This window comes from Ursus maritimus, unplaced genomic scaffold (assembly GCF_017311325.1).
Source record: "Ursus maritimus isolate PB19 unplaced genomic scaffold, ASM1731132v1 scaffold_17, whole genome shotgun sequence".
Taxonomy (NCBI): domain Eukaryota; kingdom Metazoa; phylum Chordata; class Mammalia; order Carnivora; family Ursidae; genus Ursus; species Ursus maritimus.
In genome coordinates this window covers 33,214,617-33,286,705 of record NW_024424119.1, presented here as the reverse complement: position 1 = coordinate 33,286,705, position 72,089 = coordinate 33,214,617, and the positions used below count along the sequence as shown (strand labels likewise).

General features: G+C 36.7%; 3 protein-coding genes across 3 annotated transcripts; 2 read left to right on the top strand and 1 right to left on the bottom strand.

Annotated features, from left to right (window-relative positions):
* Positions 1–16,757: 16,757 nt before the first annotated feature.
* LOC103678540 (olfactory receptor 13C8) lies at positions 16,758–18,495 on the bottom strand. Its single transcript, XM_008707903.2, has one exon. It carries the CDS (start codon positions 17,916–17,918, stop codon positions 16,959–16,961), a length of 960 nt encoding a protein of 319 aa, XP_008706125.1. The 5' UTR covers positions 17,919–18,495; the 3' UTR covers positions 16,758–16,958.
* Positions 18,496–37,176: 18,681 nt separating this feature from the next.
* On the top strand, positions 37,177–38,696 carry LOC103678541 (olfactory receptor 13C3). Its single transcript, XM_008707904.2, has one exon. The coding sequence runs from the start codon at positions 37,649–37,651 to the stop codon at positions 38,600–38,602; it is 954 nt and encodes a 317-aa protein (XP_008706126.1). The 5' UTR covers positions 37,177–37,648; the 3' UTR covers positions 38,603–38,696.
* A 13,243-nt stretch (positions 38,697–51,939) lies between these two features.
* LOC103678636 (olfactory receptor 13C4) lies at positions 51,940–53,604 on the top strand. The gene has a single exon (XM_008708027.2). The coding sequence runs from the start codon at positions 52,621–52,623 to the stop codon at positions 53,602–53,604; it is 984 nt and encodes a 327-aa protein (XP_008706249.2). The 5' UTR covers positions 51,940–52,620.
* Positions 53,605–72,089: the final 18,485 nt, after the last annotated feature.

Sequence of the window (72,089 nt, the reverse complement as noted above, 5' to 3'; positions counted from 1 at the left end):
CTACCCCAGCTTTCTGTTGGTTTCCATTTGCATGAAAAATCTCCATCCCTTCACTTTCAGTCTGTGTGTCTCATTCTATCTGACATGAGTCTCTTATAGGCAGCATATGGATGGGTCTTGTTTATTTAACCATTCAGCTGGTCTATGTTTTTTTTTTCTGCATATTTTTTTTTATTAATGATTTTTTATTATGTTAGTCACCATACAGTATATCCCCGGTTTCCGATGTAAAGCCCGATGATTCATTAGTTGCATATAACACCCAGTGCACCATGCAATACGTGCCCTCCTTACTACCCATCACCAGTCTATCCCATTCCCCCACCCCCCTCCCCTCTGAGGCCCTCAGTTTGTTTCTCAGAGTGGTCAAGTTTCATTCTTTTGCATGTAGCTGTCCAATTTTCCCAGCACCATTTATTGAAGAGACTGTCTTTTTCCCACCGGATGTTTTTTCCTGCTTTATCAAATATTAGTTGCCCAAAGAGCCGAGGGTCCATTTCTGGGCTCTCTATTCTGTTCCATTGGTCTATGTGTCTGTTTTTGTGCCAGTACCATGCTGTCTTTGTGATCACAGCTTTGTAGTACAGCTCGAAATCCGGCATTGTGATGCCCCCAGCTTTGTTTTTCCTTTTCAACAGTTCCTTGGAGATTCGGGGCCTTTTCTGTTTCCATACAAATTTAAGGACTGTTTGTTCCAGTTCTTTGAAAAATGTCCTTGGTATTTTGATCGGGATAGCATTGAAAGTGTAGATTGCTCTGGGTAGCATGGACATTTTAACTATGTTAATTCTTCCGATCCATGAGCATGGAATATCTTTCCATCTTTTTATGTCTTCCTCAATGTCTTTCAAGAGTGATTTATAGTTTCTAGAATATAGGTCCTTTACGTCTCTGGTTAAGTTAATTCCAAGGTAACGTATGGTTTTTGGTGCTATTGTAAATGGGATGGATTCCCTAATTTCTCTTTCTTCGGTCTCGTTATTCGTGTATAGAAATGCAACTGATTTCTGAGCATTGATTTTGTATCCCGCCACGTTACTGAATTGCTCTATAACTTCTAATAGTTTGGGAGTGGCTTCTTTTGGGTTTTCCATATAGAGTATCATGTCATCTGCAAAGAGAGACATTTTGACTTCTTCTTTGCCAATTTGAATACCTTTGATCCCTTTTTGTCGTCTGATTGCTGTTGCAAGGACTTCTAGTACTATGTTGAATAATAGTGGCGAGAGTGGGCATCCTTGTCGAGTTCCTGATCTTAAGGGAAAGGCTTCCAGCTTTTCCCCATTGAGAATAATATTTGCAGTAGGCTTTTCATAGATGGCTTTTATGAGATTGAGAAATGTACCTTCTATTCCTACACTCTGAAGGGTTTTAATCAGGAAAGGATGCTGTATTTTGTCAAATGCTTTTTCGGCATCGATTGAGAGGATCATATGGTTCCTGAGTCTTTTCTTGTTGATATGATGTATCACGCTGATTGATTTGCGAATATTGAACCACGCTTGCATCCCAGGTATGAATCCCACTTGATCGTGATGGATAATCCTTTTAATGTACTGTTGGATTCTATTAGCAAGTATCTTGTTGAGGATTTTGGCGTCCATATTCATTAGGGAAATCGGTCTGTAATTCTCCTTTTTGATGGGGTCTTTGCCTGGTTTGGGGATCAAGGTAATATTGGCCTCATAGAATGAGTTTGGTAGCTTTCCTTCTGTTTCTATTTTTTGAAATAGCTTTAGGAGAATAGGTATTATTTCTTCTTTGAATGTTTGGTAGAATTCCCCAGGAAAACCGTCCGGGCCTGGAGTTTTGTTATTTGGAAGGTTGTTTATCACTGACTCAATTTCTTCATAATTAATTGGCCTGTTTAAGGAATCAATTTCTTCCGGTTTCAATCTTGGTAGTTTATAGGTTTCCAGGAAGGATTCCATCTCTTCCAGATTGCTTAGTTTATTGGCATATAGCTGTTGATAAAAATTTCTAATAATCCTTCCAATTTCAATGGTGTTCGTCGTGACCTCTCCTTTTTCATTCATAATTTTAATAATCTGGGTCCTTTCTCTTTTCTTTTGGATAAGTCTTGCCAGTGGTCTGTCAATTTTATTGATTCTCTCAAAGAACCAGCTTCTAGTCCTGTTGATCTGCTCTACTGTACTTCTGGTTTCTGCTTGATTGATTTCAGCTCTAATTTTGGTCAACTGCTTCCTCGTGCGTGGATTAGGCCTGTCCCTCTGTTGCTGTTCCAGCTTCTTGAGGTGAGAATATAAAAACTGCATTTTAGATTTTTCTATTCTTTTGAGTGAGGCTTGGATGGCTATGTATTTCCCCCTTAGGACTGCCTTTGCAGTATCCCATAGGTTTTGGACTGTTGTATTTTCATTCTCATTGGTCTCCATAAATTGTTTAATTTGATTTTTGATTTCCTGGTTTATCGAGTCATTCCTGAGCAGGATGGTTCTTAGTCTCCAAGTGTTTGAGTTTCTTCCAAATTTTTCCTTGTGGTTGAGTTCCAATTTCAGAGCGTTGTGGTCTGAGAATATGCAGGGGATAATTTCAATCTTTTGGTATCGGTTGAGACCTGTTTTGTGTCCCAGAACATGGTCTATTCTTGAGAATGTTCCATGGGCATTAGAATAGAATGAGTATTCTTTGGTTCTGGGGTGTAGTGTTCTATATATATCTATGAGGTCCAACTCGTCGAGTATGGCATTCAAAGCCTTTGATTCTTTGCTTAGTCTTTGCCAGGGTGTTCTGTCTATTTCTGATAGTGGAGTGTTGAGGTCCCCTACTATTAATGTATTTTTATCTATATGTCTCTTTATTCTGGTTAAGAGTTGGCTTGTGTATCTTGCTGCTCCCCTGTTGGGGGCATATATATTTATAATTGTCATATCCACTTGTTGAATACTTCCCTTAAGAATAATATAGTGTCCTTCTGCGTCTCTAACTATAGTCTCTAATTTAAAATCCAATCTATCTGATATGAGAATTGCTACCCCAGCTTTCTTTTGAGGTCCATTTGCGTGAAAGATGGTACTCCATCCCCTTACTCTCAGTCTGAATGCATCTTTGGGTTCGAAATGAGTCTCTTGTAGACAGCAAATGGATGGGTCATTCCTTTTTATCCAGTCTGCAACCTTGTGGCGTTTATGGGAGCGTTTAAACCATTTACGTTGACACTAAGAACTGAGAGACAGAATTTTAATGATGCCATGTTGCCAGTAAAGTCTTTGTTTGTATTGGTTGTGACTTTCTGTTCTGTATCACTCTTGGGGCCTTTTTACCTTTATAGAACCCCCCTTAATATCTCCTGTAGGGCTGGTTTCGTGGTTACGAAATTGGTTAGTGACTGGCGATTCTGAAATGTCTTTATTTCTCCATCAATTCTGAATGACAGCCTTGCTGGATAAAGGATCCTTGGCTGCAGTTTTTCTCTGAAAGAGCTTTAAAAATGCCCCCCCAATCCTTTCTCTCATTCCAGGTCTGTGTAGACAGGTCTGACGTAATTCTGATGCCTTTGCCTTGGTACGTGAGAAATTTCTTTGCCCTGGCCACTTTCAATACTGTATCCTTGGATCTAATATTTGCGAAATGCACTATGACGTGACGTGGTGTAGGTCTGTCATGGTTGAGCTTGGGAGGGGTCCTCTCTGCCTCTTGGACACGAATGTTTCCCTCGCTAGATTAGGGAAGTTTTCAGCTACAATTTGTTCAAATATCTCTTCTAGACCTCTGTTTTTCTCCACCCCCTCGGGGATGCCGATGATTCTAACATTGGATCGTTTCATTGAGTCAGTAATCTCCCGTAACCTACATTCGTGGGCGTGGATTTTTTTAAGACCATCTTCTATTTTCATTTTTTCCTCTATTAACCCATCCTCCAATTCACTAACCCGTTCCTCTGCTTCTGCGACCCTGGCCGTCAGAGCCTCTAGTTTTGCCTGCATTTGGCTCATAGAATTTTTAATTTCTGCCAAATTCGCTCTCATTTCCGCCCTTAGAGATTCTATATTCTCAGTAACCTTTTCGTTAATAGTTTTTCAATTCTACTCATCATTTTGACCATCGTTACTCTGAATTCCATTTCTGATAATTTGGTTACATCCATCCATTATTTCTGTGGCAGAGGCCACAGACTCACTGTCTTTTCTTTGCTGGGGGCTTCTCCTTCTTGTCATTCTGATGAGGAGAAGTTGCGGGGGTTGTCCAGAGCCCAAATTTTGACTGGGTCCCAGGCCGTGCCCCTTGTTTTATAGGGATCTTAGGGATGTGGGCTTCTTCTTTAAAGATTTTATTTATTTATTTATGTGGCAGCCAACCAACGAGAGAGGAAACTGAAGCAGGGGAGTGGGAGAGGAAGAAGCAGGCTCCCAGCGGAGGAGCCTGATGAGGGACTCCTTTCCGGAAGGCCGGGATCACGCCCTAAGCCAAAGACAGGTGCTCAATGACTGTGCCACCCCGGCGCCCGGGTTGTGAAGCTGCCCGGGACTCAGCCTGCCTTCTGTGTTTTGGGGGAGGGGCCTGCCGCGCCGATACTCAGGCAACCCTGTTTGGGTAGAGTCTCCGCGTCCCCTGCGAGGGGGGATGGGGATGGGCACACTGTGAGCCGGTATTTCCAGGCTGTTGGTTNTTTCTGAGAGTCAGAGCAGCAGTAGCCGAATCCCAGCCTCTGTCACAGAACAGAGGGTTTGCGGCCTGTTCTCCACTGATGTTCTGGCCACTTTAACTCTGTTACCGTTGGTGCTGCTCAACCCTGCAGCGTCCAGGGATGTGTGCCCCACACCCGGCGTCCCAGGCCTCACTTCCAGGGCCAGCGCGTCTCTGTCCTTTGTGTTTCTAACGCTGCCAGCCGCCCCCNACAGAACAGAGGGTTTGCGGCCTGTTCTCCACTGATGTTCTGGCCACTTTAACTCTGTTACCTTGGTGCTGCTCAACCCTGCAGCGTCCAGGGATGTGTGCCCCACACCCGGCGTCCCAGCCCTCACTTCCAGGGCCAGCGCGTCTCTGTCCTTTGTGTTTCTAACGCTGCCAGCCGCCCCCGCACGCGCTCCGGAAGCTCCCGGTCTCAGTCTATTTCCGGTGAGCACACCGGGTCCGGAGTTCCGTGAGAAGCCTGGTGGCGCGCGCTCCTGGCTCACGGTCTCTGTCTGCTGTTTTGCCGGTGCCGACCGCGAGTCTGCTCGCTCCCCCGTGCAGGTGGCTACCGCTTCCCGACGCCTGAACGCGGCGGCTCCCTCCCCCTTCCGTTTATCTTCCGATATCTGTGCACAGTTTCATGGCTCCGCGCTTCATACCTCAATACTCAGCGCTGGAGATGTTCATTTGTAGAGATCCAGATGCATCTTCCTGCGTCTCAGGCTGGTTCCGTGGTTGTTTAGGCTGGTCTGATACCTATCCAGCTCGACTCGGGGGACCGGCTGAAAAAGGTGTCTCCTACTCCTCCGCCATTTTAACTCCTCCCAGGTGGTCTATGTTTTTTGATTGGAGAATTTAAATTTACATTTAAATTGTTCACATTTAATTATTGATAAGTGTACTTCTTGCCATTTTGTCAACATTTTCTAGTTGTTTTGTAGTTCCTCTCTGTTACTTTCTTCTCTTGCTTTTGGCTTGGTGACTTTCTATATGTGATGCTTAGAGTCTGTTCTCATTACCTTTTGTGTATCTACTAGTGCTTTTTGCTTTGTGGTTACCCTGTGGCTCACATAGTAGCCTATATATATAATAGTTCATTTTAAGTTGCTAGCAAGTTAAGTTTGAATGCATTCTAAAACTCCACATTTTTACTTTCTACTTTCCCCCTTTTATGTTGTTGATGTCACATTTCACTCACATCTTTTTATTTTGTGTATATCTTAATATAGTTATATTTATTACTTTTGCCTTTTAACCTTCATACCCATAAGTGATTACTCCTCTACTTTTACTATATATTTATCCTCAATAGTGAGATTTTTACTTTCATATGTTTTCTTTTTACTAATTGGTGTCCTTTCTTTTTAGCTTAAAGGTATCCCTATAACATTTCTTTTATTTTTTTAAGATTTTATTTATTTATTTGAGAAAGAGAGATAATGAGAGAGAGAGCATGAGCAGAGAGGGAGAGGGAGAAGCAGACTCCCCACTGAGCAAGGAGCCTGACACTGGCCTCGATCCCAGGGCCCTGGGATCATGACCTCAGCCAAAGGCAGATGCTTAACCAACTGACCTGCCCAGGTGCCCCCTGTTGGCCCAGTTTAGTAGTGATGAACTCCTTTAGCTTTTGTTTGTCTGGAAAGCTCTTGCTCTTTCCCTCAATTCCTAAAGATAACCTTGGCAGGTAGAGTATTCTTGGTTGAAAGTTTTTTCCATTCAGCACTTTGAATATATCATGCTACTCTCTTCTGGCCTGCAAAGTTTCTGCTGAGAAATATGCTGATAGTCTAATGGAGTTTCCCTTTTATATAACAAGTTGTTTTTCTCTTGGTGCTTTTAAGATTCTCTCTTATCTTTAAATCTTTTTTTTTTTAAAGATTTTATTTATTTATTTGACAGAGATAGAGACAGCCAGCGAGAGAGGGAACACAAGCAGGGGGAGTGGGAGAGGGAGAAGCAGGCTCATAGCAGAGGAGCCTGATGTGGGGCTTGATCCCATAACGCCGGGATCACGCCCTGAGCCGAAGGCAGACGCTTAACCGCTGTGCCACCCAGGCGCCCCTCTCTTATCTTTAAATCTTGACATTTAATTGTGTGTTTTGGTGTGGATCTCTTTGGGTTTTTATTGTTTGGAACTTTCTGGGCTTCCAGGATCTGGATGTCTGTTTCCTTCCCCAGGAAGTTTTCAGAATTATTTTTTCAAATAAGTTTTCTTCCCTTCCCCCGCTCCCTTCTCCTTCTGGTAACTCTGTAATGAGAATGTTATTCTGTTCTATGTTGAACTATAAGTCCTTTAACCCATGTTTACTTCTTAGAACTCTTTGTCTTTTTGCAGCTCTGTTGAGGGAGTTCCACTGTCTTGTCTTCCAGATCATTGATTCCTTCTGCTTTATCTAGTCTGCTGTTGAATCTCTCTAGTATATTTTTCAGTTTAGTTTTGCATTCTTTAGCTCTATGACTGCTGTTTGGTACTTTCTCATACTTTCTGTCTCTGTGTTGAAGTTCTTGTCATGTTCATCCATTCTTCTCCTGAGTTTGGTGAGTATCTCTATGACCATTATTTTGAATTCTTTATCAAGTAAATTACTTATCTCTATTTTGTTACAGTTTATTTCTGTAATTTTATCTTGCTCTTTCATTTGGAATGTATTGCTCTTTCTCCTCATTTTTCTTGACTCTCTGTGTTTGTTTCTATGATTAAGTGAAATAGCTATCTCTCCCAGTCTTAAAGGAATGGCCTTGTGTAGGAGATGAAACTTATTGTTTAATGTTGCCTTACCTCTTGGTCGTCTCTCAACTTTTGTGAATGTCTAAGCAGCCTGATTTATTATTGATAGATACCAGTTGTTGAGGGAGAGCCAAGTCCTCCGAGTGTTCCAGAGGGAGGGATCTCAATCAGCCCCTAGTTTCAGGCTGATTGGAATCTAGATCTTCAGGTACATATTTAAATTATGCAAATATATGCAGTCCTATGGGACAGCAGTTATAAACTCTGCTGACCTTCAGACCAGGTGATCTGGAGTTGTCTCCTTGGAGACAGTTGCAAAAACAACAGGCAAGTGTATGAGCTCCTTTCTGGGAGGTACTGACAAACTGTAGCAAGGCCAAGGGAACATGGAAAGATGGCATTCCCTGGCCTCTGTTCCCCAAGAGTACTTCTGTAGCCTCTAGATTTGTGGTCATCTTGAAGCCTGCCCCTTAGGCTGAAGCTCTAAGACAAGTAATTAGACCTTTTTCACAGGAAGACTGGGAGTGTGTTTTGGTCTTCTGCCTGTGCAGTGCTCTGGATATGGTAGCCTGCCAAGAAATGTCTCTCCAATTGTTTCAGACCCACAGGGCTCAGAAATGCAATCCTCTCTGGCCACCAGAGCCAGGCACATAAATGGTCTCCCCTGTATGGGCTATGCACACCCACTGGCTTTACTGGGGCAGTGGGGTAAGCATGGGTGTGGGGAGCTTGTCACAGGGACAAGGTCCATCCACAGCACTAGCTGGTTGGTGGAAGAGTGCAAAAATTGCAATGCAAGCACCAGTGTTAGCAAGATAGAGGGAGAATGCAAAAATGGGGTGCCTTTGTTTCTGAGAGAGTCCTAACGCTCCTGCCCCTCTGACAGACGCTTTAAGATTAGTAACTGAATCTCCTTCACATATGGTCTAGGTGCTTTTCAAACTGCTGCTTTTGTGTTGGGTCCTGAGGCAAGCAAGTCTGTGCATAAGCCCTTTAAGAGCAATGTCAGTTCCCTATAGCCCTATGGTTCTCCTGTATTTAAGCCCCATTGGTTTTCAAAGCCAGATGTTTTGGGAGCTCATTTTTCTGTTGCAGGTCCCAAGAGTTAAGATGCCTGATGTGGGACACAAATCCTTGCTTCTCAGGGAGAAACTTTATATTTGTAATATACCTCCTGGTTGTGGATGACAACATAGGGATGGAGAGGTGGTGAGATTTTTGGTGAGACCATATGTCTGCCTCTCCTATCTCGATGTGACCCTTTTATCTTTTGTTCTGAAGGAGCTGTTCAGCTGGTTTTCAGGTCTTTTTCAGAGGGAGTTATATCATATGTAGCTATAGGTTTGTAGTGTCCATGGGAGGAAGTAAATTGACAATCTTCCTATGCCACCATCTTGAGCTGCCTCCCTCTGAGTCTTTCTTGAGCCAGGCTACAATTCTTTGTTCCTTCAGCCATTCCCCATGTGTTTGGTTAAAATGATTAAGAACATGTATTACTGAAGAGAATATTTTAAGATTATGAGGCTCTTTGTGATAAATAAGGACCTTTCCTATGTATTATATTCTGGATACTGGTTTTGCCTGATTCTACAGGAGCAAAGTATTTTCTGTAATTTAGGAGGCAGAGAGTGAGGTGGTTGAGAACATTGGATTCTGGAGTTAGTCCAGTTTTGTCAAGCACTACCTCTGTGACCTCAGCAAGGTCACTGCACCTCTCTAACCTTAAGTTCCATGTCTGTAAAATGAGAAACTTAAAAATTCCTACCTGATATTGTTTTTCTAAGAATTAATGAGGCAATGCATTTAAAGAACCTAATATGGAAAAAATAAAAAAATTAAAAAAATTGAAAAAAATTTTAAAAAGAACTTAATATGGTTATAGATTCATACTAGGTACTCAGTAAAAGTGCTTACTATTTTAATTATATTGATGATTTTAAATGTGCATTTTGCTATTACAGAAAATGTTTTGCTTTGGAGTTGGATACACATGTGTTAGGACCTCATTTTCCTGGCTTGTAGCTTGTTGACCTTGAGTAAGCTATTTGAGTTGTAAAGTGAGTATTATAACTATCTTGTAAGGCTGTTATGTGATAAAAAGTACTTATCATGGTTTTTGGTATTTAATAGGCACTCCATAGAAGGCAGTTAACATTTTTGTATTTCATTATGAGTCGGTGAATCTGAGTATAGTTTGCCTAATGTTCATGCTACAAATAATCACTCTCAGTTGGTTTTGGTAAATAAAACAGACATATAATCATTCTGCTTCAATATGAAGCTATAAAAATCAATAGAAAGAGGATCAAGTGAATCACTGCCACCAAAGAATGGAATCTATTTTTTGATGAGTTGGGGAAAATACAGATTGCTTGTGTGAGACAAAAATCACATAACTTATTGAATTTGTTTACACAAAACCTTGACAAGTGATTTAAGATAACTCCATCTAAATTAGAGGAGGCTTATTTTTCTTGATAAATGTATTCAAGTCAATTTAACTCAACAGGCACTTTGGAAGACCAAAAAGCCATGGGAGACACAAAGATCAGTAATGCACAGCTCAGATGAGTCATGAGCTCCTTTAACATGGCATTTCTGCCACAGTTCCTAGATGGACTCTGAGCTTTCATTCTGCCTTCCTTCAATATGTTCTCCAGATAGCATGGTGGATCTTCTTAAAATGTGATACAGATCAAACTACCACTCTGCTTGTCGTCTAATATGCATTCCAGCTGGGTTTTTGTTCTGTTTGTTGTAGCCTTTGCCTTAACTTATTAAATATTTTTTGAATATCATCTCTTGTCAGGGCTTAGTTTAACGTCCATAGTCAAACTGGGAAGTGGTCACAACTTGATATCTTGCGAGGACTACTTTCTAGACAATGAAATTTGTCTGAAAATGAGAGAAGATACTGCCATCTGACTACATGTTCTCTACTTTCACATGCAGCAGTTTTCCTATAAAAGTAAATGTAACACAGTTGGAAGAAGCAGGGCTCATGCTTTCAAGGGTCAGTGCTGTCATTCCCATGCTCACATGTGAGAGTTTCATTTGCAGCCAGGTAGCACCTTTTATGCCTTCTGGAGCTTTGTGTGGAGTGGGATTGGGTGAGAGCAGGGTATGACAGGGACACAGGAGTCAGCAGGTGAGCATGGCCCAGTTCCCTTCTCACTGCAGATTCCTGTGTCCAATGCTACCAGATGCCAAAGGGACAGATACTGATAAATTTTTATTTGTTGGGTGCTAGGTAATATTAATACATTTGTGTTATATTCAGTACAAATATTCTCTTGGTTGATGATCTCATGAATATCTATCATATTACTACTCTTAAAAACTTTGGGCATTTTGTGTATTAAAATTTCTGTCAGAGATGTTCACATATCTAGTTGCAGATGAACAAATAGTTTATTCATATATATTTCCCAAAAGTATCCTAGGAGAACAGGTTGCTCTTTGGGGCGGTCATGATTATTCCTCAGTGATTCTGAATTGATGTGATGAATAGTCCTGTTACAAAGGTGAGCTGATTAATATGATTTTTTATTTACCAGTCTTTGGGTTTTTTTTTTTTGCCATTTTCATCTTACTGGTCTTGAGCTGAGCACTTAACTTGTGCCATATTTAGATGTCATTATAGATTAGTTAAATCCTGAGTTAGAAAAAAATCTTAATACTTATTGAATCCTACTCTAGGTGCTTCAGGATTCTCCATTATAGTGTCCTGCCCTGTGGTTGTCCTGGATTTATGTGACTATTGTAGAAAAGGTACTCTTTATTTCAAAAGTTAGATCATTCTATTTTCAAACAAAAATAATTCTATTTTCCAAAAAAAATGATTAAAAAAAATCATAACATTAATTATATGGGCCTTCAATTAATTTCCCAGGATGAAAATGGACTGTCTCCATGACTTCATGTCTCTTGGGAGTCACAACCTCAAATACCTCCACTGTTATGCAATGATTATACTTGAGTAAAGCAAACTGGGTCTAAAGCAATATGGAGGAGTGAGGACTGTGGCAAATCTCTTTAATTCTGTGTGACTAAACAAAATATATGTGCTGTAATATCCTATTCCCATTAGAAGTTTATCACTTCTGACCCTACTCAATGTTTTTGTCGGAATATGTATTTTTTTACCTTGTCTAATTATATTTTATTAATGACTTGGTAATGGCAATGCATAGAGGAATGCTTTTTCTTCACAGAATAAAATGATTCCACTTTTAGAATTTTCCACATGATGATCTCATATACTCTTGTCTTTACTGTTTAGTTGTAACTAAGGAGGAGAAATAAATCTCCTAGGAACAGTCCCAGATTCCCTCCAGAAAACTTGTGGAGAGAAGAATGTTGTTAAAAAGTTACAAACTTACTTTAACAAGCTTGACTTTAGACTGTTGTAAGCACGTGGGATCCCATCCCTATGTAACCTGTTTGTACCTTGCTATCAGATAGAAGTAGGTCAGTCAACTTTTAATGATGTCCTCTGAGATGTAGTTTCCTGCTCAGGTGTAAATATCAGACTGTGTTTTATATTCCCGTGGGAAGAGATTACCAGGCTGTGAGATAACAAGTAAAAAAGAAACAATGTCTTCCTAGGTCGATTGGCCTCTTTGGAACCCCCATGTTTAAATAATGAGAGGTCATGTAGTGCTGGAAATTGTCCTTTGTGTATTTGCTAAAGAGATAGATAGGAAGGTCTTCTAGCAGTCAAAAACATTGAAATACATGATGGGGTGATGAGAAGTGTATGAAATTTGCAGTCTGTTTAGTTGTGCTCTAGTCCCCACTGTGCCACTTCCTCGCTGTAGGACCTGGGGCAATTTGTATAATTTTTTTGGACTACACATTCCTTATTGTATAAGATCATGTATATTTTCAGGGTTTTATGAAGGTGAAATATATATCCAACATAAGTGATATTTAATGTTTTCTTGTCCCTGAGCTACAGAAAACATTAGTCACTGAAGTGGTTGCTTCATTTTTAAATAATCTGCAACAGGAAAGAGGGCTCTTCCTTTCTTTTCCCAGTTCTCTAGAAACCTCATGGAAGTTGTTCAGGGATAGTTATAAGAATTTCCTATCTTGGCTCAGTGAAAGTATTGCACTTTCATCTTTGTTTAGGGTCCTACTGATCCTGTCACAAGTTTGTATGTACCACTGGTGACTCTCCAGTCTGCCCTACAGAAACCATTCTTGAACTGATTAATATCTCTAATATTGCCAATGTCTGCATTTCCATTTTCTCTTCTTAGAGTTGCGATATTTCCTTTTAGACTTCTTGAGACTCTCCCTTTTGTGATCTGTGACACTACGTAGCCACACCTCTCTTTCTACCTCTTGGGCAGCCTACTTGCCCTCCTTTCAGTAGTTTTACTTCTTTCTTCACTAAAATTTGGGGGGTATATAGTAATGGCTGCCCTGCTTTTTCTCATATTGTAAAGACATTACCTATAATATTTGTGTCAAGAGTCACACCATCTACAGCATCAAACTGAATGCCCCTCATTGGTGTTTAAATTTGCTTCATATACTGGCTAGATGCCATCAGTCTGGTGATCCATAATCACCACAAGCAAACCTGGCTTGTAGTCGAACTCTCCCTATTCCTCTGGCTCCTTGGTTTTTCAAACTGAGACCCCTTTTTTTAGAGTGAGATAAGTGCTACAGAATGTGGGTGAATAAGCTGGTACATTTAATCTTTACAACAAATGAGAAAACTGAGGGTCAGAGAAGTTAACTACTTGCATAGCTAATAGAGTAATAAGATAGATGTGAAGGTGAGATCCAGAGCTAAATAGTTTACATATTCAGTATTCTCTCCATTAATGTTGTCTGCCTCCTTTGATAAACTAAAAATTCTTGTGCCCTAAAAACTCGTCTTCCCTAAAGTTCATCACACTGAAAACTTATAACCCCAGGTTTATTCAGCAGTTTTCTCGTTGGTTGAAACACTTGGTTCCGGGTGATATCATCTATTACCTGTAAGTATGGGAATCAATGAGTTTCTAAGGAGGAGGATGCAATACTGGGCTCAAGGCAAAGTCAGAGTATTATTCACTCTTATTCATGGCCTATCCCACAATCACTGAAGACTTGACATCATAGCCCCCTGAATTCACCTACATATATACATAGGTAACAGCTTTAGAGAAATTCCAAGGATAAATCCAATTAGGATATCTTAACTTTTTTGTCTTCTAATATCTTTGGATTAATTTTCCTGATTCAGATGTGACTGTACTTCAAGATATTTCCCTTCTGACCAGTAGGCAGTAAAGGAAATAAATGTTTTTATAGTCAAGACTGTGGTTTGAAAAATAGCTTTCCCACTTAGAATCTTTATAATCTTAACTTCTATGTGTCTTAGTCTATTCATCTATAAACTAAAAGCAAGAAGATATACCTTCCAAGATTATTGTGAAGATTTAGAAAGAAATAACAACATGTGAATATATAGCACAATGGCTTGAATGTTGGCTTTGCATTCAAATTGCTTAGATAGTTCTGTATCCTTATCTTCCTTTTCTTTTTGTTTCCTTCTTTCTCTAGCCAAGTTTCTAATCAGAATTTAAGTATAAGCATTTTCCTCAAAAAACAGTTTTTTCTATATTTGATAAATTTTATTTTATTATTACTATTTTTTTAGCATTTGGTTCAATTTATTTCTTCTTTTTTAAAAATTTTAATCCCAATATAGTTAACATACAATGTTATATTAGATTCAGGTGTGCAATATAGTGATTCAACACATCCATGCATCACCCAATGCTCATCACAAGTAAACTCCTTAATCCCAATCATCTATTTAACCCATCCCCCTACCTACCTACCCTCTGGTAACCATCAGTTTGTTCCCTATATTTAAGAGTCAGTTTCTTGGTTTGCCTCTCTCTCATTTTTCCCCCTTTGCTCATTTGTTTCTTAAATTCCAGATATGAGTGAAATCATATGGTATTTGTCTTTCTCTGACTTATTTCACTTAGCATTTTACTCTCTAGCACTATCCATGTCATTGCAAATGGCAAGATTTCATTGGTGAGAAAAAAACAAGAATTATATTTATATTTCTTTTTTTCAAAGTCCTAAGTTTATCCTTCCTCACAAGTATCTTAGAGTTGGTGAACCATTCAATGTTCTCCTTTCATAGAGTATATGACTATTGCTACATTATTTTAGAGTATACTAAAGAGACTTTCATAATCCACATTTTAGAAACCAACTGTAGAAGAAACAAATGTCTTGCTCAGTACCTTCTGTTATTTATTTGTGTGTAGAAATCATAGTCTGACTAAATATATTGTTTATGCTCTATCTGACTCACTACACTTCTCAAGCAGAGAATTGCCTATTTTTCTGCTTTCAAAGATACCTCAAGACTGACTAAGCACTTGATCTGAAGATTTATTTTCCAGAAGTAAAAGCTGAGTGACAGATTCAAACCTCTGAGGAGGTGGCACTGGTAGGCTACTGATTCTGGGTTACAGAGAAAAAATGAAAACTGAAACCAATGCTGGAAGTAGCTAAGGAGCTGCCATTGTCACGGTGAAGACCCACAGCTGGAGTGATGCTGACAGGATCAAGCAACAAGTAGGGAAGCTCAAAGCCCTTGTCATCAGCCAGCCTTCCAATCTAGTAACTCTTTGTGAAGAATTTAGCAGAAGTTAGCTAGCAAAGGAGAAATTGGTTTTCAGTGACCCAATCCTAACATGAAATGGAGCATAAAAAAATGGATTCGAAGTTGAGAGACAGTAGTTTAATTGCATTAAAATTATTCCATAAAAGATAAGGATGAAAATCTTGCACCTGCTCAAAGCTTTCTGACCTATTAAAGTTCAGTCAGCACTAGTTCTAATAAAACAACCAGTGTTTATTGGATGTTTAGGATGTTTCAAGCACTATTTACTACTGTGCATGAATTAATCTTACGAAGTAACCTTAATTACCGATTCACAAGAAAGGAAGATATTATGGGCTTGCTCTTAGAATTTAGTAGTTATAGTCTTCCTTTAGACTTGTATTCCATATTTCAAATCCCATAGACTCTTCAAAGGGCTAAATAAAAGGAATGTATTCTTCTACTGATACAGGTGACTCAGTTGCTTCCATGGAAATGGGGCTTCCATCCTCACACTAGCACTGCTCCATATAGCTGTATTCTTTAATCATTAGAGATCATCTCGGATTTGGCCCATTTTTGTCTTATTAATGCCAACATCAAAATGACTGACTTGACTCTTTTATTTTGTTACTTCTTATCCTTTTATTGCAATTACCAGTTCTGTCCAGTTCTCTTACTGCTTAGGAACTATGTGATCCAATATAGAGTAGGAAAGTAGTTCTCATCACAACCTGGTCTCTTGTCAAAGTCCAAGAGAAGCTGTGCTACCATGTCACCTCCATTTTATTATGTTAAAACTTAGGATGCATTGCCAGGGGACTCTTTCAGTTACCTTAGTCTCATTATATACTAAATCCAGACAAGTTATGGTAGCTAGTTAACAAAACTTCTTCCTCTATGTTATAATACACATCACATAGAAAACAAAAGGCAATATTTTAATAATTCAGGAGTTCATATTTCAAAGCCAATACAGTTTATTTTGAAAATATTACATTGAATCAGCTTTCTTTTTGAATAAACTTTGTTACCTTGAATATGACAGACATACATTCCTACTCTTACACAAGATACATTTCATTTATTTATTAAAATAAATATTTATATTTATCAAGCATCTGTTATATGCCAGGATCTATTCTGGGTCTGTGGGATGCTGACAGACAAGTTCTTATTCTCAGAGAGCTTATAGGGTGGACACAAACAGTAAATAAATGAATAAACTGAAAATGAATATAGACTATACCATGTGCCAATTAATATTCTTTTTGCATAGTTAATTTAAAATGTACTTATTTTAGGTTACAGAGTATTTTTAGGATGCATTTTTTTTTTTACCAAATGTTTACTTCTTCTTTATTATATATTTCCATTTCAATATTATTGTGTTTTTTTTTAATTTTATTTTAATTCCAGTTAGTTAACACACAGTGTTATTTTAGTTTCAGGTGTTTTTAGTATGCCTTTTGCCTGTATTACTTTCTAAAGGTTTAAGAGTGACTATATTTTGCTGGGGCTTCTTAAGAGATTTTCTTTTTTTTTTTTTTAAAGATTTTATTTATTTATTTGACAGAGAGAAAGGGAGAGAGATAGCACAAGCAGGGGGAGTGGTAGGCACAGAAAGAAGCAGGCCCCCACTGAGCAGAGAGCCCAATGTGGTGCTCAATCCCAGGACCCTGGGATCATGACCTGAGCCGAAGGCGGACGCCTAACCCACTGAGCCACCCAGGTGCCCTGAGATTTTCAACATTTTGCATTTCCGTAATAGTATTTTTTAAAACCACAAGCATGTTTTATTTCTGTAGTTAAAACAAAAAGTCAATAGTAACAACAGCCACCAAAATATTTCTGTCAGATGATTTTGAATGCCATGTGGTGAATTTGTTTTCACATGGTAATTTCCTCTTTTTGAATTTTGTGTCTGCGGCAGCTTTGAATACTCAGTCATGTAGTGTAAATCAGTACTCATATTCCATCAGAGTTTCTTCTACCCAGCATGTTCTTCATAGCAGCCTTTACATCCTTGTTCCTCAGACTGTAGATGAGAGGATTGAGCATGGGAGTCATTACTCCATAGAAGAGAGAGATGAGGGCCTCAATGATGTCTTGATTATCAGCACCAACAGAGTTTTTAGATTTGGGCTTTGCGTACATGAAGAAGATGGTTCCGTAGAATATAATCACTACTGTTAGGTGGGCTGAGCAAGTGGAGAAGGCCTTATGTTTTCCTTCAGCGGAAGGGATCCTCAGAATAGTGGTGACAATAAAAATGTAAGAGATAGAAATTACCAGCAGTGGAATAACCAGAACAATTAGATTTGACCCTGCCATGCCAATCACATTGATTGAAATATCGGCACAGGCCAGTTTTAGTATAGCCAGAATTTCACAGACAAAATGGTTAATGACATTATTAGCACAGAATAGTAACTGCATTGCGAGAGATGTCTGCACCACTGAGTCAACAAGCCCAATGGCCCAGGACCCAGCTGCCATGGGCACGTAGGTATTTTTGCTCATGATGATAGGGTATCTCAGTGGGTAGCAGATAGCTACATAGCGGTCAAGTGCCATCATGCCTAGAAGCACACACTCTGTGGCCCCCATGGCAAAGGAGAGAAACATTTGCAGCATGCACCCAGAAAAGGAGACCCTTTTCCTTACTGTTAGAAAGTTGTCAAGAATTAGTGGGACAGAGGAGCTTGTGTAACAAATGTCCACGAAGGAAAGATTACAGAGGAAGAAATACATGGGCGTGTGCAAGTGAGAATCATAGATGATTACTGAGATAAGGACTCCATTTCCCAGAAGGATCATCAGGTACATCCACAAAACTAGCACAAAGAAAACTGTCTGGAGCTTTGGGTGGGCAGAAAGCCCAACAAGGACAAATTCTGTCAATGCAGAATCATTGGTCCTTTCCATATTATATATACCTTTTCTCCAACAGCACTCTATGGATGGTAGAACAGAAATTTGTTAGCACAGTATCTGCAAGAGCTACCTCTTTTAAGAATCATATTCTGTGATACTGCATTTCTGTATTTGGATGTAACAATATAACTCTGGGGCAGATTGGTCACTGTAAACCCAGGCCACTAGAACAGGAATCCTAATCTGATTTTTTCAGGGTTAAGAGAGTGTACATTTGGTTACAAGACATTTGGATCCCAAACCAGTTTATTGCCATTCCTGCTAGTTCTGCCTCTTAACATATCAACTGCAGATCAGTGGTCTATAGTCTGGATGCAGCAGAGAGATGTGTTTTGTTTGGAGTCTTTTTTGCACTGTGTTTTAAATTTGAATTAGAGGTCAACATTTTGCAAACAGGAAATATGGTATAAAAATCTGTATTCTCAGCTTGTCTTCAAATAAATTATATTTAAAATCATTAGACCTGTTTCCATCATGGAGCTCAGTTGCAGCTTACTCATTGGATTTGAAGCATGTTCTCCATTCCACCAGATTACCCTCCTCTCTGTTTTATCTGCTTGTCACTGGAGGTGAATATTAGTTGCCAATTAGCATGGTGTTATTCTCAGTTGATTTCACTCATTTATAATACCTGATGGGATCGTATATGTATTTGAATTTTTGACCCATGGCTGCAGGGCCAACTTACCCACTAGGCACAGTAGGCTTATCATACTGTTAGAAGCCTATGAAAATGTTTTTATTTCTCTTAAAATCTGAATAACACAATAAACTTTTGACCTTTAGTACATAATATTAGTATATTTATCTTTATATCAAAGCAGATGTAAAATATAACTTTTAATATTATTTCATGGAAAAAAGGGCCCATTGAAGGCAAAAGTGTGCTGGGCCCATCAAAGTCATAATGCAGTCCTATATAATCAAATCTCTTTTTAGAGCTCATTTTGGTCTGCTGGTGGTGTAAGTAGTCATGACATCTCTGCACATAGTCTCATTGAGGACAGCGGCCTCACTGAAGAGAGGGACATATCTTTATACTACTCCAGTAACCACCTCAATACAGTGATGAAGAATGTATTCAAATAACTGTTTATATGTTCAAATAAATGTTTTTAATAGAAATAAATTGAAAGTACTTACAAAGCCAATTTTATCACGAATAGAGAGACAAAATGTTATGTATTGTAGGCTCCACTTAATTTGTTTATTTTCACCTCATGCAAGAACTATCACTTAGGGATCAATGTAATAATAGTGCTTTCATTCACGATGTGCACATTTAACTAAACCAGTGATATGTAGTCATTACTTTTAGCAAACCAAATTTATACAGAAGCATGATAGGCAAAACAAAGAAGGAATTTTCTGTGGTTGAAGTTACACTGGTTTGCCAGAGAAGACAGAATACTATTCCTTTTGTACCCTATTTACTCTTCCTCGCTCAGTTTGGTTTAAGAGGATTCCAAGGAGCATAGTTTGAAAACCACCAATGCAATGAGTTAGAAGTAATATTAATAATCTGCATTTTAATAGTTTTATTAGAAATGATAATACTTAAATAGCAATTTATGTATTACTCAATGCCAGATACATATCTGAATGCTTTTATTCATAACAATCCAAGGAAGCAGGGATTGTTATTGAATGATATATAGATTATCCTTCCTTAAACATTTAGTAAACATCATAAGTAAATCATGATATAAATGGACTAAAGACAATGAAAAGTAACTATTTCAAGGGGTGTAGGAAATTAATTTGGTGGAGGTCAATTCATAATTTTCATATCAACTATTTGAAGTTTCACAAACATGAGATAACTTCTTAATCTTGAAAGAAAACTATATGCCAAAAACCTACACAAACTATTATTCACTAATAATTGAGACAGTTTATACATTTTCATTATCTGTGATGAGATACAGATGCCCACTCTTATATAGAGTTGGTAGTTCTGGTCAAAATGGTAGTAAGATCAATGGAAAAATCAGTTGTCCTCTCTCTAATAATAATAGATGATTAACAAACATAATAGAAATAAATGCAATAAAATTAACAAAAAATATTAAGCATCTGGGTTTTAACCTAATAAAATATGCACAAGACCTTTACAGAAATAATTTAAAAATTATAATAAATAACATAGCAGAATATGAGTAACTGAAAAAGTATTGCATATTAATGTATGGGATAAAAATACAGGCTGCCATTTTTTCAAAATTAGCCTATACATTTAATTAAATATATTCAAAAGTTAATCGAATTTTTTTGAGGAATATGAGTATTCAGCCTAAAATTTACGTGGAAGAATAAAAGTATACAACTTGGACAGTTAATTTTATAAAGGAAAAATAAAGGGAGGATCCATGTTTGAAACACACTGCAAAGCTACAGTAATAAAAATATGATAATGGCTCAAGGACATTTAAATAGTCCCTTGGAAACGAAAAGAGATACAGACACAGGTATACAGGAATTTGATAAATGATCATATTGTCACCCCAAAGCAATGAGGAAGTGACAGCTTTGTAGACATGTTAGGAAAATGTCTTTATGTTTGGAAAAAAAGGTAAAATTAGATCCTTGGATTACCATAAATAAAAGTGGAAACCAGATGAATTAGCAATTTAAAGGTGAAAAAAAGAAATTACAAAATTGAAAGAAGGTAATATAGGAAATCTTTGTGAACTTATAGTGGAGGAAAAAAACTTTTAAACCAAAATCCAAATGACATAAACTATGAAGCAAAACTTGGTGGACTTAATTCACTGAAGGACATCAGAGATAAAGTTAACAGACCATAGAAGAGAGTTACCATATCTAAAACTGACAAGTAACCCTCTTGATACAATATACAAAAGAAACAAAGAAAAACCACAAACAACAAAAACTCTCTTGCTAACCCAAAAGGTAAAGCTTTAAACCGATAGATAACTGGTCAAATTATATGAATTAGTGATTCATGGAAGGGATTTCCTATATGGCTGATGAATATATGGAGAGATTCTCACACTTCGAAAGTCAGAAAAATGCTCATTAAAACAGCCCTGAGACATCATTCATGTTCATTAGGAAAGTAGATGATAGTAAAAGTTGGAAAGCATATGGGGAGGTAGATTCTGTTGGGAGTGTACACTAGTATACTAGAAAACTCTCTGGCTGTATTAAAATTGGGTAGTACCCAGTGATTCTAGTTTTGGAAATATGTCCCAGAGAAGTTCTTGCCCAGGACTATAAGGAGACAAGCATAAGGATGTTCATCATTGCATTGTGGCAAAAGGAGTTTGGAGGCAACCTGGATGCCCATCATCAGAGTAATGGTTCTATCACATGTAAGCATGCATTATGGAACACTTTGCAGAAATGAGAAGCAAATGAACTAGATATCCATAGAGCAACATAAATAGATCCCTGAAGAAGTGTTTAAAAAAGTAAGCAATAGGGGTGCCTGGGTGGCTCAGTCATTAAGCGTCTGCCTTCGGGTCAGGGCATGATCCCAGAGTCCTGGGATAGAGCCCCGCATCAGGCTCCCTGCTCTGCTGGGAGCCTGCTTCTTCCTCTCCCACTCCCCTTGCTTGTGTTCCCTCTCTCGCTGGCTGTCTCTCTCTCTCTGTCAAATAAATAAAATCTTTAAAAAAAAAAAAAAAGGAAGCAATAGGGGTGCCTGGGTGGCTCAGTCTGTTAAGTGTCTGATTCTTGGTTTCAGCTCAGGTCATGATGTCAGGGTCATGAGATTGAGCCTGGAGTTGGGCTCTGCACTCAGCACAGAGCCTGCATAGGTTTCTCTCTCCCTCCCCCTCAATGGCCCCCACCCCTGCTCTCACTCTCAAATAAATAAATCTTTTAAAAAGTAAGCAATATTGTGATTTATGGCACAATAAAATTTACATATAAATTTAAAATACAAATTTTACAAGGTACATACATTTTAGGAACAAATCAAACACGTAAGTGTTTTGTGGAATCAGTGATTATGGGAGAATATAGAAGGCTTTGTAAAGACTGAGGAAAAAATGTATAAAGGAATATAAAATAAAATACAGAGGAGCATGATTAACTAAAGCCTAAGTTTAAAGGGGAACAAATAAAAATACATATAAAAATCATAGAGAGCAATATAGGGCATATGCCAATGAAGGAGCTCTGGAAAAAAATGTAGTTTTAATAGACAGGACTATCATAAATGTAAGTATAAAGGAAAATTAACTTCTGACTCCATAAAAACAACACACATGGATTGGAGGAAAAAAATTAATGCACTTAAAAGAAAAAAAATGGTTAAAGTTTAGTTAGATCAGACATTTTACAAAATAAAGTTTTATATCTAGCTAAAGAAAGTCAGGCATAAAATGGTTGGTCAGTAATGGAGAATGAAAGGAAGTCCCTAGGGTCAGTGAGAGGTAGTACTCATCCAACAGATTCCAAGTCTTGTGGTCCCATTGGAAAGTGTCCTTAATGTAGAGATAGAAGAATCTGGAATTCCTATTAGCCTGATTCCACTAAGTATACTATTCACAGAAATAACTCTCTTGATTTGGTTCAGTGTTTCCCTTCTGATGAGAATGAAAAGGTGGGCATCCAGGTCACTTGTGTAGAAAGAATGGACTGAGCAGAGGAGTTAAGTGGCTTGCTCTCCATCAGCCATTCTGTTTCTCATTGTAAAGCATAGTACTCTGCTTCATAATAGGATCTGTGAGTGAGTGTGAATCAACCCCTGTGAATGAGATCCAGCCTCTTCTTGTTTTAACCAATCAGTTTTGAGTCTGTGAGGCAAAAGAACAGAATGTGGACCTTGATAAAACCACACCATGCCACAGAACACCACACCATAGCACTCCCCCACGGTAGTGAGGTCTGTTGGTAGGAAACCAAGCTTCCCTTGGAAGCCTCAATCATTATGCATGTTTTATTCAAACTACAAAAGAAAGTACAAACAGACTTCAAAGAAGAGGAGATTATCTGAGAAAGAGCCAGGATAAGATTTTATATCTTGTCAATTGACTTTGGCCTTGATGAGCTGAGGGGGAAAGTCTTATGTAACAGGATGAAGCAAAATTTGTCAGTGGGGCTTCTAGGCAAGAAAACAGTGTATAGGGGTGCAGTAGTCAGAAAAAGACGAAAAAAAAAAAAAGGAAGATTTGCCATTTTGTGAGATATATTAAATGTATCATTAAGGAGTTCAAATTTATTCTCCAGGCACTTGGGAACCTTTGGAATTTTGTCCAGGGGATATTAAGGATGAAGACACAGAAAAAAATTTAACATAGAGGCGTTCTTCAGGATCTTGTACTTTTCTCACTACTGTGAGAACTGTGACCTGTGGAACTGTGACCTGTAGCTTGGTAGATCTGTAATCACTGTTTTTCAGGGCAATCATTGATTGGCTCCTCCTCCAGCTTGTAGTGAACCTGACTCAAAATTAATCTTCTTTTGGAATTAGAAACATAATAGTTCATTTTAGGTCAAATTGGTATCATAAAGTTTTATTTCCCTTGGCAAAGACACAATCCTCCCATTTCCTCTGGGTTCTTAGCTTGGTCCTGTAATAGTCTGTGAAAATTAAAGTGTATCTAGCTTCACTTTGAGGTGAGACCAATACTCTGTTGGGTCTTTCACATTTAGGTCTTAACTGATTGCTTTAGTTATTAAACTAACCAAAGTAATAACAACTGGCTCATTCTGCCTGTGTTTTTCAGTTTTCTTTTTCATTTCTGAGTATGAAGGGCACTTCAATAGATACCCAGAGGAAAAGTAAAACATCCCAGTTAATAAATTAAAAGATTGTTTCCCTGGGGGTCATAGGAACCCAACCCTTCTCCCCTAGAAAATTTCCCTTCCAGAAGAAATGTTTATTAAGGTATTACTCACTGGGTGAAAAAGGACACATTCATTTTGTCTTCACTTTACCCTTAGTTGTCCCAGGATATGTTGGACATTGTAAGCAATGATAGTCAAATGTACATGAGCTGAAAAAAGTCTTGGCTGCATCTCTTATAAGCTCTGTGACATTATGCTAATTTCTAGCTTCCTTCAGCAGCTGTGTGCTCACTTATATATTGGGCAGCATGTTCTGAGTTTAACTGTGATCACATATAATAAGTTTATGGTATAGAGTAGGAACTTAAGACACATTTGATTCTTCCTTGGGTTATAATTAGTTGCAATTAAAAGACAGTGAGACTCAAAATTGCATCCTGAGGACACCCAATTCACATGCTAGGTAGGTGAGGGCTACACTACTTTTCAGATTGTAGGTTTCTTTGTCTTTAAAGTTACCAATAGCTTCTTCATAGATTTAATTAAAGAATCCAATGATATGATACAATGAAAGCACTTTGCAAGCTGAATGTAATATCCAAATGCTCATTCACTAATTCATTCAACATATATTTAGCAGTAGCCTTGTGTGTGGTAGGCATTGTAACTAGGGTTGGTGGTGACAGCATGGTGGTGAGCAAATGAAGTCATTATAACATCTATTTTTCTTAAAACCAAAGGATAGTTCTTTATAAAAATATTTCAGTGTTTGTTAAACAACTTAATTTTTTCCTTTATGATTTTACAATTTTGAAGCTTCAAAGGAATTGTCCTATGCTACTGCCTTTTCATTTTAGAAACAAGGAAAATGATGAGAGAAGGTACATGACTTAATTAGTGTTCTATACCTAATTAACAATGATATGAAGCAAGCATTGTCTGGTTATAAAGCTCACATTCTGAAACACTGTATTATTTCAGACAGGGAAATGTGTTCTATGTTAATCTTATGTTATTCTTATTGTTTTTAGTGATAATTGGAGAGAGTCTACCTTAAGTAAACTTGGAATCCAAGTGGAATGACAGACATATCGAGAATATGACAACCGCAGATTTAATCCACAAGTTGAATTTCTGCTACAAATTAAAGCACTTAGTACAATGTAGGAATAGATGGAATAGATGCTCAGATTTTTTTTCTGAGACATCACTGTTAGCTAAGATTAATCCAAGTCAGTAGTAATCAAAACAAGACAGAGTTAAGGGGCCTGTGGTGGATTTTTGCTCCCATGGAGTTTATTCTCAAGTCAAAGCTCACTCTAGAACTCAGGGGCATTAGGATAAAGAGGTATTGATTACAGTGATCCTGATCCAAGGAGCTTTCAGAAAGGGTTAATGGAAGATGTGCTGTACATTTATTTATGTTTACAGAGTTAGATATAGGAATCATATTTTTGTCTTAATTACTTTGAATTAAACAATTATTTTGAAATACAGGTGATATAATATCTCAACTATTTAAAATTTTTTTAAAAAATATGGTAGACATAGTAACTATGGAAATTGGTCAAATAATTGGATTGCAATTCCACATGTTTGGGACAGAGAATTAATTTTTTGAGCACATTAGAGGTCCAATAATAATGTTCAAAATGCTTGGCCCCAATGCACCTGTTCGGCAATACTGTCTTTAAGAACACCAAATGAAGGAATCTAATGTTCTCATTCTGTCTGCTGTGGGGAGGGAAGGAAAGGCAGAATAAATGTTTTTGAAGAGGCAGGTATGGCAAAAGAACACTGAATTTTATTTGAAAGTGCTTAGATTTGAAACCCAAAGATTTGGAACCTCCTTTTTTCCCCTTCTTTAAATAAGGTAAATTCCTACCTAAGAGCTTTGTTGTGAAAATTACTCAGCAAAGGTCTAAAATGTAATGCAAAGCCTTATGACACTAAGTGATGAAAGCATGAAAGATGGAAAAATTAGATATATCCAGTTAAAGCATATAAAATTGATATCTTGCCCATAATTTGAAAAAATATTTACAAGAGAAGAAAATGAAATATAATGTCATTTATGTACCTTTGAGCTTGAGGAATGGTTTCCTTTCCTTGATTTGAATTCAGTCTTCTTCCTTAACAGCCTCTTTGCTTCATAGCCTCAATTAGTGCTCTCTAGTTTATGTAATAGTTTTCAGGATAAAGTGAGGGGATATTAGTGAGATTTAGATAGCAAGCAGAATGCTTGTAATTATTTTCTTCAAGTTTCAATTTACTAGCTGTTTATTCCTTTGATAAAACTGATAGATGAGTCTATTTAAAATATTCTCACTCTCAGGCCCAGTTTCTAGTTCAATATCAGAAAAAAAAATATGTAAGGTGACCCATAGATTCTGAAGGCCTTTGTGGTTATCTAAGTGGGTCTCTACATTTTGAGCTCTTGGAACATCCTCCAAAAGACCAGCCGTTAGCCCAGTAAAGCAGTTTAAATTCTTTTTGGGGCAAGCCATGGAAGGATCCCATATTTGCAACAAACTAATGTTAGGAATGTAAACATGGAGGATTAAACACTTTCCAAAACTCCAGGGAAAATGTAGTTGGATCCAATTATATCATATAATTGGTATATTTTTGTTGTCATGCAACTCAAATAAGAAATGTATATCACCATCTACATTACCACAGTATTTGATGATTTTAAGACTCAAACAGAAAACTAGTCCTTAATAAGTATTGTTTTTTCTTTTCTGATATTATCTGAAAACTTCCCATGATTAATATTATAAAGTGCCTTCATTTGTATAGTATTTTCAAATATCTAATGTGCTTCCCAGGATAGTACCATGAAGTAGAATGTTGCATCCCCACTCAGCAGTGAGTGAAGGAAATTAAAGTTAGAAGAATGTAAACAATTTAAACTGATAGTTAAAGGTCAATAAAATACTAAAAATGAGCTTTATTTCCTATCTAGATTCAAGTTAGACTTGAAGCATGTGAAACAGAATGTAACCTTTTATTAAAAACAATTCCTCTTTGACTTTAATAACTAAGGTTTACATTTTAACTCAATTTTTGTCCCAGAAATGAATTTTCCTTTCTCTATATTTTTCTGTGAAAGCTTTTTTAGACAAACCCATTCTTTCAAGTTGGTAATTTCTCCATAACCTTCTACGTATTTCTTTTTCAGTTCAGTCTAAATGCTGTAAATTATGCTGTTCAGGCATCTGACATTTACTGCCAGATAATGATAATACCAACTGAGTGGGGGGAGGGGCATTTCCCCTGCACTTTCCATGTATTTTATTTATCTAATCCTTATTATATTCTTATACATACTATAATTTTCATCTTCATGATTGAGTAACTGAGGAACAAGAAGATGTTAATCATTGACTATGATATTTGTATGCAACAAGTTTCCCCAAAGGGATTGAGAACTACTTAAGACAGAAAACTTTTCTATTTTACTTTTCTGTATCACAACACCATCTCAAGATGTACCTTCAGCATGGTGGATGTTCAGAATATACATTTGTAGGTAGATGGGCAATTTTGCCATGTACATTTAGTTCCTCAAATGCCGCTCTATATTTTGTACAGTATGAAAGTATGTCACTTTAATATCAGAGTGGCATTTTTCATTGAAGAACCACTGAAGAAAAAGGTTCCTGAAAGGAGGCAAAACTGAGTCCTCTTTCTCTAATCTCTGTGTCCCTTCAGCCTTAAAAACTTGAAATCTGTATGTTTTATGTGCTATTTACATTTTTTATTGACATATAATTGACATATAATGTTGTCTAGGCTTAAGATGTACACTGAGTTGATTTCATACAGTTTTATGCTATACTTTGAATACTACCATAATGCTAGCTAACACCTCCATCACAGCACACGATTGTCTTTTTGTGTGTGGTGAGAACATTTAAAATCTAGTCTCTTAGGGCGCCTGGGTGGCTCAGTCGGTTAAGCATCCAATTCTTGGTTTCAGCTCAGGTCATGATCTCGCGGTTGGGGAATCAAGCCCCATTTTGGGCTCTGCACTCAGTGCGGGGTCTGCTTTAGATTCTGTCCCTCTCCCTCCCACTCATTCCCTCTCTCTCTCAAATAAATAAATAAAATCTTAAAAAGAAAAGATCAAGTCTCTTGGCAACTTTTAAATATATAATACGGTATTGTTAACTACGATCAAAATGCTGTGCATTAGATACCAGAACTTATTCATCTTCTAACTGCAAGTGTGAACCCCTTGACCAACATTTTGCTGGTTCCCCCGACCTACAGCTGCTGGTTACCATCATTTCTGTTTCTATGAGTTTGGCCTAGGTGATTTCATGCAGTATCTGTCTTTCTGTGTCTGACATATCTCACTTACCATAATGCCCCTAAGGTCTATCCATGTTGTCCCAAATGGAAGGATTTCCTACTTTTTTATGGCTGAGTAATATTCAATTCTACGTATGTACCATATCTTCTTTGTCCATTTATTGGTTTGATAGACATTTCAGTTGTTTCCATATCTTGGCTGCTGTGAATAATGCTATAATGAGCATTGGAGTGCAGGTATCTTTTTGATATGTTGTTTTTATTTCCTTTGGACATATATATCCAGAAGTGGAATAGCTGGAGCATATGGTAGTTCTTTATTTGAGGAAAGTCCATATTGTTTTTCTGGTGGCTGAAGCAATTTACATTCCCACCAATGGTGCACAAAGTTTCCTTTTGTTCCACATCCTCACCAGTATTTGTTATCTCATCTTTTTGAAGGTAGCCATTCTAATAGGTATGAGCTGATATCTCACCGTGATTATGATTTGAATTTCCCTGGTGATTAATGATATTGAGCATCTTTTCACATTCCTATGGGCCACCTGTATGTCTTCTTTGGAAAAATGTCTATTCAGTTCTGCTGCCCACTTTAAAATCAGAATTTTTTTTTTTTGTTATTGAGTTGTATGATTTCTTTGTATATTTTGGATATTAACTTCTTATCTGATATATATATTTCAAATGTATTTTCTCACATTGCACAGTTTGCCTTTTCATTTTGTTGATTATTTCTTTTGCTCTGCAGAAGCTTTTTAGGTTGATGTAATCCCACTTGTTGATTTTTATTTTTGTTGCTTGTGCTTTTGGTGTCATGTCCAAGAAATAGTTGGACCATGTCAATAGACCAATGTCAAGGAACTTTTCCCCTGTGTTGTCTTCTAGGAGTTTTATGATTTCATTGGTCTTTTCTATTGGTTCTTAAAATTTTTTTCTGGTCTCTAATTTTTTTCCTCTCTGATCTTTGTTATTTTCTTCCTACTGCTAACTCTGGGCTTATTTTCTTCTTCTTTTTCTAGTTTCTTGGGATGTAAAGTTAGGTTATTTGAGATTTTTCTTTTTTAAATTTTTTATATATGTATGTATTTATTTGAGAGGAGTACAAGCAGTGGGGGAGAGGCAAAGGACGAGGGAGAGAGAGAATCTTAAGCAGACTCCCATTCTCAGCATGGAGCCTGATGAGGGGCTTGATCTTATGACCCTGAGATCATGATCTGAGCCAAAATCAAGAGTTGGACACTCAACCAAATGAGCCACCCAGGTGCCCCCCCTTTTTTCTTAATATATGCATTTATCACTATAAACTTCCTTCTAATAACTGTTTTTAGCATCCCATAAATTTTGGTGTGTGAGGTTTTCCATTTTCATTTGTCTAAAGATGTATTTTTAAAAATTTTTTCTTTGACCCCTTTATTGCTCATGAATGTGTTGTCCAGTTTCCACATGTGTAAATTGTCTAGCTTTCCTCTTGTTGATTTCTAGTTTCATACCATTGTGCTCAGAAAAGATACTTGGTATGACTTCAGTCCTCTTAAATATGCTTAAACTTGTTTTGTGTCCTCTCATATGCTCTATCCTGGAGAATATTCTGTGTGCACTTGAGAAGAATATGTATTCTATTGCTCTTAGATGCAGTGTTCTATATATGTTTGTTAGGTCCATTTGGTCGAAAGTATGACTCAAATCCAATGTATCCTTATTGATTTCCTATTTGGATGATCTATCCATTGCTGAAAGTGGAGTATTGAAACCCCTTATTATTGTGTTATTGTTTATTTCTCCCTTTAGATCTATTAGTATTTAAATAATATATTTAGGTACTCTGATGTTAGGTGCATGTATATTTACAATTATTAAATTTGCTTGATGAGTTGACCTTTTAAAAATTTTTTTATTTTATTTGAATTAAACTAATTAATATATAGGGTATTATTAGATTCAGAGGTAGAATTTGGTGATTCATCAGTTGTATATAACACCCAGTGCTCATTACATCATGTGCCCTCCTTAATGCCCATCACCCAGTTACCCTATCCCCCCCACACCCCTCCCCTCCAGCAACCCTCATTTGTTTCCTATGGTTAAGAGTCTCTTATGGTTTGTCTTCCTCTCTGATTTCATCGTATTTTATTTTGCCCTCCCTTCTCCTATGAGCCTCTGTTTTGTTTCTTAAATTCCACATATGAGCAGAAGCATATGATAATTGTCTTTCTGACTGACTTATTTCACTTAGCATGATACTTTCTAGTTCTACCACGTCATTGCAAATGTTAAGATTTCATTTTTAATGGCTGTGTAATATTCCATTGTATGTATACACCACATCTTCTTTATCCAGTCATCTGTTGATGGACATCTGGGCTCTTTCCATAGTTTGGATATTGTGGACATTGCTGCTGTAAACATTGGGGTACAGGTACCCCTTTGGATTGCTACATTTGTATTTTTTGGGTAAATACCTAGTAGTGCAATTGCTGGGTTGTAGAGTAGCTCTATTTTTAACTTTTTGAGGAAACTCCGTACTGTTTTCCAGAGTGGCTGTACAGCTGTATTCTCACTACCAGTGTAAGAGGGTTCGCCTTTCTCCGCATCCTCACCAACATTTGTTGCTTCCTGATCTGTTAATTTTAGCCATTCTGACTCATGTGAGGTGATACCTCGTTGTGGTTTTGATTTGTATTTCCTTAATGCCAAGAGATGTTGAGCATTTTTTCATGTGTCTGTTGGTCATTTGTATGTCTTCTTTGGAGAAATGTCTGTTCATGTCTTCTGCCCATTTCTTATCTTTATAATTGTTGTTTTGAATTCTAGTTCTGACGTCTCACTTATATCCACATTGATTAAATCCCTGGCAGTGAATACTGCCTCTTGTTCTCTCTTTTGGGGTGAGTTCTTCCATCTTGTCATTAATTCCAGAGCAGAATATAGGAGAGAGAGAACAAAATACAAAAATAGCACACCACCACCACCAGCGAAATATACACTAAACAAATCAGAAGAGTTCAGAAACTAAAAAAGAAAAAAGAAAATAAAATCAAACAGAAGGTGAACAGAACAGAACAATAAACTAGATCCTGGTGTGTTTTGGTCTGTTTGTTAAAAGAAACTAGATCACGGGATGCCTGGGTGGCTCTGTCAGTTAAGCGTCTACCTTCAGCTCAGGTTATGATCCCAGACTCTGGTTTGGAGTCTCCAAACTTTACAGAGTGCTGTGGTGTGCACCCTTGCAGCTATTCCCAGCAAAAGGAAGGAGGTCTTGTCGTGGCTCTGACTTTTGCTGGGCCCCTGCTCAGAGACTGGTCGCCAGACCGTGCAGCTGTTCATGGTTTATGGCAACATCCTGCAGAAAGCCCACGCCTGGGCTCGCTGTTTACAGCTGGCTTCCGTGGTCCCATGCTTGGGAATTCTGCCGTACTCAGGCACTCCCATTCTTTTTGTGACCCCCGGGGATCTTGAGACCACACTGTCCCACTTAGGATTCCGCCCTGCTTCGCCACCTGAGCACCTTTCAAGTAGGGACATCACCCACCAGAGCAGACTTCTAAAAGTTCAAATTTTGTGCTCCAATGTTTATATTACTTTATGGTACCCGACTTATGAGGCTCCCACCCCTCACTGTTTATCTTCCGATATATTGCCTCGGATTCACTTTTCCACACCTCCTACCTTGCAAAAAGTGATCACCTTTCTATTTGTAGAATTGCAGTAGTTCTTTTCTTAGATCCCCAGTTGAGTTTGCGGGTGTTCAGAATGATTTGATAGCTATCTAGCTGAATTCCAGGGACCAGACAAAATTAGGGTCTCCTACTCCTCTGCCATCTTACCTCTCTCCAAGTGAGGTGACCTTTTTATCATTGCATAATGACCTTCTTTGTCTCCCATGACAGGTTTTGTCTGTTATGTCTGATGTAAGTATAGCTACCCCCACTCTCTTTTGGTTTACACTTGCATGGAATATCTTTTTCCATCCTTCACTTTAAACCTAGGTATGTCATTAAAGCTGATATTAGTCTCTTATAGACACAGCATAGTTGGGTCTTGTTTTTTAATCCATCCAGCCACTCTGTGCCTTTTGTTTGGAGAATTCAATCCATTTATGTTTTAGGTACTTTTTAATATGTACAAATTTACTAATGCCATCTTATTAATTGCTTTATGGCTTTTTAATAGTTCCACTGTTCCTTTTTTTCTCTCTTGATGCCTACCTTTGTGGATTGGTGATTTTCTTTGATGGTATGTTCTGATTTTCTTCTCTTTATCTGTTGTTAATCTACTACAGGTTTTTGCTTTGTGGTCACCACGCAGCTTACATAAAACACCTTATACGTGTAACAATCTATTTTACACTGATAGCAACTTAACTTCAATTGCATACAAAAACTGTACTAGTTTACTCCCTCCCTTTTATGTTTTTAATGTGACGATTTATCTCTATTTATATTTTGTATTCATAACAAATTATAATAGCTACAGTTATTTTTAATATAAACTCTTTTCCTTTAACCTCTATACTGTAGTTTAGTGCTGAACACACCATCCTGTTACAGAATTAGAGACTTATGAATCTATGTATTTATCTTAACTTGTGTATTGTATATTTTTTATATGTTTTCACATTACTAATTAGTGTTCTTTCATTTTGGCTTGAAGAACTCCTTTCAGCATTTCTTGTAAGGTGGGTCTAGTGGTGATGAACTACATCAGCTTTTATTTGTCTAGGAAAGTCTTTATTTCTCCTTCATTTCTGAAGGATAACTTTACCAAAACTCAATGTTAATATCTACAATATAGGTCAATAGATTTTGCTAAAACACTTTACTTCATTAATATGTTATCTACCTATCAGAATTCATGCCCCAAACTATCCATTCTAGACTTTTTTTTTTTTTTTTACTCTTGTGGCCTTAAATATGAATTCAGCTTTGTCCTGTGGGTTTATTTATTTGTATTTTTATCTGTATTTCTTTTAATTCCAAAAAGTTTGGCACTGGCATCCTGCATGAAATTAACTTAATCCAAAAGAATGCATATAAGCAAACAAGTTAAATGATTAACTCACGGAAAATATCTGTTTTATTTCATTTATCTAGGTGATTTTTCAACTCTAGCATTTCATTTTGATAATTATCATTTGAATTACTAATTTCTTACATTGAATTAACTCTACTTTGGTAAGCATATTTTGAACTAAAACACTCACATTTCATAAAGCTAGTTTTGTGAATATTTGCCCCTATTTCCAAAAGTTACATGAGTAGGAGAATGTCATTTCATTTTTGAGCTGAGTTCAAGCACAATTTATTCCCAGCACCACTTTTAATTGGGTCTGTGGGACACTGTCCCTAACACACCAAGAAGTTTGTCCATTCCATAGATCTCTCATTCCAACTTTAAATTGCTTTGGGAATTGGGGAACAGTTACAACAACTGTTGCATAATAAATACTTACTCTTCCACATCTGTGGAATCTGGCATTGTTTGTTGAACCTGACCTTAATTCAGAATGCTGACATAAATGCTAAGAAGAAACTAACTGGGTCTTCTAGGATATGGTATATCAGTATACAGGTGAGCCTTGAATACCATGACACTGTACCTTTTCAATCTATAGTTAAAGCTGTTATTAATATGAATTTGTAATGTTAATAAGCTGGTACAATACAGACACCATTTCATTATCATCAAAATACAGCTGTGAATCATTATTATTGTTAGTATTTCATCATCATTCATATAATGCCTGTTAATCCTTAAAGCAATTTCCTGATGCTATCTCATTTCCTGACAATATCCTTGCAAGGAAAGTAGAGCAGGTATTTTTATCACTATTTTACAAATGAGAAGACTGAGGCTATAAATTAGGAGCATAGAACCTCAAACAAAAGACGTTTATTTTAGTCTGAGGCAGTTTTCCCCCATGTTAAACCCATGTCATATGTATATTCTAAGGAGTATTAGGTGATCCTCTATTTTTACAGTGCATAAACTGTTAATTTTCTGTATAAGATGGCAGCTTGCTAGTGATGCCTGAAAGATACTTTTAAAAAATTAAAACCTGCTACAAATTAAATATGACATATTGAAGTTTTCCCGGTCATTAAGCCACAAATACTACATAGGGTAATTGCTTAAGAGTTTAGAAAGTCAGCCTTTGTGTATTCAGTCAATCCGCCCATCTATTATATGCAGCCACTGTGTTAAGCTTAGGTGTTAGAGGGAAGAGCCAGACAAGCTCCTTCTCCTGTGTCTTTTGTTATCTCACAATATAACAAGATAACCAGTTTAAAGAGAGCTGGGAGCAGAAGTAGGAAGACAAGTCTGGCTCAAGAAGGGTTTGACTTAGTGAGGGGTTTCCTGCCTAAGAGGGAAAGACTGGGAGCTGTTGGCAGGGAGAAGCAGGTTAGGTGGCCTCAGATGTGTTGTCTGGAAGTTGTCTGGAACAGAAAGCCAACAGGCTTTCCAGGCCTGGACCTTTGGGTCCTACCTGGAACGTCTCCATGTAGCCTAGTAAGTCAGTGTCTTCCTGTGCTCTTCTTTTTGCAGTAGTGACTGGGTTGATTAGAGTGCTCATGTCCCTTATCCAGTGCATCGTCTGACCAATTTCTGATCTGAGGAGAATTTGATTTATTATAAGAAGTAGTGTAGAATAATTGTAGAATAATTACCCCTTCCCTCGGGCACTGTTGAATGAATATACTCAATTTGTTTTTGTGACCCCAATATTTCTACAGTTCTTACCGAGTATTCCCTTTTGTTGATAATTTCTATACAATTTTAATGATACCAGTTGGACATACTAGTAAAATAAAGATAATGGGCTTTGGCTCTTTCCTCTTCTCATTATTTCAACTGAACCAATTTCAAGGCACATAGGATCATGAAACAAGAGTTGACTACATAAATGGAATGAAGATCTTTCTTCTTCCCTACCTCTCTCCTCCCCTCCACTTTAAAGGAAGTTCTGGACTTAACCTGAAAAAATTAAAAATTAACAATCTCTTTGTGGCTATTTTTTCAACTCTAAAATTGAGATCTTTATTTTTTTTTAATTTTTAGAAATATTTTATTTATTTATTTGACAGAGAGCGTGTGCGTATAAGCAGGGGGAGTGGCAAGCAGAGGGAGAGGGATTGTGGGACTCCATCCTAGGACCAGGAGATAATGACCTGAGCTGAAGGCAGACACTTAACCAACTGAGCCACCTAAGCACCTTAAAACTGAGATTTTTATATTCCCTTGTCTTTCTCTTCAGAGTTGAAATATTTCTATTATGTATTCTTAACTAAAATTTTCCTGTACTGAGAATCCTTTTGTCAAGTTGGACTTCTGGCTCCAAGTAATACCTGTTCTATGGTAATTTTCCCAACTACTCTCCCATGACAAACGAAGTGGTAGAGTGGGAGAAGAATGGCTTTGCTGAAATTCTCAAAACTACTAACCCACAGGAAGCCTAAATTTGTGACTTTGCCCAATGTCAAATCTGGTGGTGATTTTGGAAAGATCAGTTTTTACATCTGGTCAGTAATTAGTGACAACCCCGTTAATCTACATACCTTAATTCCTTGTGTTACATTTCTAATAAAAACTCTCATAAAATCATGGTATGATGGCAATTTTTGGAGAGTACTAATATCACAGGGTCTAAGCCCTCAACCCATGCTCTGTGCTTTGTAATGATGGACCCCTTCCTTACGAAAAGAAATGTCAAATTCTCTGCCCAACTTTAGAGACTCTCTGTGTACCTAGTGTGCTTTCCTTTTCAGATGTGCTTGCCACCATCCCTCCACAGAAATTCCCTTGCCCAAAAAGGATGTGCTGTGTTTACTCCTAACTTTGGCTCAACTTCTCACTTTTGGGCTACACCACTTCTCTTTTCTTTTCTTCCAAACCTGTCTGATTTTTCCCATGTTTCCAGATCTGGCCCAATTCTGAAACACTTCCTAAGTTCTCCCTCGCCTGACTTATTTCTCCTAAACTTCTTCCTTCTGGGAAAATTGATAATTTTTCATTCAAACTTCATAATGTAATTGTATTTATGATGTGTTTTCATGTACTTTTTCTATATCCCTAACTGAATTGTGAGCTTTGTAATGGCAGACACTTTACATTATTCTTTAGTTTATCCTTACTGTGCTTGGAATATGACTAGGTTTAAGGTAGGCTGTCTGTAATATTCTAAAACTATTGTAGTAGTCTGGCACAAGTTTAAACTGCTTTTTAAAAAAATGTGTCTTTTAATAATATTTTTTCTTAAGAGTCTATAACAACATGATATGAATTTGGAGCTTTCTGTAAAACACAAAAGTATACTTATTTTCCAGATTGGCATGCCAATCCATAATAAGGCAAAAGAAAATCAGTTTAGATCAGAAAAATCTGGATACTTTGTCAATTCAGTATAGATTAAACCCTTGCTACTCAAGTGCTTTCAAGACCTTCTCGTAAGTACTACCTGCTTATGAGAAATGGAGAATCTCAGGAGCTGCCCTGAACTCTAAAACAGAATCTAAAGTTTTTCAAGATACCCAGATGATTCATATGTATATGAAAACCAGTGAAGCTATAACCTAGATATATATGTACTTTTAAGAATCTCTATGTCCAACTGTGGGGCTTGAACTCATGACCCTGAGATCAAAAGTCACATATTCTACCTACTGAACTACCAGGCACCCCTATGAACTAGACTGGATCTGAGCCTTGAGCTCCACTTTATTACTTACTGTCTGGTTAACCTTGGACAAGCTCCATCTTTTATATTTGGGGAAAAAATGGGGCTAATATAAAGAATGATTATATTTTGTAAAGTATAAAATGATGCATATACACACACATATATATATTGTATATATATATAATATATATATATAAAACACTTAAACCTTATTACTATTTTCTTAGGTTGACTTAAACAAGTCAAGGTACACTGTGAAGCTACAGAATAAAATAAGTTAGAGACTATGTAATGTTCTCCAAAGATTGTAACATTCATGCAGAGCTGATCTATGCAGTGGTCTTGTCCTAGAACAGTCACATAAGCTACTAAGAGGGGGCTGGAATATGAGATCAACAACTAACTATATTTAAACAGACATTAAATTTTATTTTATGCTATCCAATATATTATTATTAAATGTCTATAAAATATACAATTTACTGACTAACATAAGGAATATAGTGTCAGGCATAGAAAGAGATATATAGCAAGTTGCTGTGAAATCATGACCATGATGTCATGGCTGAATCCCATTTCTGGTCCTTGCTGAGTAGACTTTGCCATCTCCACTGCTTGCTTTCTCGGACAGAGGAAGTCAGGCTCATAGTTGGTAATTAGTCAGGAGTTTTAGAAACCTTAACACAAGAACATGTTAACAGCAGGAAAGGTTACTTCTCTATGTTTGTCTGATCATAGGTAGAGCTTCGCATATTAGCAGTGGGCATCAGCACTTCCATCATTCCCAATTTCACTGCTTCCTAGTCACACACATTGTTGAAGATGACTGGATGTCAGAGCTTCAAGCAAACACTCCTTATAACACCATCTAAAAAAATGAATTGTTCAGGTAATTTGTAACATTTGTTTCTTGGCAGTGAATATATTTTGTATTAGAGCTTCACTTGGCATCCTAAAAGCAGATGACATGGATAAAATTAATCAGACATTTGCATCGGAATTTATTCTTCTGGGACTCTCTGGTTACCCCAAATTTGAGATCATTTACTTCGTTCTAATTCTAGTAATGTATCTAGTGATTCTAATTGGCAACGGTATTCTGATCATAGCAAGCATCTTTGATTCCCGTCTTCACACCCCCATGTACTTCTTCTTGGGCAACCTCTCTGTCCTGGACATCTGCTATACCTCCTCCTCTGTTCCCTCAACTTTGGTGAGCTTAATTTCAAAGAAAAGGAACATTTCCTTCTCTGGATGCGCAGTGCAGATGTTCTTTGGGTTTGCAATGGGGTCAACAGAATGTTTCCTCCTTGGCATGATGGCTTTTGATCGCTATGTAGCCATCTGTAACCCTCTGAGGTACCCTGTCATCATGAGCAAGGTGGTGTATGTACCGATGGCTTCTGTGTCATGGCTCTCTGGTGGAATCAACTCAATTGTGCAAACATCTCTTGCCATGCGATTGCCTTTCTGTGGGAATAATGTTATCAATCATTTCACATGTGAAATATTAGCTGTTCTTAAGCTAGCTTGTGCTGACATATCCCTCAATATTATCACCATGGTCATATCGAATATGACATTCCTGGTTCTTCCACTGCTGGTCATTTTTTTCTCCTATATGTTCATCCTCTACACCATCTTGAGAATGAACTCAGCCACAGGGAGACGCAAAGCCTTTTCCACCTGCTCAGCACACCTGACTGTGGTGATCATATTTTATGGTACCATCTTCTTCATGTATGCTAAGCCTAAGACTCAAGAATTGCCTGGGGAAGACAAGTTTCAAACTTCAGAGAAGCTCATTTCCCTCTTTTATGGGGTAGTGACCCCCATGCTAAATCCTATAATCTATAGCTTGAGAAATAAGGATGTAAAAGCTGCTGTAAAATATCTTCTGAACCAAAAACCTATTCGGTAAGTATTTCCTATACAGAAAATGCAGGTCTTTGTGTAATAGGCCTGAAGATGGACTCCTTGGTCAATTAGTAAAAACCTTCTTTGGAGAAACTATGATTAAGGAGAGATATTTTTATTCTTCCCCTTCCCTAGTCCTGTTCAGCTAGAATTACTGACAATTGTAGTTCACTTTCAACTCAGTTTCCAAAATGTCCTGATCTAGAGCTTACAAGCATGGTGAATTCCATTAGAATCTCATCCTTGGTGATATCTGAAACGAGCGTTTCTGGTGTCCTGTGTGGAAACATAATAGTAAACATTCACACACAGCTTTGGAAATAAGCAAGAGTACAGAATCTGCCATTTACAAACTACCTCAATGACATTGGATAGACTATTCTTTGTAAGCTATAGTTACCTTACTTTTAATAAGGAAATAAAACCGGTTTCAGTGTCATTTAAAGTTTCAATTAATAGGAGAATGAATCTAGAATAGCGCTACTTCACAGTGTCCTAGAATTTCAGAATTGAAGCTAAGACTCCAGATTGAGGACTAAAAGTTACTGCTGAGCACCTCTTTTACCATAAGCTAATAATTAGGAGAGCTAAAATCTCCTCCTAAAAGTCACTCTGTTAATATAAATCGTACCGTCTTTGCCTTTCCCCCTATACCTATATAAAAGAGAAGCTCGGGCCGAGGGAAGAAGTAATCAAGGGAGTTTTCTACCTTATGGGGTGTGCACAGTGGGTGGTGGGAGACATTTCTCTATAGTCCCTGTGGAAGAATGGAAAATTGTTTTTTCCAACTCAAGTGGGAGAAAGGCTGCAAAAGAGCTCTTTAAGGTTTGGGTTCCTACAAAGAGAGCCTGGCTTCTGGCTTGATGAGTGGAGGCCTGCAGAGTTCTCGAGGCTGCAGGCTGGCAGAGGAGCTAGTCTAGAAGGGGGAGGAAAGTGAGTATTCTCTACCAAATAAAACAGAAACATTTCAAACCTGCCTGAGGTGTTCTTACAGGCTCGAAGGAGTGGTAAAAACAATGGCTGTGAAAATAAAATCAGTTCTTACATTTTCCAATGTGTTGAAACTCTTCAGTAAGTCTATTATGGTTTTTTTCTTTTTCTATTCATTCCTTGTCTAGAAGGTCATTGCCGAGGGCAGGGTATCTTTGGGCCACACCATCTATCTTTTCTGTCATCTCTTAGCCCACTGTGATAGCTGGACTTTGACTTTATTTCCTACTTAATATTCCTCTTGTTTTGTTTTGGAGCCATGATGTAACTCTGTATCTCCTACTTAGAGTCTTCATTCTTTGCCCGTCCACTCCTCGGGTTGACCTAAGTTTCTACCTAAATGATCTGGTCACTGAATTCTGCTGTTCTGTCCCACTAGGAATGAAGTGTTGTGTCACTGCAGAAAACCTCCAGCTGCTGCTCTCTCTTCTGGGTTGGATCACATCAGTGTTGCTTTTGGTTCTATTCAGAAAGGCATACCCTAGACCCTGTGGGTAATGGCTGTTGAATTTCTGGCACTTCTCCCCTCTTCCCTCCCCACTAGAAGCCCTGAATTTGTATCTGACCCTTGTTTAATTCTCTTTAATTTTTGGTATGTGACAACAAGGTTTTAGGCATGTAAAAATGTTATTTATATTGTTTAAACCAACTCCTTAGCACCTTAATTTTTAATTGTTTCCTGCATAATATCGAGAATGTTAGCATCTTATCATCAGGCTTATATCAAATTGAACCATTCACCTGATATAATATTCCATAGGTACATAAAAATGGGTTAAATAGGGCTTTGATATAAATAAGAATGATCATGTCTATCAGTCATCAGAAAGATTCAATGATAAAGTTGCCCTCCCGGGAAAATCAGAAAATTTCCAAGAGATTAAGTGTATTATTTTCTGATTAATAAATATTTTTTAAATTAAAAAATTATTTTAAAATGTTTAAAGGGATGCCTGCGTGGCTCTGTTGGTTAAGCATCGGACTCTTGATTTCAGCTCAGGTTGTGATCTCAGGGTTGTGACATTGAGCCCCAAGTTAGGCTCTGTGCTCAGTGGGGAGTCTGCTTCTCTCCTTCTTCCTCTCCTTCCCCCTCTACTCCCTCCCCATGTTTGATTGCTCGCATGCTCGCACATGCACACATGTGCTCGCTCTCTCTCTCTAAAATGAATAAATCTTTAAAAAAATATGTAAAAAATGTTGTCTTTATAACCATCTCCTAAAGATATCATTTTCAATATTTGTCCTAGTCATTAGGAGTCATACATTTATCATGTTTTTACTTTGATACTTTTATGCACTATGAACAGTTAAGGTTAAAGTTTGTTTTTGTTTTGTTTTTTGATGTACAATACCTATGGTTTCAAAGGATAAATTTTTAAAAAAAAATTTCTGGGTAATCTTTTTTCTTTTTTATGTTATATTAGTCACCATACAGTACATCATTAGTTTTTGATGTAGTGTTCCATGATTCATTATTTGCGTGTAACACCCAGTGCTCATTACTACAGGTGCCCTCCTTAATACCCATCACCGGGCTAATCCATCCCCCCATCCCCCTCTCCTCTGAAACTCTTAGATTGTTTCCCTGGAGTCCATAGTCTCTCATGGTTCCTCTCCCCCTCTGATTTCCCCCCTTCAGTATTCCCTTCTTTCTCCTGATGTCCTCCATGCTATTCTTTATGTTCCACATATGAATGAAACCATCTGATAATTGTCTTTCTCTGCTTGACTTATTTCACATAGCATAATCCCCTTCAAAGGATAAATTTTAAGAGGTAGAGTTCAAAGGGCAGATGATGTGGACTTTTTCCAATTTCTAGCTAAATTACTCTCAGAAAGATATTACCCACCCTAAATACCATTATAAGAGTTTCCCCCAATATGTTTACAGCTCTGTTTATATATACACTTACACATACATATTTATATCTTTATTTATCTATATATACATATATTTGTATTTTTTCTTTAAAACATATTTTTGGAAATTTCATTTTCAAATATTTAACAGAAGAGTGAGTAATTTAATAAAATCCCTTGTACCAATCATACAACTTAAATTATTACACATGGTCAGCCTTCTTTCATCATTATCTATCTTCTTCCTCAGAGTATTTTGTAGCAAATCCTGGCCATAATTACATAATTTTATCTATGTATATATTTATAAATATAAAGACTTTATAAATATAGAGAATCCATCTCCTGGGGGGCATAAACCATGAACAATGCCTTCTGCAGTTAAACAATAGAACAGCGCTGATGAGGACTATGAACCATGAAAAGGGCACATGAGCTACGTAAAAGACATTATTTCTCAGGCCAGTGGGTTGTTGCCGTGCGATAATGCAGGCTGTGTATTAACTGATTTTCTAAATTTCAAGAGAGGGCAGATTTTAAAATTAAACATTGCAGCACTTACCCAGAATCAGGTATTTTGAAGAATACATTAGGCTTCAGAGTGTATACTCATGTATGGCTAACACCTTCCCATAAAGGTATAGGATATGGTCCTGCAGGAGGAAGGCATTTCAGGCCAAAAAGGAGAGTTCTGAAACTTCAGTTGTACCTCCCAGGCCAATGTTGTGCAACTGTCTCTTAGAACATTTCAGTTAGTGTTGGTTTATATATACAACATGTTTCCATTAGCTTCTTATTGAGTACGTATTTTGTACTCCAAAGGTTGATTTCCCCATGATACTATAATACAGGTAGTAGTAACCACCAAATATACTTTAGAAAATGCCAAAGATCTTCCCATTGGCTCAACAATCACTTTCCCTTCTTTTCACTTTTTGTTTCTTATTATTCAGTTTATCATCCTTGGGGTAGGATGTTAGGTTCAGCTAGAGGATGAACAATACTACCAGCAGCAATTTAAATATGGCCAATGATTCCCATTTTTCTAGTCTGCTATAGAGAGTGGGGTTGGATAAATATAAGCATATAGGTTTGTCTCATTGACCAGGTAAGAGAGAGGCAAAAACCATTAATAAGGATTATCCAATGGGAAAAAAGATAGTCTCTTCAACAATGTTGGGAAAACTGGACAGCAACATGCAAAACAATGAAACTGAGCCACTTTCTTACACCATACACAAAAATAAATTCAAAATGGATGAAAGACCTAAATGTGAGACCTGAAACTATAAAAATCCTAGAGGACAAAACACACAGTAACCTGTTTGACATCAGTTGTAGCAACTTCTTTGTAGATATGTCTTCTGAGGCAAGGGAAACAAAAGCAAAAATAAACTGTGGGACTTCATCAAAATAAAAAGCTCTTGCACAGCAAAAGAAATAATCAACAAAACTAAAAGGTAACCTGTGGAATGGTAGAAGATATTTGCAAATGACATATCTGGTAAAGGGTCAGTATCCAAAATATATAAAGAACTTATAAAACTTAATACCCCAAAAAACAAAGAATCTAACTAAAAATTTGGCAGAAGACATGAATAGACAATTTTCCAAGGACGACGTACAGATGGCCAATAGACACATAAAAGATGCTCAACATTACTCCTCACCAGGGAAATGCAGATCAAAACTACAAAGAGATATCACCTCATACCTGTCAGAATGGCTAAAATCAGCAATACAACAAACAGCAGGTTTCGAGGAGGATGTGGAGAAAGGAGAACCCTCTTGCACTGTTGGTGGGAATGCAAACTGGTGCAGCCACTGTGGAAAGCAATATGGAGGTTCCTCATAAAAATAGAACTGTCCTGCAATCCAGCTATTGCACTACTAGTTATTTACCCATTAATCCCATTTTTTAAAAAAAGATGAAAGAAGGAATGATCTATATTATCTTTCTTTTAGGAATGTGGGCAGTAATATTTAGATGTATTGTCATGTGTCATGTTCAAAAATTGAACTCAAAAATGCCATCCATGTCACAGGAATACAGGGTCAACCAAAGAAAAAGAAAATTTCTTAGAAATATAGAAGTTTCTCTGAGTGCCTGTATCATTCCCACTATTTTCTCCATATCTCCCTCCCCAGATATCTCAACAATATAGTCAGTGATGGTCTTCTTTTAATCCTACATATATTAAGTGTTAACACACATTCATTCAGTCCTGAAAACGATCCTTTTAGTCTCTCATCACCCCCCAATATTCTAAGCAGGGATTTCAATTGTCTATTCCAATTTTCTTTAGTCCACATCTTGTGGTTGAGAATGTATATGATGTTTAATGCTTTGTAACTCATTGAATTTCACTTTTGATAACCAACATTCAAATTAAAATAATACTCTTACTCTAGGCCTTAAATAGTGGCAGGAGTTTTTGCTTCATTTGCCAGGTTATGCAAATCAAATCCAGAATGAGTGTCTCTCTCCGTCAAGACCTGTTATTTACCCAGAAACAAGGGTAATGGGCCAATGTAATCCACTTGCCAGATATGCCTCCTCCTGGATCCTTTTAGAAGGTAGCCCGTAACCACTTTTAGTCCCAGATTTCTCTGCTTACAAGCCTAACAATTGTTAGGTACATTTCCAGATCCTGAGGGAGATAGTAGAATGCATATTTCTTGCACACATTGTTGCATTGCTTGAAACCTTTATGTATTCACATCTCATGTCCCCAGGGGGCCACTTTCCAAAAAGAGAATAAAGACTCCCATTTGTTGTATCTAGTCCTTTTATGAATTCATGTGGAAAATGTAGTGATAGACATAGGTATGCCCCACTTTGAAAATCCTTCTTCAATCCATAGAGTGCCCTATAACAAACCACCCTATGTAGAAGTCTTTTATCTTCCAGTCATATAAGGCCTATATTTTCAGACTATATTGCTAGTCCATTAGCTACTGTCTGAAAATCAGTAAAAATTCATACCATATCATTATTGTTATTGTCTGATTCCTCTAATGAATGAGGAAGACTGTCTTTATTTCTTCCTAATTATATAGTAACAATGACTTTGTAATGTTGGAATATTACTTCATCACTTTTACTCCAGTTTCCTTGTTTATAGAGGGGGAAATCTTACTATGATTTTTACAGAGATTTCCAGCTCTAAACTTCTATGATCTGATAATATAAAAGCAATCTGGACATATTTCCATTTGAATTTCCATGTACATATGCTATGGTTTGTGGTGTGAGTGGGTGCATGTGCGTGTTTGTGTCTGTGTGCATGCATAAATACCAATCTTTCTTTCTTAATAAATTTTTATTTCTCAGAATGCAAATATTTTATTTAAAACATTATAGTTAGGTTCTATGATGTAGTTTTTATGGCATGTAACATGATAACATATGTTACAAATTGTGAAATGATTACCACAGTCAAGTTAATTTATATATCTATCACCTCACAATGTTACCTTTCTGTGTGGTGAAAACACTTAAGATCTACTCTCTTAACAAATTTCAAGTATACAATTGAGTGTTATTAACTATAATTGCCATCCTGTACGTTAGATCTCCAGAATTTATTCATCTTATAGTTGAAAGTGTATACCCTTTGACCATTATCTTTCCATTTCTCCCATTACCCAAAACCCTGGCAACCACGATTCTACTCCCTGGTCCTATCAGTTTTTTATTGTTATTTTTAAAAAGATTCCACATGTAAGTGAGATAATGCAGTATTTGTTTTTCTGTGTCTGATTTATTTTACTTAGCATATTATCTTCCAGTTTCATCCATATTGTCACAAATGGCAAGATTTCCTTCTTTTTTATGGCTGCATAATATTCCATTGTGTGTCTGTTCGTACATCAACAGACACTTAGATTATTTCCGTTTCTTTCCCATTGTAAATAATGCTGCAATGAACATGGGAGTGCAGATATCTCTTTGAGATACTGATTTCATTTCTTTTGTATGTATATCCAGAAGTGAGGTTGCTGAATCATAAGGTATTTTTAATTTTCTGAGGAACATGCATATTGTTTACTATAATGGCTGTATCAATTTACATTCCTACCAACAGTGTTCAAGAGTTCCCTTTACTCCATACCCTCACCAACACTTGTTATCATTTGTTTTTTGATAATAGCCATCCTAATAGATATGAGGAGCTATCTCATTGTGGTTTTGATTTGGATTTCCTTGATAATTAGTGATATTGAGCACCTTTCCTGTACCTGTTGGCCATTTTAATGTCTTCCTTGGAATAATAGTGGCTATTCTATTCAGTTCCTTTGCTCCCTCCCCCCCTTTTTTTGCTATAGAGTTGTATGAGTTTCTTCTTACATGTTTTGAATATTAACCCCTTATCAGATATATAGCTCGCAAATATTTTCTGTCTTTCCATAGGTTGCCTTTTCACTTTGTGGATGGTTTCCTTTAACATGCAGAAGTTTTTTAGTTTTACATAGACCCACTTATTTATTTGCTTTTGTTGCTTATGCTTTTGGTGTCATATACAAAAAAATCATTGCAAAGATCAATGTCAAGTAGCTTTTTCCCCTAAGTTTTAGGAGTTTTATGGTTTCAGATATTATATATAGGACTTTAATCCATTTTAAATTAATTTTTATGTCAACTTCATTTTTTGCATGTAGTTATCCAATTTCCCCAACACCATTTATTAAGGAGACTATACTTCTTACTTTTGTCAAAAGTATACTTGTTACTTTTGTCAAAAATAAGTTGACTGTATATACCTGGGTTTATTTCTGAGCTACTTATTCTCTTCCATTGTCTATGTTTATGTATTTATGCTAGTACGATACTGTTTTGATTACTAAAGCTTTATAATATCATTTGAAATCAGGGAGTGTGGTACCTCTAGCTTTGTTTTTCTTTCTGAAGATTGATTTGGCTATTTGGGGTCCATTGGGTTTCCTATAAATTATGGATTGTGTTTCCTATTGCTGCAAAAAAATTGGTATTTTTATAGACATTGCATTGAATCTATGGATTGCTTTGGATAGTATGAACATTTTAACTCATGAACAGAGGATATCTTTCCATTTATTTGTGTCTTTTTCAATTTCTTGACCAATGTCTTATTGTTTCCACTGTACAAATATTTCATTTTGTTAAATGGTATCCTGGAACTTCCTGAATTAGTTGATTAGTTCTAACAGTCTTTTTGGTGGTGTTTTTAGGATTTTCAGATATAAGATCATGTCATCTGCAAACAGAGATAATTTAACTTTTTCCTTTCCAGTGGGTGCCTTTTATTTCTTTTTCTTGACTAATTGCTCTGGATAGGACTTCCAGTACTATGTTGAATACAGGAGGGCACTCTTGTCTTGTTCCCGATCTTAGAGGAAAATCTTTTGACTTTCTACTCTTAAGTATAATGTTAACATATATAGCCTTTATGATGTTGAGATACATTCTTTCTATACCTAATTTGTTGAGAGTTTTTATCAGGAAAGGGTATTGAATTTTGTCAGATGCTTTTTCTGCATCTATTGAGTTGATTATATGGTTTTAAATCTTCATGCTGTTAAAGTGGTGTTTCACATTTATTGATTTGCATGTATTGACACATCTTCGTATCCCAGGGATAAATCCTACTCGATCATTGTGTATGATCCTTTTAATGTGCTTTTGAATTTGGTTTGGTGGCAGGATCAAGGCCAAAGAAGGCTGCAGCCAAGTTTACAAGGTGACAGGGCTGTTTCCAAGTCAGTAGCTGGGTCCACAATCAATGGTCTTTGAGTGTCCTACTTGGGCACGGGTCAAAATGGCTCAAAATGACCCTCTAGAATCTAGATATTTTACAGTGAAATGTGACATCTATTGGAAAATTACAATCAGAATCTAAGTATTAACATCTATAATATAGCTCAATAGACTTTCTGAAACTCTTTGAATCAGTAATGTGCTATCTACTTATCTGAATTCATGCTCCAAACTATCTGATCTGGAATTTAAAAACTTTTTTTGGCCTTAAACATATGAATTCACCTTTTTCCTATAAATTTATTAATTTTATTGCTTGTCTGTATTTTTTTCATCCCCCAAAATAACGACAATACATTTAATTCACAGGAAATATCTGCTTCATGTCATTCATAATATCTAGATCATTTTTTAATTCTAGCATTCCATTTTGGTAATTACCACTTGAATTGAGATCTTACTTTAAATTAACTTTGCTATTTTAAACTGAAAAGCTCTTACATTTTATAAAGTTAGTTTTGTGAATATTTGCCCCTGTTTCCAAGAGTTACATGGGTAGGAGAACGTCATTTCATTTTTGAGCTGTGGTTCAAGCACAGTTTATTCCCAGCACCACTCTTAAATGAGTCCGTGGGACACTGTCCCTAATGCCCCAGAAGTTTCTCCATTCCACAAATCTCTCATTCCAACTTTAAATTGTTTTGGGAATTGGGGAACAATTACAACAACTGTTGCATAACAAATATTTACTCTTCCACATCTGTAGAATCTGGCATTGTTTGTTGAACCTGACCTTAATTCAAAATGTTGACATAAATACTAAGAAGAAAGTAACTGGGTCTTCTAGGAGGTGGAAATAATTTATAAGTGTACAGGTGAGTCTTGAATACCATGACATTATACCTTTTCAATCTGTAGTTAAAGCTATTACTTTTTTTAAAGATTTTATTTATTAGAGAGAGAGAGCATGAGCTGGGGGAGAGGCAGATGGAGACGGAGAGGCAGACTCCCTGCAGAGCAGAGAGCTTGATGCAGGGCTCAATCCCAGGACCCCAGAATCATGACCTGAGCTGAAGGCAGGCACAACCGATTGAGCCACCTAGGCACCCTATAATTAAAGCTATTATTAAATGGAGACTTAAAATGTGAACAGCATGAGGCCATACAGCTACTAATTTAATATTGCCAAATAGCTATGATTTATTATTATTGTTATTATTTGTATAATACCTGTTAATCCATAAAGCAGTTTCCATATGCTACCTAAGTTTTTCTGAAAACAGACCTGTGAGAGAAAAGCAAGGCAGTTATCACTATCTCACAAATGAGAAAACTGAGACTATATATTAGAAGAAAATAACCTCAAACTTGGAGTCTTTGCTACTAAGTTCCAAGTACTTTTTAACTGGTCTAATCCCATGCTATATCCATTCAAGTGAGTATGAGGCAATCCTGCTGCACTTTCACTACATAAATTGGTAAATATAAGATGGCATCTTAGTGCTGACTTAAAGATATATTTTTTTGAAACTTAGAGCCTGCTGCAAATGAGCAATTTGGGCATATTAAAATGAATATTAATCCACAAATACTGTACAGAGAAATTTCTTAAGAGTGTAGAAAGTAAACCTTCACCTATTTAGTCAAAACCCATTCATAATGTGCAGCCCCTTTGTTAGGTCATCTGTGAGTAGTGATGAGCAAGACAGACAAGCTCCTTCCTTCTTGTTATCTTACAATATACAAATGCCAAATTAGATTTCTGGGAGAAGAATAAAGGCAGCAAGACAGATCTGGCTTAAGGTGTATTTGAATGGTGAGGGAATTTATGTCCAGGAGGGGAAGGCTTAAAGCATGTAGCAGAAGTGGTTTAAAATATATTGTCACTACTCTTTTTTTTGGAAAAAGAAGCCAATAGGCTCTCCCAGGCCTGGACCCCAAACAGGCTGGATCTGGAACATCACCACATTTCCTGATATATCAATGTATTACTATCTTCTTCCTTTTGTGTTCATGCCTGCGCCAATGAGACTGCTTATGTCACTTATCTAAAGTACTCCTTGACTAGTTTCTGAGCCCCACTTTGGGAGAACTTCCTAAGAAGTAGTTGTGGAATCATTTCAGAGAGTAGAATCATTTCAGAGAAATCGAGTATTCCAGGCATATGATTCAATTCCATAGTTCTGAACCGTCCTCCATGATAAGAAGTATTAAGTCCTCAAGACTGAGCCATTTTCCTTGTATATTGTTAGCGGCATACAGTCAAGTTTTGCTTCTATGACTTCAATATGTCCACAGTTACTGGCCATTTTCTTGCTGGCCATTTTCTGTTGTTGACACATGCTTTCTATACAGATTATTTAAAAAGAGTTATTGATTTATTTTTAGAGAGAGTGAGTGAGAGAGGGAGAGAGAGCAAGCATGCATGAGCAAGGGAAGGGGCAGAAGGAGAGAATCCTTAAGCAGACTCCCAGCAGAGTGTGGAGCCCAGTGCAAGGCTCAGTCCCAGGACCCTGAGATTCTGACCTGAACTAAAATCAATAGTGGGCTGCTCAACCAACTATTGAACTATTGAGGGAGCCACCCAGGTGCCCCCTATACAGATTTTAATGCTACTTGTTGCACACAGAAGTACTGGAAAGAAAATGGGCTTTGGATTTTGTCTCTGCCCATTATTAGTCACGTGACCTCAACGAAATGAAATTTCAAGCACTAGAAGTAACTAGCACATAAGATCCTGCAATGGGTGTTCAAATAAATGGAAGTTTTTTCTAATTTAAATAAATTATAGGTATCTTTTTTTTTTTACGTACTTCTGACCTTTAGCTGAATAAATAGACTTAAAAATTGCTTTGAGGCTCAATTTTCTCATCTCTAATTTGGAGATTTAATATTCTCTCATTTGTGCCTCTCATTCAAGTTGAGATTTCCTATTTTGTATTCCTTTTCTGTTTTTTTCTGAGAATACCTCTGTTGAGTTTGGCTTCTGACTCTGACATTATACACTGTAGAGAAATCTTCCCACCTATCATCACACAACAGTGTTAGAGTAGAGTAGTGAGCTTATTCTGACATTCTCAAAACTGTTAGCCTATATGAGCCCTAAGCTTGAAATTTTGGTTACCCTGAAAACTGGTGATGATTATGAAAAGATAATTGTGTGTGTGTGTGTGTGTGTGTGTATGTACCAGTCTATAATGATAACCTAATTAATCTAAACATTTTAATTCCTTGTATCACATATCTGCTCAAAAACCTGATAAAATCAAACTGTATGATGTCAAGTTTGGAAGGTAGCAAAAATCATCAGGTCTAAACACTCACCTTGTGCTTTGTGCTACTAATGATGGTCCCCTTCACCACAAAAAGAAGTGTCAATTTCTCTGCCTCATTTTTGGACCTTTCTGTATGCTTGCTTCATTTACCCTTTCAAATGTGCTTCCCATCATTCCTCCACAGAAACTGCCTTGTCTGAAAAGGAGGTATTGCCACTATGTTTACTACCAAACTTTGCTCAACCTGTTCTCCCTTCTGGGATACTCCTTCCCCTTCCTGTCTTCCAAACCTGCCTCGACTTTTCAATGTTTACAGATCCAGCCTGTCTGAAGTTCTTCCAGAACTCTCCCTTGACTTTATGTCTTATTAGCCTCCTCGTTCTGTGAACACTTGTAATACTCACTCTGGTCACACAATGTAGTTATAGTCTGTGTCTAATTGTTCTATATGTAGTTTTACNNCCCTTGCTGAACTGTGAATTTTTTTATTATAGACATTTGTTACATTATTCCTATCCTTGCTCAGCTTGGAACAGAAATGGGCTTAAGTTAGTCTGTCCGTAATATCCTACACATATTATAGCAGCCCAGCAAAAATTTATATTTCTTTTATGAAATTTGTCTTTCAATAATATTATTTTCTGAATTGTACTCAACAGGGAAATATGGCTCTGGAATTTGTTCACTGGAAAACACAAAAGAAACATGCTTCTGGTCATTTTCTATGTTGTTAAGCTAGTCCATATAATAAAACAAAAGGAAATCTATTTGGATCACAAACATCTGGATAGTCTGCCAACTCACTATAAGTAAAATAAAACCTTGCTACTCAAAATGTGGCCCCATGCCAACTGCTTTGACATACACTTGAAGCTGATTAGAAATGCAGAATCACAGGGATGCCTGGCTGGCTCAGTCAGTAGAGTGTGTGACTCTTTATCTTGGTGTTGTAGGTTTGAGCCCCACATTGGGTGTAGAGATTACTTAAAAATAAAATCATAAAAAAAAAAACAGAATTATAGGCTTTGCCCCAGATCTATTAAGGGAGAATCTTCATTTTAACAAGATCCCCAGGTAATTTATGTGCATATGAAAAATTTGGAAGACTGAAATAGTTGATTCTGTATTATACCACCAAGGCCAAAATTTCTGGATACTGGTCGGTGAGAAAACAAGCTATACCAACTTGTGTTGTAGCCCCGACAGCTGCAGTTTATTGGCAAAGATCTGAGCTTCAAGATCTACTTTTTACTTAGAGGCTGGATAACTTTAGCCACATTCTGTCATTTACATTTGAAAAAAAAAATAGGAATAATGAGATTAGCTTGTTTTTTTTAAATGAAGTATAAAGTGCCACACATGTATACATAGATATATTTAAGCATTATTACTGTTTTCTCAGGTTCACTAAGTAAATAAATTATGAAGAATAACTCTGAAGCCAGAGAATAAAACAAATGAAGAGAGATTATTATTCGTCAAAGATTCTCCATCAGATTCATGCATAGCTGGTCTGTACACTGGTCTTATTATAGGAAAAAACAAAATAGTAAGAGTAGACCGTGACTGTGAGTTCAACTAACTTTGCCTTTCAGCAGATGTTAAATTGCTGTGTACATGATTCAGTTTTCTATGATCAAATGTCTGCCCCATAAAAACACAATTTGAGTGAAAAGAATGTGAGGCAGACAAATATGCATACAAATAAAATTTGCTATATACTTTTGAACATTTCTGTTAAACACTGAATCAGAATTCCAGTCCTTGCTGAATTGTCTTTTGCCTTCCCCATCACTCTCTCACTGGACCTGATTAAAATGAAGAAATCCGGTTTGTTGTCTGAAATATTCTAGGGCTTTTAGAAAACTCAATTTAAGAGTGTCTTCAGCAGTGGGGAAGGTTGCTTCTGAACTTGCCTTTGATCCTAGATAGATATTCACGCATTAGACACAGGGCATAGAAACTCTCAATATCCTAGCATTGTATTCTGGGCATAAACATCATTGAGGATAACAACAGATGACAGAAGCAGATAACAGTTTTGAAGAAAACACTCGATTTCATCCCAGAATAATGTTTATGCAAAGCATTTGTTACATTTGTTGCTTGGCAGTGAAAATATTTTGTTAGGTCTTCCTTTGATATCTTGAAAGCTGGAATATGGATAGGATAAACAAGACATTTGTGAAAGAATTCATTCTTCTGGGACTCTCTGGTTACCCAAAACTTGAAATCATTTTGTTTTCTCTAATTCTAGTAATGTATCTAGTGATTCTAATTGGCAACGGTATTCTGATCATAGCAAGCATCTTTGATTCCCGTCTTCACACCCCCATGTACTTCTTCCTGGGCAACCTTTCTTTCCTGGACATCTGCTATACATCCTCCTCAGTTCCCTCAACTTTGGTGAGCTTAATTTCAAAGAAAAGGAACATTTCCTTCTCTGGATGCGCAGTGCAGATGTTCTTTGGGTTTGCAATGGGGTCAACAGAATGTTTCCTTCTTGGCATGATGGCTTTTGATCGCTATGTAGCCATCTGTAACCCTCTGAGATACCCTGTCATCATGAGCAAGGTGGTGTATGTACCGATGGCTTCTGTGTCATGGCTCTCTGGTGGAATCAACTCAATTGTGCAAACATCTCTTGCCATGCGATTGCCTTTCTGTGGGAATAATGTTATCAATCATTTCTTATGTGAGATATTAGCTGTTCTTAAGCTAGCTTGTGCTGACATATCCCTCAATATTGTTACCCTAGCAGTGTCAAATATGGCATTCCTGGTTCTTCCACTGCTGGTCATTTTTTTCTCCTATATGTTCATCCTCTACACCATCTTGAGAATGAACTCAGCCACAGGGAGACGCAAAGCCTTTTCCACCTGCTCAGCACACCTGACTGTGGTGATCATATTTTATGGTACCATCTTCTTCATGTATGCCAAGCCCAAGACTCAAGACCGCCTTGGGAATGACAATTTGCAAGCTACAGAAGGGCTTATTTCCATGTTTTATGGGGTAGTGACCCCCATGCTAAATCCTATAATCTATAGCTTGAGAAATAAGGATGTAAAAGCTGCTGTGAAATATGTGCTGAATTGGAAAGCTGTTAAGCAGTTAAGACCAAAGGGAAATGTGAGTCTTTAGTGTATAGAGAATAGAAATGGCCTCATTGGGCCACCACTGAGTACCTTCTTTAGGGAAAGCAAAGTTTATAAAGAGAGATTTTTATTCTTTGCCTTCATTGGCCCAGCTTAGCTATAATTACTAAGAACAATTGTCTGCCATAAACTCATATTGTAATAGGTTCTGAATCATACTCACAAAGACAATGAATTCCATTAGAATCTCATCCATGGTGATATCTGAAATGAGTGTTTCTGGTGTCCTGTATGACAACACAGTGGAAAACATCACATACAAGCTTTGGGAATAGAGAAGTGGGAGTATAAATTCTGCTGTATCACAAACTACTTAAATTAATATTGGGAAAGTTATTTATTCTTTCTAAACTGCAGTTTCCTTATTTGCAAAAAGGGAGTAATTAAACACTGCTCCCAGGATTATAAGATGCACTAAGTTGCACAAAGCACCTGACACAGTGCCAAGTTCATAGTGGTTCTCTTTGTAGATGATGTTGAGCCTGACTTCTCCTGTTGATTCAGAATGTAGGAATTGAAGTGAAGATTCCAAATTGAAAAGACGCTAGATAGCACCTCTTAAAAAAAAAAAACAACAACTACCAATTATTAGGGTCAGCCATCCCTCCCTTAAGTCTTCTTAATAATATCAATCACCACTCCTCCTTGCACCTTTTTCCCACATATCTATATAAAGAAAACATCAAGAAAGGGAAAGATAGAATCAAGGGAGACTTTTACATCGTGAGGAGAGCTCAGTCAATCATGAGAGGCATTTCATTATTGTCCCTGTGAAAGTGGAGGAAAACTGTTCCAATCCAAGCCAAGTAAAGGAGATGCTGCAAAAGAGCTTCTTGAGGTTTTGGGTGCCTGCAAAGGAGAGCTGATGTCTGGCTTGATCAATGAATGATTGCTGACCTTTTCTTCTCTAGGCCGAAGACACGGCCAATATACTAGTCTAGAAAAGGCCTGGAGGATGATGAATATCTTAGGGCTGAAGATAATCAGAGAGTTTTAGTTTGCCTGAAATGTTTTTCAGGCTCTTAAAGAGGGCTGATATCAGTGTCTGTGAAGAGAAAACCATTTCATTTATACTCAAGTGAGTTGAAACTCCTCAGTAATCCTATTACAGGTTTTTCCCCCTTTTTGTAGATTTTTCTGCCATGGTTGAACACAGCATGTCATTGGTCCATATCACCAGCCATTGTGACACCTGGTTTCAGCCTTATTTTCCTATCTAAATGTTCTCTTTCCTGTTGGTTTCAGAGCCATAATATAGTTTGAGGCCTCCTAGCTGAGGGCTGTACTCCCTGCCAGTCTACATCCTAGCGGTAAATAGTAATCTGGTCACTAAAATCTTGCTGCCGATCTGTTTCCTGGTTGGAGTGTTGTCACCGCAGTCAACCTTTAGCTGCTGGCACTTCTCTGGCTTGGATCACAATGGGTGCTGCTTTTGGTTCTATTTAGACAGATATGTACCAAACCCTGTGGGTGAGGCTTTTTAACTTCCGCCCACTCCCACTGGGATGAGCCCTGTACTTCAGTCTGATCCAGGTTTAATTCTTTTCAGATTACTTCTGCTATCAAGGTTTTAGGCACACATCTGTGTGTACAACAAAATCCTGCTTCTAGTTGTCCCAGGTAACCCCTTAGCACCTTACTGTTTTTCCACAATAGGAAGGGTGCTAGTGTCTCATATGCATGTTTACATTAGATTGAATGCTTTACTTACAAAAACTGATTCTAATTTTCATTGGTATGTATAAAGTTGATGCAGTGTTTCCTTAGTTTAGATGTTCTGCTCATATTAATGAATGCTTAGAAAATTAACAGTTTTAAAACTAATGTGACAATAAATACTTTGGAAAATTCCAAAAACCGTGGAAAGGTATAAGCAGAAAAAAATTGTTTTCCCTGTTGCTACCTCCTGCAGGTGACCACTGTTAACATTTTTTACTATTTGTCTAATTTGGAGTCATAAAATTAATCATTTTTATGTTAATTTCTTTTGATGCACCATGTACATTCAAAGTTGCTATTTTATAAGTTTAAAAAATGTGTGTACATATCTCTAGGTTTCACAGAATAAATTCTAGAAAATAAAATTACTGGGTCTGGTGATATGATCTTTTTAAAAAAGTTTCTCTTGCTAATCGTGAAAAAAGGGAAAACACCGCCCTTTTCTCTCTTACCCCCAAGATCATATTATCTGCTGTCAATGACCCTGTAAGGGTTTCCACAAACTTGTGCAGCTCTGGTCGGTGTGTGTTTACATATATAAACTTCTCATTTTGGAAATCTTCAAATACTCATAAACTGAAAGATAATATTTAATGAAACTTCATGAATCAGTTACTCAGCTTAAATAATTACCAGTTCATTGTTTCATTATCTATACCCACTTATCCCCTTTCTCTGGGTTTTTAAGCAAATAGTGGATATAGATATCTGTGTAAATAATTTTTATTTTGGAACCATTTCAAACTTATAGAAAAGTTGCAAGAAGCACACAGGGAATTTTCTTTAAGTCTTTACCCCAAATCTTCGGCTAGTAACATCTTACCATATTTGCTTTATCATTTCTCTCTCTATATATACATATGTGTGTGTGTGTGTGTGTGTGTGTGTGTATTTTATATATGTATATAGAAATAGAGAGAGAACTGTTTGAGAGGGAAGTGCAGATACTATGTTTTTTTACCCCTAAACATTTCATTTTGTCATTCTTAAAATCATGCAATGACATTGTTTTACCATAACCAGAATATAATTATTGACATGGAGAAATAATACTCTTTAGTTTACCTGTCAGCAAACAATAATGCTGGGTCAGATCTAGCCTGTCAGCTGTTTTTGTGTGGTCCATGAGCTAAGAATAATGTTTATCTTTTTAAACTGCTGAAAATATGACAATAATATTAATACTCCACAGTACATGAAAATTACGTGAATATCAAACTTGAGTGTCCATAAATTTTAAAAAATCTTTATATGGAGATAATTATAAACATGTAGGAAATTGCAGAAATAGTATATAGAGAATCATGTACCATTCACTCCATTTCCCCCAATGTTGATATGTTATGTTAGTACAATAACAAAACCACAAAAATGACATTGGTTCAATACTAATAACTACACAACAGAACTTACTCAGTTTTCACTATTTTTCCATATATTATGTGTGTGTTTGTAGTTCTACACAATTTTATCCTATGTACAGATTCTTATAAACACTATCTCAATCAAATTCAAAAAACGTTCATTGATTGCTAGTCTAATTGATAAACTTATTCAAGTCTCAACAATTTCCAAAACAGTCTCTAGAGAAAAAATGTTTTTCAAGTCAGAGATTCAATTCAGTAATGGTTCCTCACCTATCTCTGTTTTTCATGACCTAAATGTAATTGGAGGCCAAGTATTTTAGGATTCCCTTTAAATTTCTCTTTGTTTCTTCATGATAAAATTCAAGTTGTGTAATTTTTTGGCAAGAATAACACATTTTCTTTTGTTCTTCTCAGTATCTGGTATCGGGAACACTTGATATTGATTTGATTCATTATGGGAACTATGAACATTGATTACTGGTTAAGGTGGTGTGTGTTGGATTTCTCCTGTGTAAAGTCACTGTTTTCCTTTTCACATTGTTAAGTTCTTGTAAGAAGATACATTGACAGTATATGGATATCCTCTTCCTTGACAAACTTATACCACCAGGTTTAGCATCAATTGATAATTCTTCCCTAAATCAGTTCTTTGTTTTTTAAGATTTATTTATTTTTAAGGGCGGTTAGAGGGAGGGAATTGGGGGAGGGGCAGAGGAAGGAGAGGGAGAGAAATTTAAGCAGACTCTGCACTGTGCGCAGAGCCTGACGTGCGGCTTGATCTTACCACTCTGAGATCACGAACTGAACCCAAACCAAGAGATGATTGCTTAACCAACTGCACCACCCAGGTGTCCCCCTAAATGAATTCTTATTATTATGGTTGTCACCTGGTGATTTTCTGACACCATCATTTCTTCTAATTTATTCATTGGCATTCTACTCAAAGGAATAGCTTTATAAATAAAATAACTCATGTATTTATTTATCCATTGATTTATTTAAATCCATTTGAACTCACAACTTCTTATTTTATTCATTGGGTTACAATCCATTATTATTATTATTAATTTCAGTGCTCAATTTGGCCTGAATTTTGCAATGCCTTCCCTTTAACTTGGTTCCTGTGTTCTTTTGAAATGGGTCCACAATTCTCTGAGCACTTCCTTACTTTCTCTTACTTTCTGGTAAAACAAGATGTTTCTTGTTTTCTTTTCTTTCAAGATTTTATTTAAATTCATTAGTTCACATATAGTATAGTATTAGTTTCAGGTATAGAATTTAGTGATTCATCATTTGCATATAACATCCAGTGTTCCTTACATCAGGTGCCCTCCTTAATGCCCATCACCCAGTTACCCCATCCCTCTACCCCCCTCCCCTCCAGCCACACTCAGTTTGTTCTGAATAGTTAAGAGTCTCTTATGGTTTGCCTCCCTCTCTGCCTTTATCTTATTTCTCCTTTCCTTCCCCTATGTTCATCTGTTTTGTTTCTTAAAAAAACAAGATATTTTAACCTCGTCTTGTGCTTTCAAATCCCAGTTCCCGGAAACTGTCATTTCTTTGAGTCCTAGTTTCTTTTAATAGAGAGTATATTTAGAAACCAAAACTCATTGCTATCAGGGTATCATTCTTTCTAGGCCTTCTCAATAATTACAGCTATGAAATATATGTATGTAAATACCTACATGTATACCTATTTTAATGTCTATCTATATATATATCTATAGCTACATAAAAGCATTAGTTCATACTGACATTAAAATTCAATCCAACCCTACAAGTTTCACCCTTTCCTTTTTCTTATATTTGTACCTTCCATCTCTAGCAGTGAGATACTTCATTTTGAATAGTTTTACTGCTGTGTCTACAAGTTCACTTATATTTTCATCTGCACTCTCTAATATGCCATTAACCCCATATAGTAGAGTTTTCATTTTACAAATTGTGTGTTCCATTTCCAAAGGTTATTTTTAAAAAATAACATTTGTGTTCATTATGTTCTTGGTTTTCTCTAAATTGTGGGTAATATTTAATAGCTTATCTGCTAGTTTCATTATCTCTATCATTTCCTAAACTTTCTATTGAATGGCTTTTTATTTTTTTCTGGTTATACTGCCTTTTAGCATTTTTTTGTAATTTTGACTTGTGTGCTAGTCATTTTGACCTTTATGTCATTGATTGCTGGATTTTGGTGTTTCCCTTTAAAATGTGTTGGATATATTCTGGTAGGCAGTCACCTGAAGTTACCTTGACCCCTTTGGGACAAATTTTTAACTTTATGAGGGTAAATCTAGAGTTACATTTACTCTGAATCAATGATTGTAATTTACTTTAGAATTGTGAATGGTTTTCCCCACAGGGGACATTAGGCAATGTCTGGATACCGTTTTGGTTATATTGCTGGTGGGAGGGTGGGGTGGATATGCTACTCTTAAAACTTATTAGGTAGAAACCAGGGATATTACTAAACATCCTACAATGCATAGGATATAATCCCACAGCAAAGAATTATTCAGCCCAAAGTGTCAGTAGTGCTGTAGTGGAGAATCTTAGAACTCGTTTAGCCCTATTGGTAGCTGACAATTCTTGGGTCTCTAATAAATGGTCTGGATATTCAATGAGGATTTTCCACTCTAGTTGTGTAGAACTCAAATGTCTCCCAAACTTTGGGAATGGTTTGACTTATAACTCACCATTGATTCTTCTTTGCTTAGACTCATGGAGTTTCACCATTTTGTTTATATGCTTAACATTCAGCAACAGACTCAATGGAACCCCTCTGTTGATAGATCTGGAGCTTTATCTTTGCCTAGATTTTTCACCTCCAGAATTTTACCCTATATACCAGCTCTTCCGGCTCGTTGAACTCTTTTCTGACCCTTCTTAATTTAGTGAGACCACTGTTTGGGATCCTCCTCCATGAGCCATAATCTAAAAAGTAATCTTAAGTTTCCTTTAATTTTAGTCTTTTCTTCCAGGGATCACAGTTTTGCGTTGTTTGTTCAGTATCTAAAAATTATTATTCCATCTATTTTGTCCAGTTTTCTAATTGTTCATGGTGGGATGGCAAGAGTGGCTGTAGTTAGTTTATTATGGCCAGAGGCAGGTGTTCCTTCTTAACTTTTCTGGTTGTATCATTTTTACTTTTTCAGAACATACAATACTCATATATTATTCTGACATTTTCATTCCCACCTGTATTTTATTTTTAGTTGCATAATTAAATATATGAAATGTTTGCCACTTACCATTTTGCCCATTGCCCATTCATCTTTTGTTTGAATTAAGGTTGTCCTCTCATCAACTCTAAAAGGAGATTGCGAGAACAGCATTCCTTGGATCTTGCACGTTTAAAACCATTTTTCAAAAGCATTAATATTTGAAGGACAGTTTGAATTTAAATTTCTTAGTACATTATTTCTTTTCTTGAGTGTTTAGAAAATGCAGCTCCATTGTATGAATTATTTTCAGAAGTATCATGTTGGATTGATTCTTTTTCTGTTTTAAGGTTTAACCATTTTGTTTTAAAGATTTGAAGATTTTGTATTAATGTTTAAACTCTGATAGTTTTATTGAAATAGTGGCAGAGTTGATTATGCTGAACTTATTTTTCCATGTATCCGTTGGACATTTTCAGTTCATTATTTATGAAAAGTTTTTCTGGAATTATGTTTTAAATATTAGTTTTATTTCATTGGTTTGTTTCTTTTTTTAGAGTTTCAAATTTTATTTACTTGTTAAAGAAATAATATTTCTTCTTTGCCTGTTCATTTCAATAACTTTTGGATACACTTTCTTTTGTTGATTGCTTTCCTGTCTTTCTTCCATGCCCTTAATTAAATTGCATTTTAATCCATTTTACCTTGGCTAGCTTTATTTTAGTTTTCATTTCCAGGACAGTTTTGTCTTTCACTCATTATTTTCTGAGTTCATTCAATTCTTTTTTCATTTCCTCCTGATACATTATTTGGTCAATTTCTTTTTTTTTTTCTTTTTTGAAGTTTTTATTTTAATCCTAGTATAGTTAATATACAATATTATATTAATTTCAGGTGTACAACATAGTAATGTAAGTAAATTAAGTAAATTAAGAATTCTCTGCATCACCCAGTACTCATCACAGCAAGTGTCCCCCTTAATCCCCATCCCCATAGTTTACCCATCCCCCCACCCGCCTTTCCTGTGGTAACCCTCAGTTTCTTCTCTGTAGTTGAGTCTATTTCTTGGTTTGCCTCTCTTTCTCTCTTTTTTCCCCTTTGCTGATTTGTTTTGTTTCTTAAATTACACATATGAGTGAAATGATATGGTATTTGTCTTTCTCTGACTGACTTATTTCACTTGGTGTGCTTGCTTCGGCAGCACGTATACTAAAAAAAAAAAAAAGTCAATTTCTTTTTAACTTTCAGAGTAGTTTCTGACTCTTCAAATGATTTAGGATATTGGCATCACTTTCTAGTGTTGTTTTACAATTTTAATTGGCTTTTTTTTGGAGAATGAGGGGCAGAGGAATTTTGATTCTCATTTTCTATTTCGTTTTATAGTTGCTTTGAATATAGTTTGTTTTCATCATTCATTTCTTGATTTGGACTAGTTTACAAGATTTGTAGGTCAAGAGTGCCCTCGTCTGTCTGTGTTGTGAAGTGGAATTTCCTTAAATGATTGCTCTGGCTTCCTCCTGCCCTCCCCTTCTGCAGCTGCAGAAATAGACGGAAATTTATACCACCATTAGCTTGTGAAAGCCACTTCAACCGTTTGTCCTGAGAGCTCTCTGTCCCTCCTTTTATCTTTCTCCTTTATCTTGTTTGACTAAAGAGGGAGGAGTTGTATGCACTCTAATATTTTAGAACTTTTTTGATTAGCATGACCCCAAATTTCTTTTTTGCTTCTTTGCTCTTTCACTTCTAAGTCTCCAAAGGTGTCTTTCCCTTCCTTTTAACTTACTTTCCCCCCCAAATCTGGAGCTTTAAAAGACAGTCACCTCAACTCATACTCACTTTTGTGTCCCACCTATATTCAGGGCCCTGTCTTGGTTTTAGGTTCATCTTAAATTTGCCACTAGCTTCCTGCTTACTTTTCCATGCAAGTCTTTGCTCTGAAAACATTCAGTGGGAGCATGAGAGATGCTAGGGTTTGGATATTTGATTTCGTGCTTATAAGTAACTTGAAGTTTGAGTATTTTCTATCTTCTAGTTATAACGTCTAGACTGTGGGTTTGGAGAGTTTTATTTGTTCTTCTGTTGTTCTGTATTGTTTTTGGAGGATATGGATTTAAGTAGCTGCCCTTACCATCACTAACCCACGAGTCTGTATACATTTTTTAATCACTTAAAAATACCTTTAGATTTCTGAATATATTAGTGTTTATTTGCATAACAGTGAAATTGAGCATATTTTCATATATTCACTTTCTATTCTATGTCCTTGTGATTTTTCTTTATTATTTGATTATCCATTTTCTACTTGGGTTTCAGCTGAAAATTGGGCAAAATAAATAAATTGGAAATTCCTGTTTATTTTGTAAGAATTCTTTATATATCAAGATTACTATCACTACTTCATATATATTGCATTTTTTGATATTTCAATATCTTTAGTGTACTTTTAATATTTTGTATTTATTATGTTATCTGAATGTTTTCACGATAACTTCTGGCAATTATAATTTATAAAGAAGCTGTTTTATAAGTTTTATTTTGATTCCAGTTAGTTAACATACAGTGTTATATTAAGTTTCAGGTGTACAATATAGTGATTCAACACTTCATACAACACCCAGTGCTCATCACGAATGCCCTCCTTAATCCCCATCAACTTTTTCACCCATCGCTCCACCTCCCTCCCCTCTGGTAACCATCAGTTTGTTCTCTGTAGTTAAGAGTCTGTTTCTTGGTTTGGTTTGTCTCTCTTTTTTTCCTTTGCCCATTTGCTTTGGTTCTTAAATTCCACATATGAGTGAATCATACAGTATTTTTCTTTCTCTGACTGACTTATTTACTTAGCATTATACTCTCCAGTTCCATCCATGTCATTACAAATGGCAAGATTTCATTCTTTTTTATGGCTGAGTGATATTCCATTACCGTATCTTCTTTATCTATTCATCAATCAGTGGGCACTTGGGCGACTTCCATAATTTGGCTATTATAAATAATGCTTCTATAAACAAAAGGGTGCATGTATCCCTTTGAGTTAGTGTTTTTGTATTCTTTGAGTAAATACCAAGTATTGCATTGCTTGATCATACGGTAGTTCTATTTTAACTCTGAGCAACTTCCATACTGTTTTCCACGGTGGCTGCACCAGCTTGCATTCCCACCAACAGTGCACAAGGTTCCTTTTTCTCCACATCTTCCTCTTGTTTTTTGTGTTTTTTATTGTAGCCATTCTGACAAGTGTGAGGTGACATCTCATTGTAGTTTTTCTTAAGATTTTATTTATTCATTTGAGAGAGAGAGTGAGAGAGAGCACGAGCAGGGAGGAGAGGGAGAAGCAGGTTCCCTGTGAGCAGGGAGTCCAACATGGAGCTCTATCCCAGGACCCCAAGATCATGACCTGAACCAAAGACAGATGCTTAACTGACTGAGCCACCCAGGCGCCCCATCTCGTTGTAGTTTTGATTTGTATTTCCCTGATAGTAAGTGATGATGAACATCTTTTATGTGTCTGTTGGCCATCTGGATGTCTTCTTTGGAGAGATGTCTGTTCATGTCTTCTGCCTATTTTCCAATTGGATTATTTGTTTTTTGAGTGATGAGTTGTATCAGTTCTTTATATATTTTGTATACTGAATCTTTCTCAGATATGTCATTTGCAGTATCTTCTCCCCTTCCATAGGTTGCCTTTGAGTTTTGTTAATTGTTTTCTTTGCTGTGTAGAAGCATTTTATTTTGATGTAGTCCCAACAGTTTATTTTTGCTTTTGTTTCCCTTGTCTCAGGAGACATGTCTAGAAAGAAGTTGCTTCAGCCAGTTTCAAAGAAGTTACTACCTGTGTTCTCTTCAAGGATTTTTATGGTTTCAGGTTTCACATTTAGGTCTTTCATCCATTTTGAATTTATTTTTGTGTACAGTGTAAGAAAGATGTTCAATTTCTTTCTTTTGCATGTTGCTGTCCAGTTTTCCTGCACCATTTGTTGAAGAGATTGTCTTTTTCCCATTGGATGTTCTTTCCCCCTTTGTTGAAGATTAATTGACCATATTGTTGTGGGTTTATTTCTGGGTTTTCTATTGTGCCGTTGATCTATGTGGCTATTTTTGTTCCAGTACCATATTGTTTTGATCACTACAGCTTTGTAATATAACTTGAAGTCCGGATTTGTGATGACTCCAGCTTTGCTTTTCTTTTTCAAGGTTGCTATGCCTATTCGTGGTCTTTGTGTTTTCATACAAATTTTTAGGATAGTTTGTTCTAGTTTTGTGAACAGTCCTGTTGGTATTTTGATAGAGATTGCATTAAATGTATAGATTGCTTTGGGTAGTAGAGACATTTTAACAGTATTTGTTCTTCCAACTCATGAGCATGGAATATCTTTCCATTTCTTTGTGTTATCTTCAATTTCTTTCATCAACGTTTTATAGTTTTCAGAGTACAGGTCTTTCACCTCTTTGGTTAAGTTTATTCCTAGATATCTTATTACTTTTGGTCCAGTTGTAAATGGGTTTGATTCTTTAATTTTTCTTTCTGTTGCTTCATTATCGATGTATAGAAATGCAAGACTTCTGTATGTTGATTTTGTATCCTGTGACTTTATCAGTTCTAGTAGTTCTATTTATCAGTTCTAGTAGTTTTTTGAGGGACTTTTTCCATTTTTCTATATACAGTATCATGCCATTTGTAAATTGTGAAAGTTTTACTTTTTTCTTAGTAAAAGGAATGATTAAATTAAAAGGAATGATTCGTATTCCTTTTATTTCTTTTTGTTGTCTGATTGCTGTGGCTAGGACTTCCAGTACTATGTTAAATAACAGTGGTAAAAGTAGACATCCATGTCTTCTTTGTTAACGTAGGGGAAAAGCTCTCATTTTTCCCCATTGAAGATGATGTTAGCTGTGGGTTTTTCATAAGTGGCCTTTATTATGTTGAGGTATGTTCCCTGTAAACCTACTTTTTTGAAGGTTTTTATCATGACTGGATATTGTACTTTGTCAAATGCTTTTTCTGTGTCTATTTAAATGATCATACGGTTTGTATCCTTTTTCTCATTGATGTAATGTATCATGTTGATTGATCTGTGAATATTTAAGTATCCTTGCAACCCAGCAATAAATCCCACTTGATCATGGTGAATGATTTTTTTTAATGTATTGTTGGATTTGCTTTGTTAATATTTTGTTGAGGTTTTTTGCACCTATGTTCATCAGGGATGTTGGATGGTAGTTCACTTTTTTTAGTGGTGTCTTTATCTTGTTTTGGTGTCATGGTAATACTGGCCTCAGAATGTACTTGGAAGCTTTCCTCCCTTTTCTGTTTTTTTCTTGAATAGTTTGAGAAGAATAGATATTAACTATTATTTAAATGTTTGGTAGAATCGACTGTGAAGCCATCTGGTCCTGGACTTTTGTTTGTTGGGAGTGTTTTGATTACTGATTCAATTTCTTGGCTGGTTATCTTTCTGCTCAAATTTTTTGCTTATTTCTTTTTTAATTTTTGTAGTTTATATTTATATAACATTTATATTTTGGTATTTATATCTAGGAATTATCCATTTCTTCTAAGTTGTCCAATTTGTTGGCATAATTTTTCATAATATTCCCTTAAAATTGTTTATATTTCTGTGGTGTTGATTGTTATTTCTCCTCTCTCATTTGTGATTTTATTTCTTTGAGTCCTTTCTCACTTTTTCTTGATAAGTCTGGCTAGAGATTTACCAGTTTTTTTATTTTTTTCCAGGAAAAAGCTCCTGGTTTCATTGGTCTGTTCTATTGGGTTTTTTTTAGTTTCTATATCATTTATTTCTTCCTTGATCTTATTATTTGCTTCCTTCTGCTGGTTTTAGGTTTTGTTTCTTGTTCTTTTTCTAGCTCCTTTAGGTGTAAGGTTAGGTTGTTTATTTGAGATTTTTTTCTTGCTTCTTGAGGTAGCCCTGCATTGCTATAAACTTCCCTCTTAGGACTGCAAAGGTTTTGAACTGTTGTGTTTTCATTGTCATTTGTTTCCATATAGTTTATTATTTTTTCCTTTATTTATTTCCTGGTTGACCCATTCATTGTTTAGTAGCATGTTATTTAACCTCTGTGTATTTGTGGCCTTTCCAGATTTTTTCTTGCGGTTGACATCTAGTTTCATAGCACTGTGGTCACAAAAGATGCTTGGTATGACTTCAATCTTCTTGAATTTGTTGAGGCTTGTTTTGTGTCCTAACATGTGATCTATTCTGGAGAATGTTCCATGTGCACTTGAAAAGAAAGTTTATTCTTCTGTTTTAGGATGGAGTGTATAAATATATCTGTTAAATCCATCTATTCCAGTGTGTCATTCAAAGCCATTGTTTCCTTATTAATTTGCTGTTTGGATGATCTGTTGATTGATGTAAGTGGGGTATTAAAGTTCCTTACTATAATTGTATTATTATGATTAGTTCTTTTATGTTTCTTTTTAACTGTTTTATGTATTTGGGTGCTCCTTTGTTGGTGCATAAATATTATAATTGTTATATCTTCTTGTTGGATTGTCCCCTTTATTATTATACAGTGTCCTTCTTTGTCTCTTGTTACAGTCTTTGTTTTAAAGTCTATTTTGTCTGATATGAGTTCAGCTATTCTGGATTATTGGTTTTAAAACATATTTCTTTATCATTCAAAAATCATTGCAAGAGAATTTTTGAATTAATATTTTCATAACATTTTCATAAACTTTTCTCCTTTTAAAATAACTCTGTATATGTGATTTTGCTTCTTCTGTTGTTCACAATTTAATGTATTTCTATTATTCTCTTACTTTTAAATGGGCTAACTAACAATTTATTTACTTACTGCTAATTTTCCATGTATTCTATTTGGTTGATTTTTCTATTTTCTTAATACATGCTTTTGGTTCATTTGACAAATATTTATTTAAAGTGCTTATATATTTTCAACATTGTTGAAGGAAATGGGATATAGTATAAGATTGAAAAGTTCACATGAGACTTACAGTTTACAAGTAGAAACACACAATACCTAAATAAACAACTGGTAACTAATATCATTTTATATATATGTTAATTCCATGAAAAACAATACTGAATCAAGTGCTAAAAGTGTCTTGAATCATGTCATTTTAGATAGAAACCTTTGCTGTTATTAATTTCTTCTGTTTCCCTGTTTTTGTTTCTGTATATTTAAAAAAGTATTAGCTTCTGTGTTTTTTACCTTTTAATAATTAACCTATTTAAAACTACTGGTTCAAGAACAAGATACCCTCAAGTTCAATTTCATTGTGTTTGGGATATTATTCTTGAAGAGATGCTAAGGAGAGGGAAGTATATAATATGCCACCTGGATTCATTCCTCAGCTTTTCTCCATCTCTATTAAGAGAATATGTAGGAGATAATTTATGATGATCTTCAAGGGCTGGGGTGAGCATGGAAGTGTTCATTATGATTTGCGTTTCACTTTGAGTTGACCCTAAATCTTGCCCTGTCTCTTAAGTAAACTGTGGTGCTCCTGTACTCTCAAAAGAGGGTAAATATGAGGATTCAGGAATTTAACCCAATCTAAAACTTTTGAAGAACTTGTACTTCAAAGTTTCTCCAGCATAATGGTCTGTTAGTGACAAAGAGAAGGAAACATGAGTTCAAGGATGTTCAGTTTATTGTGAGAGGAAGAATAGCATAATCATTAAGTGACTGGTTCTGGAGTCAAATTGCTTTGATCCAGATCTTGCATGCACCTGATTTATAAACAACCTAAGTCACTTAATCTCTCCTTACTCAGGTTGTTTGTTTGGAAAGTAGAGGAAGAAATATGGTTGATGAAACAGAATAAATTACTAGGAATACCCACTCATAATGTTATTATTTGTGTTAAATTACTACATGTAAGGAACTTACATATAGGAGAGTTTCTAGAACACAGTAATAACTCAATAAATGATCTGGATTATTATTATTTATTACTATTACTTTTAGTATTACTACTGCAGCCAGGAATCCTGTTTCATGAGAATTTTTGTTCATTCTTTATGACGCTATTACCATAATATCTTGTAAGTAAGTCCTTCTCTCTTGGAAGCTCTTGCTAGCTCTCATTTCTCTGGCATTCAGAGTATTGGCTTTCTTCCCTGTTTAGTTAATTTTTCCTACCAAATAGTTCTCTTTCTCCATAATTACAATGCAATTACTTATGGAGAGGCCATTTTTCTGTGGTGATGCAGAAGCCACTTTGTACTGATATGCTTCTGTGTTAGTTGAGAGTATGTTGAAGCTGGTTAGGTAATCAGGTCTACTTCAGTACTGAAAGCACAATAGGAATCATCAATCCCTTCCATCTTCCTTGTGCAGGCTCTGATCTCTGAAAACAAAGTAATGGTTTTTGGAAAGAAACAAGTTGCAAAGCCAGACCGAGGCAGACTTCTAATTTATTATAGACTCATGAAACAACTCTTGCCTAGGCTCACACTGTAAAGGGAGCCTAGAAATGAACAAGATGTGGTTTCCAGTAAAACATTAAATATTAGAATGTGGCCTGCATTTCCATGGGAGCAATTTATTGATACCAATATATGTACTAACAAAGAAAGTGAACAGTTTCCTAGTGTGAAAGGCTTTCAATCTAAAATGAAACCAGAGGATATGAAACAGAGAATCTCATGCATGTGCCTTCAGGAATAAAAACTTAAGAACTTGAGAGACTGGTTCCTTGTGAATGCCTGACTTACAGAAAACTGGAATTTTCTCTTGACAATGAACATTTGCCAAGAATCTCTCCCTGTCCTCAAGCAAGTGAAATTCCAGACTCCAGCTGGACCTTCCTGACTCCTTGTGTTCCTTGTTCATAAACACAACCTAATCCAAACCTTCAAAGGTCTCACCTGTGGTTTGCTACAGTTTGAGTTTCTTAAAGTACAGTTTATCTTCTGTTCCTGATTAAACTCTTTCTGGTGATTCAGTCTTGCCTCAGTTTATCTCTTTATTTAAGTTGATGCTATGTTATTTGGCCTCCTTTGGAACCTACCAATCATACAGGATTAGAAATCACTTGGTGGCTCATTAGCTTTAGTCTGTTGTTAAAGAGATGGATAGAAAGGTTTTGGCCTTAATTTTCCAAGCAGCTGATAGTGTGGAATAATGAGAAGAGTGATGATATTAAAGTCATATAGGGTGGAGTTTCATAGGAGTCATTGTGCCACCACGTAGTTGGGGATTCTAGGCCAGGTTGTTTCATTTCTTTAGACGTTGTTTCTTTATTGGTAGAAAATAACCTATCATTAAGTAATAAATGATGAATAAAAAAGTATGATATAGCAGCATTGTCCACAATGGCTAAATCGTGGAAGGAGCCGAGATGCCCTTCAACAGATGACTGGATTAAGAAGTTGTGGTCCATATATACAATGGAATATTACTCAGCTATCAGAACGAATTCTCAACATTTGCTGCAACATGGACGGCACTGGAAGAGATAATGCTAAGCGAAATAAGTCAAGCAGAGAAAGACAAATATCATATGATTTCTGTCATCTATGGAACATAAGAACTAGGATGATCAGTAGGAGAAGAAAGGGATAAAGAAAGGGGGGGTAATCAGAAGGGGGAATGCAGCATGAGAGACTATGGACTCTGAGAAACAAACTGAGGGCTTCAGAGGGGAGGGGGATGGGGGAATGGGATAGGCTGGTGATGGGTAGTAGGGAGGCCACGTATCACATGGTGCACTGGATGTTATATGCAACTAATGAATCATCGAACTTTACATAGGAAACCGGGGATGTACTGTATGGTGACTAACATAAAATAAAATTTTTTTAAAAAGTATGATATAATTTGTAATCTCTATAAAACATCAATTTAATATGACTTACCATTCCATGGGTTCACGTGCACCCTAGTTTTATGTCTCCAAAGAAAGTTGTGCTATGTAAGACTTTTTCTTAATCTAGATATGATGACTTACAACTTCTTAAGTTGTATGAACTTAGCTGTTTAATCTATGAGCTTTATCTTCCTATTCATAAAATGGGAATAATACATACTTCTTAGATTTATTGATAGAGTTCAATGAAATAATAGCTATTAAGTACCAAGTACAGTGCCTGGCAAAACACAATGAAAATACTGCACAGTATTATTAGTTTTGTCTGCCTTTCACTTTTTCTTTAATTTTCTCTCTACCTCTTATCTTCTACATCATTAGTTTTTGACATAGTGTTCCATGATTCATTGTTTGCGTATAACACCCAGTGCTCCATACAATATGTGCCCTCCTTACTGCACTTCACCGGGCTAGCCCATCCCCTTATCCCCCTCCCCTCTAAAACCCTCAGTTTGTTTTCTGGAGTCCATAGTCTCTCATGGTTCATTTCCCCCTCTGTTTACTCCCCTTCATTTTTCCCTTCCTTCTACTAATGATATCCCTGCTATTCCTTATGTTCCACAAATGAGTGAAACCATATGATAATTGTCTTTCTCTGCTTGACTTATTTCGCTTAGCATAATCTCTTCCAGTCCCATCCATGTTGATGCAAATGTTGGGTAATCATTCTTTTTGATGGCTGAGTAATATTCCATTGTATATATGGACCACATCTTCTTTATCCATTCGTCTGTTGAAGGTCATCTCAGCTCCTTCCACAGTTTGGCTATTGTGGACAATGCTGCTATGAACATTGGGGTGCATATGGCCCTTCTTTTCACTACGTCTGTATCTTTGGGGTAAATACCCAGTAGTGCAATTGCTGGGTCATAGGGTAGCTCTATTTTTAAGTTTTTGAGGAACCTCCACACTGTTCTCCATAGTGGCTGTACCAACGTGCATTCCCACCAACAGTGTAAGAGGGTTCCCCTTTTTCCACATCCTCTCCAGCATTTGTTGTTTCTTGCCTTGTCAATTTTTGCCATTCTAACTGGCGTAAGGTGGTATCTCAATGTGGCTTTGATTTGAATTTCCCTGATGGCTAATCATGTTGAACATTTTTTCATGTGTCTGTTAGCCATTCGTATGTCATCATTGGAAAAGTGTCTGTTCATATCTTCTGCCCATTTTTTAATTTGATTATTTGTTTCTTGGATTTTGAGTTTGAGAAGTTCTTTATGGATCATGGATACTAGCCTTTTATCTATAGTGTCATTTGCAAATGTCTTCTGAACTTGGGAGATTTTTCTTATCAAGAGTAATTTTTAGGTTCTCTTAAAAGGATATGAAGGCATCAGGCCCAGAAGCTGCCTAGTTTTTTTATTTGTTTTTTGTTTTTATAAGATTCACCTGTATGTTTTGAGCTTACTGTTGCCAAGATGTTTCTTCTGATTTTTCTTTTCTCTCTCCTTTCCACCTCTTGCCCATCCTATCATTGAACAAATTAAAGTGTTCATCTTCACTATGGCAGGTCTTTTTCGTGGTATACCATCCTGCTGGGATTTTTGGCAGCTGATGGTCCACAGCTGTGTCCCTCTTTGGCGATTTCTTTTGGCTGGAGAGAGATGCTTTGCCCATGGTTTTACTCCTTCCTAGGGGCACACTTTATCTAATGACTGTTCCATGTAGGGGTACAAATGCCCTAGACCTTAGCCTCAATTTGGGATTTCTGTGAAGGACCATCTCAGTTTTAGAGATCACTGTGGGATTGTTCGAGGCTTCTGATGATCCTGGGTTGTAGTTAACTTCCCTTCTGCACAGTCCTCTTCTCTCGCCCTCTTACAGATGTTGTTATGTTTCCCAGTAAATCTCCAGTAGCAAATCTCTGTCTCAGAGTCTGTTTCCTGGGAAGCCAGTGTATGACAGTCTTACACAGCTTGTACCCCAATAGATTTACTTAATAGGACTCATCTTGCTCATCAATTACACAGAAACTACAAGAGTAGAACAGTGTACATAAATTCCAATTATTAGGCTCAGGTGTACTAATTTTTGCGCCTTTCCTCCTTAGTGTTAGGCTGAATAGGGAAATTATGGAACACCCAGAAAGACCATTTGGAAGATGGAATCATGGGGTGCCTGGGTGGCCTAGTTGGTTGGGCATATGACTCTTGGTTTTGGCTCATGTTGTGATCTCAAGGTGTTGAGATTGAGCTCCACATTAGGCTCTGCGCTCAACCTGCAGTCTGCTTGGGTTTCTCTCTCCCTCTGCCCCTACTCCCTTCAAAGAAAGAAAGAAAGAGGAGAGAGAGAGAGAGGAAGGAGGAAGGAGGAAGGAAGGAAAGAAGGAAGGAAGGAAGGAAGGAAGGAAGGAAGGAAGGGAGGAAAGAAGGAA

Bases quoted from the DNA above. Each gene is read 5' to 3' on its own strand.
- LOC103678541 (XM_008707904.2), top strand. From the start codon at position 37,649: ATGGATAAAATTAATCAGACATTTGCATCGGAATTTATTCTTCTGGGA.
- LOC103678636 (XM_008708027.2), top strand. From the start codon at position 52,621: ATGGATAGGATAAACAAGACATTTGTGAAAGAATTCATTCTTCTGGGA.
- LOC103678540 (XM_008707903.2), bottom strand. From the start codon at position 17,918: ATGGAAAGGACCAATGATTCTGCATTGACAGAATTTGTCCTTGTTGGG.